A 59,954-nucleotide genomic window follows, 5' to 3' on the forward strand; every position below is an offset into this window, starting at 1 on the left:
AGTTCCCAGGCTAGGGGTCAAATCAGAGCTGCAGCTGCCAGCCTACACCACAGCCACGGCAACACCTAATCCAAGCTGCTTCTGCAACCTATGCTGCACCCCTTGCAGCAGTGCCCAATCCTTAACTTTCTGAGCCAGGCCAGGGATCAAACCATGGACACTATCTTGGGTTTTTAACCCGCTGAGCCACAACAGGAACTCCTTTATTCACATTTTAACTGTCTCACAAGACTGGTACCTGGCTTTCTACATACTACCTGCCCTAGTAGCCCCAGCCCACCCTGGATTCCCCCTTCTCTGGATCCTTCCCCGAGTAAATCTCAAACTTACTCTGATTCGCAGAATGTTGTATAGATGGCATCTCTGGAACTGTGTAGCTTTTGGTGTACTCTGGTTCGAGTTTGAATCTTCTCACCAAAGAAACTTTAAAGTCTGAAAAGTTAAAAGAAATGTGCCCTATGTATCTTTTCCATCATCTACATAACATGATACAAACAGGTGCATGGATATGTACCTCTGTTAGTCTAACTGAGCATCCTAGAAACTGCCAGGACTGCTTATAGATGTCAGAATTCACTAGTGCTCGTCAGCTGCATTCCTCTGCGGAAATGGGTAGCCCGAGGGTGACTGTGTTTGTTGTTTTAGGTGACATTCAGGGATGTGGCTGTGGACTTTACGCAGGAGGAGTGGGAACATCTGGACCCCTGTCAGAGGCACCTATACAGAGAAGTGATGTTGGAGAATTATGGGAATCTCATTTCCTTGGGTGAGAAGAGCCTCTTCCTGAACCCACCTGCTCTCTTACTGGTTTGGTTGTATGGAGTAAATCCTGAGAGGATTTGCATTTCAGGGTCCACATATTCCAGATCCCTATGGTAATGGGTATAAGAATTGAGAGGGCAGAAAAATACCTGAAATGATGGTGAGAAATGCCTGTCCCTGTCCAAATTAAAGGAGACTAAAGAAATAAGACAACTAAATGCAATGCTTTATTCTAGATAGAGACTATCCAGGAAAAGAGTGTTAAAAGGGACATATTTGAAACAGTTGGCATCATTTGCAAGTCAGTTGTGGACTAGAAAATAATTCTGTGTCAATTTTGATGCCTGTTCTGTAGTTATGGAAAAACAAAGTCCCTATTCTTAGGAAATTGATACTGAAGAATTTAGTCATCGAGAGCCACAGGGCCTGTAACTTTCTCTCAGATGGTTTAGAAAAGAATTGTGTGAGAGGAAATAATAAAAGTAAATGGGCCAAATATTAACAGTTGCTGACTGTGGGTTAGGATTCTATGGGTGTTCTGTTCTGTGTGCTACTTTTGCCATTTTTCTCTAAAATATAAAGTTATCCAGAAAAACCTGCATCCCTAGGTTCTATCACCAGGGCTGCTGATTCGGTGGATTGGGAGTAGAGTCTGCATTTTTGACAGGTCTCTTCAAACCACATTTTGGGGAGTTCCCATCGAGGCGCAGTGGTTAACGAATCTGACTAGGAACCATGAGGTTGCAGGTTTGATCCCTGGCCTTGCTTAGTGGGTTAAGGATCCGGCGTTGCTGTGAGCTGTGGTGTAGGTCGCAGATGGGGCTCGGATCCTATGTTGCTGTGCCTTTGGCATAGGCCGGCAGCTACAGCTTCTATTAGACCCCTAGCCTGGGAAACTCCATATGTCGTGGGAGCGTCCCTAGAAAAGGCAAAAAGACAAAAAAAACCCAAAAAACAAAAAAAACCCACGCATTTTAGGCAGTGCTGCTATGGTGGACAAAGAATCATTACTGCCTGTTTAAACCATTGAGAATTATTACTGTTGTATATTGCACATAGGCCTCTTCACTGAAAGTTCCCTGGAACTGCTAGAGTCTTTTTTTTTGGTGGTGGTGGGGGGAATGTTTGTTTGTGTGTTTGTAAATATGCAATGTAATTTTTTTTTTTTTTTTGGCTGTGCCTGGGGCATGTGGCTTGTGGAAGTTCCCGGGCCAGGGATAGAATCCACACCACAACAGCATCCTGAGCTGCTATAGTCACAATGCCAGATCCTTAACCACTGCACCACAAGGGAATTGCTATAAAATGTGATTTTGATGTGTAATGGTTTTATTCACCTTTCCTATTCTTCAGAGGACCTTCACAAATATCAAGAGATAAGATTTGTGGGAGGGTCCTTGTCCACATCACATTGCCCTAATCCATGTGTCTTTCCCCTCAAGCAGGGCATCTGCTGTCCAAACCAGAAATGACTTTCCATTTTGAACAAGGCGATGTGTGGATGGAGGGAAAAATACCAAGAAACTCCTATTCAGGTGAGAACCCGTCATGCAGGAGAAAATGACATCAGTAATCCTTTAAGAATCCATGAGCAACTTTAAAAACACTACATATTATTTGACTTTTTATGCTGATAATTTAATTGAAAGTATTTAAATATCTATTTGATTGGCGGTAAAGATCTTTTTTTTTTTTTTTAAATAAAAGCATTAAGTTCCTAAAATGCACTTAGAACCAGCCTTACCATGTTATTGGTTCCTCATTAAAACTTTTGATGGGGAGTTCCTGTTGTGGCTCAGTGGTAGTAAATCCAACTAGTATCCATAAGGGTACTAGCTCACTGGGTTAAGGATCTGGCATTGCTGTGAGCTGTGATGTAGATCTCAGACACGGCTTGGATCCCATGTTGCTGTGGCTGTGGTGTAGGCTGGCAGCTGCAGCTCCAATTCGACTCCTGGCCTGGGAACATCCATATGCCACAGGTACGGCCCTAAAAACCAAAAAAAAAGAAAAGATGTTGATTCCATATTTATATGAAAGTTATGTTTTTAACTTTTTGATAATTATGCTTTGATAACATTAACTCATTCGTAGCTCATGGAATTTGACTTGGTGTTTCTACTAACATTTAGTTTCCTTGTCTAAGGAAAAGGTCCCCAGTATCTTCCCCTTCCCCTTGAAACAAAAATGAAAAACCTCAAGTCCGGAAGACACAGACCAGCAGCCCAGCACTTCACTCAATGAAGTTTCTCTGCCTTTCCAGTACAGCCTGAATGTGTCCAGGAGCACCGTGCAGCCTCAGACAAAACCCCTGCTCACTCTCTTTGTCCCAGGAGTCAGGGATGGGATTCTCTCTTGGCGAGTATCTCCTGCCTGGAGAAAAACTCTGTGTAGCTGTCTCTAGTGTGACCAAGACTTCAGCCAGCTCAGAAACCTTCTAATTCACTAGCAAACCCATATGGGACAGAAGCTCTCTCCATATAACCAGTGTGGAAAAGCCTTCAGTGAGAGGACAACAGACCTTAACCTTTCTCTGCTCCTCCCAGGAGAAAAGCCCTACCGGTGTGCGGAGTGTTGCCGAGTCTTCGACTCAGGATCTGCTCTGAGGAGGCACAGGAAGGACCACATGGGAAAGAAACCTCACACGTGTGAGGAATGTGGGAGAGACTTCAGCCGTAGCTCCAACCTGTCCATCCATCGGCGAGTTCACACGGGCGAGAAGCCCTACAGATGTGGTGTGTGCGGGAAGGACTTCAGCCGGAGCTCCAACCTCTGTATCCACCAGCGCGTCCACACAGGTGAGAAACCCTTCAGGTGCTGTGACTGTGGCAAGGACTTCAGCCGCAGGGCAGCCCTGCAGATCCACCAGAGTGTCCACACAGGCAGGAAGCCCCATGCCTGTGAGGTCTGTGACCGGAGCTTCACCTCACGCTCTGCACTGACACGGCACAAGCAGGACCATGCAGGAGACAAGGCCTATGTGTGTGACACATGTGGCCGGGGCTTCAGCCAGAGAGCCAACCTCTACCTGCACCAGCGGGTTCACACTGGGGAGAGGCCATTCCGGTGTGAGGCCTGTGGGAAGTGCTTCAGCTGGAGCAAGGACCTGGGTATCCACCAGAGGGTCCACACAGGAGAGCGGCCCTACAGGTGTGCAGCTTGTGGGAGGGACTTCAGGCACCGCTCGGCCCTCAAGCGGCACCAGAGGGTGCACACAGGGGAGAAGCCCTACCCCTGTGCCGTGTGTGGGAAGGGCTTCCGTCAGAGAGTCCACCTACAGATGCATCAGAAGGTGCACTGTAGGGAGAGGCTTCCAGGATTGGGCTCTGCACATGCAGGTACTTTCCACAGCCAGGGTGAATGCCAGAGTGTGGGTGCTGAGGTGCACAGCATGGATCAAGCTTAATGATACATGGCATTTGTTAGTGTTGATACAGAAAAGGGGACAGATCAGAAGTGTACAGGTTGACAATTTTTCACGAAGCGAACATACCTATGTCTAGCACTTAGATGGAGATATAGAGCATTTCCAGCCCTCCCAAAAGACCTCTGCATGTCTGCCCCTGCAGGCTGGCCAAAAACCCCCAAAAAACATAGACTGATTTTGTAAATTTTAGAGTATCAAGTGGAATTATACAATATGTAATCTTTCATGTAGGAATTTTTTTTTGTCTTTTTAGGGTTGCACCCTTGGCATGTGGAAGTTACCAGGCTAGGGGTCCATTCGAAGCTGTAGCCACTCCACAGCCACAGCAACATGGGATTTGATGGATACTAGTTGGGTTCATTAACCGCTGAGCCACAACGGGAATCCTCATATAGGAATTTATTCACTCAGTGTCTGCATCCGTGTTGTTGCTTGTATTCAGAAGTTCATTCATTTTATTGTTTAGTGGTATTCCATTGTATGACAAACCACAGTTTGTCCATTCACCTGTTGATGGACATTTACATTTGGGTTATTTCCAGGTTTTCCAGATTTGGTCATTTTGAATAAAGCTGTTGAAAATTTGGGGTACTTATCTTTGTGTGGACATATACTTTAATTTCTCTTAGGTATATACTTAGGAGTAAAATTGATGGATATTCTAAAACTTTTTTTTCGAAAAATGGGATTAGTGTTACCTTGTTCATTAGATTTTCACATGTACTTGGAAAATTTCAAACAAATATAAAATAGAACAATGTGAGAAACACTCATGTCCCCATCATCTAGCCTCAGCAATCAATTCATGATGAATTTTGTTTCCTCTATTCCACCCTGTTCCCTTGCACACATCCTGAAGTGTTTGGTGTTTGTTTTTTTGTTTGTTTGTTTTGTTTTGTTTTTGTCTTTTTTAGGGCCACACCTGTGGCGTAAGGAAGTTCCCAAGCTAGGGGTTGAATCAGATCTGTTTCCACTGGCCTGCACCACAGCCACAGCAATGCCAGATCCGAGCCACATCTACAGTCTACACCACAGCTCACAGCAACACTGGATCCTTAATCCACTGAGTGAGGCCAGGGATGGAACCCGTAACCTCATGGATCCTAGTTGGGTTCGTTAACCACTAAGTCATAAAGGGAACTCCCTTTTTACTATTTTTTAACTTTTAGAGGAATATTTCAGTTTTCAGTGTCATTAGTACCTAAAAATAAAAGAGTTTGCCTAAAATTGTTTAAAACTCAGCAGGAAAAAATAGAACAGTACTGGTATATGAAGACTCGAATACAAAGAGATACAAACCTTGGAAGACATCTCTGTGGAACAGCGACCAAACAGAAAGAGCTGGAAGTGTTCTGGGAAGCAGGTAGAAATAAGTCCCAACCTTTGGCCCTGCCCAGGACCACCTCTGTTAATTCTTAAATCCACATGAGGCTCTCTGCTTAGAACTAAGAGACAGATTTAGGACAGGTAACCTGAGTTGTCTCCCTGGGCCCAGCATTAAAATCTGCGTGCAAATTTGGAAGATGATTAGGAGGCAAATACCACATGGTTTTCAGAGTCACTTTTCTCAGTCTTTTTTTTTTTTTTTTTTTTTAAATCCATGTCTGGATTAGCTATCCACTAGTGCCGCATATTTCATAACCTGAGGTGACAGTAGCAGGTGTTTAAAACAGAAAAAGTGCCCCAGAGCAACCAATTCCTGTCCAACTAATCCTATGGTGAGTAGTAGACTATACTGTAGAAAATTTTGAAAAAAAAAATATGATAAACTGTATGAAACAATAAATAGTGGTTCAAACCCATAAGCCTGATATGGTCACTATTGAAATGTTCCATTGTAAAAGGGGTGGCAGTAAATTTTATTGTAATTGTTTCATTTGATTCTAACTTGTTATTACAGATCAGTGGTCATAGGATGTTTGGAGGCCCTTTCAAGTGATCTGAATGGTCAAAACAAATTTCCTCCTAACACTAAGGCATTATTTGCTTTTTCCTGTCATGCTGAAATTTGCACTGATGTTGCAAAAGCAATCGTGGCTAAAATTGCCAGGCTTTTAGCCTGAATCAAGACATTGTCACCAAGTGTTTCTATTAGTTACTGTATTCTTTACCACTCCCTACTTGTGGTTAAAAAATGCCTGTTTCACTTAAGAATGTTCTTCATAAAATAGTAAAAATTAATTTTGTTAAATCTCGACACTTGAATATAAAGCAAATATGTATGTATATATGATGAAAAGAGAAAAACACATAAAGACTTTCATGCTGAAGTATGAAGTTTTGGGGTTTTTTTTTTTAAGGAAATGCTGTGGCTTGGGTTTGATTCCTAGCCCAGGAAGTTCCACATGCCATGGGCATGGCCAAAAAAAAAAAAAAAAAGATTTGCAAAAATATAAAACAATGCCACTTTTCTAACTTTTTTTTTTTTTTTTATTTTCCCACTGTACAGCAAGGGGGTCAAGTTATCCTCACATGTATACATTACAATTACAGTTTTTCCCCCACCCTTTCTTCTGTTGCAACATGAGTATCTAGACATAGTTCTCAATGCTATTCAGCGGGATCTCCTTGTAAATCTATTCTAGGTTGTGTCTGATCTAACTTTTTTTAATGGTGGAAAATTTTCAAACCTAAGTGCAAGTGAAACACTTTACTTTTCACCTTCAAGTGTATTGTTTCTAGACGTTTATGTCTATTTGCCTCACTGAAAATACTTCACACACATCAGAAAAAAAAAAATTACATGTTAAGATATCCAACATATCAATCCCACTCTTGGGCATCTATCCGGACAAAACTCTACTTAAAAGAGACACATGCACCCGCATGTTCATTGCAGCACTATTCACAATAGCCAGGACATGGAAACAATCCAAATGTCCATCGACAGATGATTGGATTCGGAAGAGGTGGTATATATACACAATGGAATACTACTCAGCCATAAAAAAGGATGACATAATGCCATTTGCAGCAACATGGATGGAACTAGAGAATCTCATACTGAGTGAAATGAGCCAGAAAAACAAAGACAAATACCATATGATATCACTTATAACTGGAATCTAATATCCAGCACAAATGAACATCTCCTCAGAAAAGAAAATCATGGACTTGGAGAAGAGACTTGTGGCTGCCTGATGGGAGGGGGAGGGAGTGGGAGGGATCGGGAGCTTGGGCTTATCAGACACAACCTAGAATAGATCTACAAGGAGATCCTGCTGAATAGCATTGAGAACTATGTCTAGATACTCATGTTGCAACAGAACAAAGGGTGGGGGAAAAATGTAATTGTAATGTATACATGTAAGGATAACTTGACCCCCTTGCTGTACAGTGGGAAAAAAAAAAAAAAGATATCCAACATATTATTAACATCTATGCTTAATTTAAACTAGGCTTAGAGGAAACAAATGCAAAGAAAATGCTTATAAACACCTATTGACAGAAACCTATAATCGGAGGTGTGCTGCACCATCTAGTCAAAACTCAGATCCTTGGGAAGTTCCCGTCTTGGCTCAGCAGAAACAAATCTGACTAGTGTCCATGAGGATGTGGCTTCAATCCCTGGCCTCACTCTGTGGGTTAAGGATCTGGTGTTGTCGTCAGCTGTGGTGTTGGTCGCAGACAAGGCTAGGTAGGATCTGGCATTGCTGTGGCTGTGGCGTAGGCCATTGGCTACAGCTCCTATTCAGCCCCTAGCTTGGGAACCTTCATATGCCACAGATGCAACCCTAAAAAGGCAAAAAAACAAAAACAAACCCTGTAGAAACTTGGAGCACATTCATCTTTATTTTTATTTTATTTTTTTGGTTTTTTTCTAGGGCTGTACTGATGGTATATGGAGGTTTCCAGGCTAGGGGTCTCATTGGAGCTGTAGACCTGGCCTATGCCAGAGCCACAGCAACACGGGATCCGAGCCTCGTTTGCAACTTACACCACAGCTCATGGCAATGCCCAGATCCTTCACCCACTGATCGAGGCCAGGGATCGAACCCGCAACCTCAGGGTTCCTAATTGGGTTCGTCAACCACTGAGCCACCACGGGAACTCCTGCTTTTATTAATTTCAATGTGCCTTTTTATGTTTTGTTAATTTCTATTAATATTTACTAATCTCAAGGAATTTTTTTTTATTGTATAGTTTTTTTCATGCTTTATATAATCAATTTGGTTTATTATCTTTTTACTGTTTTTAAAGTCAGTTCATTTCTAAGTGGCATATAATTTTCATTTTTATTTTCTCTTAGACAAGAATTACTATTTCAAAGAGTGCTTATAAATGGCTAGGTAGATATATTCATTTTTACAGTATCCTAGTATTTAGCTTTTTATTTTATAGCATTGTAATTGATGCATTTTGTGATTTCTTCCATTTTAATTCATAAAGTTTAATTTTGAATGCAGTCCAGCTCTGTATCTTAAGCAAGTATTTAATGTGTGTACATCTATTTTATTTATTATTTTTTTCATCAGATTAGGGAAATTGGTTTTATTTTTACATCTATTTTAATATATCAAAATTAACACAAATGGTTGTAAAATCTGATATTTTTCTGTATACTCACTTTATTCTCATTTTATATTAATGATCTGTATTTTATTTATATTGCATGTTTAACACATTTAAAATTAGATCTGTGATATAATGTAAGTATAAATATTATTAATAGAACAAGTGCCATTGTGTTCACCCCAGCAGAATAAATAAGCCTTAATTATTTAAAAAAACTTAGTACTTCCATTTCTATAAGTAATATCATAAATAAATTTATGATCATGTCCAGAAATGTTTTCCATGTATTTCCACCAAATTTTATTTAATACATTTCAAAGTTATTTTATTTAGATCTATAGAAATTAATAGCATTTCTTGTTAATGAATTTTCCCTTTGAAAAACTGGGAGCAAGCTCAGGTACCATTCAGTGCTTCTAATTAGTCTGTTCTCAATATTGTTGCACCTTCCTTTTTTGGTATTATTAATTTTCTCAATTCTTCGTTTTCATCTTGATAGTCTTATTTTGTGTCCTATTCAACATAGTACTGGAAGCCATAGTCAGAACAATTAGATAATATAGGAAATAAAAGACATCTATATATTATAGCACGAGATGCTATGAAGTTCTTACATCAATATTCTGAGCTTCAACCTGAAGACATTTGAAAAAGAACAAAATAAACCTATAGCAAGGAGAACAAAGGAAGCAATAAAGAGGAGAAACTACTGAATTTGAAAAAAGGACTCTGAGGAAAATAAACCAAAACTTGGTTTTCTGGAGAGATCCATAAAAGTACTAAATATCTAGTCAGACTGACAGAAAAAGGGAGAAGACAGAAGTTACCAATATTGAGAATGAAAAAGGGGACTTTGCAAACATTAGAAGGATAAATAAATACTATGAACAACTCTCCATTTGTAAATTCAGTAACTTACACAAAATGAACCAATTCTAGAAAACAAAAACAGCAAAAAAAAAAAAAAAAACCCTCTTAACTAAAGCTCACATGAAATGAAACAACGTGAATAGTCCTGTAAGTATTGAAGACGTTGAATCTAGGGAGGGACACCAACAAGGGCCAAGTAAGACATCTCTTGCTTACATCCCACCTTCAGCAGCAATAATTTGGTATCCACCCATGAACGAAAGTGAGTTTGTGGGATCATTGAGATCCAGGTAGGAGACTGTGAAGCCCCAGTGGAGTCTAAGACTGAGGAGCTATTTTGATAAGGTAGGTTCACACACAAGGAATTGACCCCTAACCATGGTCCTGGCTACAGACCAATCAATAGCTCTGTACCCCCAAGAACTTGGCTCTAGCCCCATTTGACTTTGGTTCTGTCGCCAGCACATACACTAAGAGTAGCAGATCTAAGTCCCTGTAGACCCTGAATTGGCATATGAACAAATTCATTCTTGGCCAGGTTTCAGGAGTCCCTGAAGGTAAGCCCACCTAACTCAGTCGGATTGTAGATTTCTTTTCTTTTTTTGAGGGCCACACCCATGGCACATGGAAGCTCCCAGGCTAGGGATAGAATGGGAGCTGCAGCTGCTGGCCCACACCACAGCCACAGCAATGCCAGATGCAAGCTGCATCTGCAACCTACACTGCAGCTCACACAGCCATGCTGGATCCACTGTGCAAGGCCAGGAATAGAACCCAAGTCCTCCTATGGATACTGGTCAGGGTCATTACTGCTGAGCCACGACAGGAACTTCAGATAGTAGATTCTGAAAGAACCCTGTAACTGGGCTCCAGCCCATCACAGCCATAGTCCATGAAGTCTTGGCAGCACAGGGACTTTGCAGGAGACACTCCCATCTGTGATCTTGGAGATCCTGAAAGGGCCCTCAGCAGCCACCGTCTGCCAGCAATCCTGAGTGTCCAGGTTCCCAGTAGGGGACACTGTTTGCATCACCATACATCCTGAAAGGGCCCTCCCTGTACTTGGCTCTAGCCCCTTCTGGCCACTGTCAATGAACAGTCCTGCTGGCACAGGGACCTGGTGGGAGACATGTCTGTACCTCAGGAGATCCTGAAGTGGCCCTATGATTGCTTCCAGTCTCTCCAGCCACAATCAGGGAGCAGTCGAGCTAGCCCAGGGACCTGGAAGGAGACACACTCCTCTGTGCCACCACAATTAAGTTTGAGACCTGTTTTAGCTGTGGACCTGAAGAAGTCCTAGGTCTTGGTTATAGCCCTCTTAGCCACAGTCTAGAACCAGCCCTGACCACACAGGGGCCCATCCAGTGACTAAGTAGCACTTTCAGTGATCTGGTGGGAGCCACACCCTTCCAAATGATACAGCCACTTTGAAAGATGGCTGTTTCTTATAAAACTAATACTCTTATCATAGAACCCAGTAATCACAGTCCTTGTTATTTGCCCAAATGAACTGAAAACACATCCAGACAAAAACCTGTACAGGGATGTTTATAGCAGCTGTATTCATAATTGCCTAAATTTGGAAGCAACCAAGATGTCCTTCAGTAGGTGAATGGGAGTTCCCTTTGTGGCTCAGCAGAAACAAATCTGTCTAGCATCCATGAGGATGCAGATTCAATCCCTGGCCTCACTCAGTGGGTTAAGGATCCAGCATTGCTATGAGTTGTGGTATAGGTTGCTGATGAGGCTCGGATCCTGTGTTGCTGTGGCTGTGGTGTAGGCCAGCAGCTACAGCTCCGATTCTAGCCTGAGAATCATAGGGCTTCATAGCAAAATTGAGCACCAAGTACAGAGTTCCCTGTCCCCACACATGTACCACACCACAGCTGCATGTACTACAGCTGTGCTACACCGCAGCTCACGGCAATGCTGGATCCTTAATCCACTGAGTGAGGCCAGGGAGCGAGCTGGCAACCTCATGGTTCCTAGTTGGATTCTTTTCCACTCTGCCAAGAAGGGAACTCCCCCCCCCCCTTTTTTTTAAATCATGAAAAATCTGTCTTAAAAAATGTTATTAATTTAAGAGTGTACTGGTAATTTTTTTCTTTAAAAATTTGGACCTCTCTGAACCTGGAAGCCTCTTGGAGGTCCAGCACTTTGAAAATTTCTTTGATTTCTTCTTCAGTTACTGAACTTTTAGATTGTTCATACATTTAGGGTCAACTTTTTTTTTTTTTAATTTTTATTTTTTTTGTCTTTTGTCTTTTTGTTGTTGTTGTTGTTGCTATCTCTTGGTTCTTGGGCCGCTCCCTCGGCATATGGAGGTTCCCAGGCTAGGGGTTGAATCGGAGCTGTAGCCACCAGCCTACGCCAGAGCCACAGCAACGCGGGATCCGAGCCGCGTCTGCAACCTACACCACAGCTCACGGCAACGCCGGATCGTTGACCCACTGAGCAAGGGCAGGGACCGAACCCGAAACCTCATGGTTCCTAGTCAGATTCGTTAACCACTGTGCCACGACAGGAACTCCAGGTCAACTTCTTTTTTTCTTTTTTGGTCACACTTGTGGCATATGGAAGTTCCCGGGCCAGGGATCGAACCCTAGCCACAGCTGTGCTATTTTTTTCCCCTTCAAATCTTTACAAATGTAAAATACTGATTATCAGTAAAATGTCAGGAAAGAGAGGGTTGCCAGGTTTAGCAAATGAAAATGCAGGATGCTCAGTTCCACTCAAATTTGTGATAAACAGTGAATAATTTGTTAGTACATTCCAGTATTGAATATGAAAGTATATGGTAATCCTAAGATAGGGGCACTGGCAAACTTTGTTGGCGCAATAAGTTAGTATAGTCTTTTTGAAGGGTAATTTGGCAAGACTGAAAAGCGTTTCGTTTTTTTCTTTGGCCATAAAAATATTTTAAATGTACTCAAATTTTTTTTCCTCATCTTTCATAAGGAATCTCTTGCTCATATGTACGATATGTTTAATATGTGTGACCATTGATCGAAGCGTTGTCTATAATAGAGAATTCCTGAAAACATCCTTAAAGTCAGTTAGGAGGGAATTGTTTTAAAAGATATGATACTCCCAAACAAAGTATACCCATACTTAGAGTTCAGCTCTGTGTGGGGAATATTACCAAGACAGGAAATTAAGAAACTGAGTCTTAGAGCATTGCACCTGTTTCCTACTTAAGGAAATAAATTATCTATGCAAATGTGTGTGTATACACGAGTTCACAGAATTGAAGACACTCAAGATTATTGGGTGAGATCTGACTTTTTACTTTATACTCTTTTGCATCCTCTAGATTCTTCCCAGTCATAATTTTTGTTTTGTTTTGCTTTGTTTTGTTTTTGCTTTTTAGGACCACACACGCAATGAAACCTATTTTTTTTTTTTGCTCATAAAATATTAACTAATTAATTAGAATAACTAAAGTTAGCCTGCCATGCCAAGTGTTAGCAAGGATTTGGAGGATTTGGAACTCACACACTGTTGGTGGGAATATAAAATGGTGCAACTACTTTGGGAAACATTTTGGCACTTTCTTTAAAAGTTAAACATCCACTAACCAAATGATCCAGCTATTCCACTCACAGCTATTTACCTACAAGAAATTAAAACATACATTTATGAAAAGAGTTTTACAGAAATATTCCTAGGAGCTTTATTTGTAATACCCCCCAAATAAGAAGCAATCCAAATATCTGCCAATAGATGCATCTCAATTATGCTGAAAGATGACAGACAAAAATTATATGTTGTATGATTCCATTTATAGAAAGCTCTAGAAAATAAAAACTAATTTACAGTGACAATATATATCCACTACCTTATTAGTAGTGATTATATATACTATATAATATATATTTTTAATTATATATATTTATATTTACACAAGCCAGGTAGTAATGTCAAAATTACACACTAAAAATGTGCAGGTAATTGTATGTCAAATAGGTTGGAGAAAAACTTGTTAAAAATAAAATGCCTTTGGCTGTCCTTATGGAAAATGTTTGTGGTAAACTGCAAATGGACACGTATTTTTTGAGTATCAAGTGGAGATGAGCCTTTCCAACTGAGGCTCTCTTCAACAAGCGAGACATGGAAGCTTGGCAGGTGTCTTGGAAGTAGTGCATTCCTAGGCCATCGCAAACCACCTGGCCCTTAGCTGAATCTTAAGATTGAGTCCAGGTGAAACCAGAATAAAAACCATTCGTGTAATGGCTCATCAGTCACTGTTGTTTCAATCCAGGTAATCAATCACTATTGTTTCAGGCAGGTTTGTTACACAGAAGAGGATAATTGACACAGTTTGCAATTTCAACCTTTTCTTCAGTAATCATTTCCCTTACCAACTATATTCTTTCATTTAACCCTGGGGTTGGAAATTTTTTTTTGTAAAGGGGCTTTTAATAAATTTTTAGGCTCTGTTGGCCATACAGTCTCTATTATGCAACTCTGTTGTTGCAGGAAAGCAACCATAGAAAATACATAAAGAAATGGGGATGGGGAGTTCCCTGGTGGCACAGGGGGTTAAGTATCCAGTGTTGTCACTGAGGCAGCCTGGGTCGCTGCTGTGGCTTGGATTCAATCCCTGGCCCAGGACTTTCCATATGCCATGGGCACAGCCAAAATAAAAGCAAAAAAGAAAAAGAAAAGAAATGGGCATGGATTTGTTCCAGCAAAACTTTATTTACAAAATCAAGGAGTTAACTGGATTTGGCTCAGAGGCTGTCATTTGTTGAATCTTGGTTTAATTTAAAATAGTGTACTTTGATAGTTCAAAATTAATAATTTATATCCTGGGCTAGTTTTTGTCCTCCAGCTTGCACATTATAGCCACAGTAATAGTTTTCAGATTTATTGCTTTGATGGAAGAAATTTTTACGTATTAAGGTATGGGGAAGTCATTCTGGCATATACATGATTTGGCTTGAACTTCATATAATTAGAACAGCTTGTTTTATGGCCTGCCACACATGCATTTTGTACGTCTCCTTTAACCATTAAAGAAAAGAATGCATTTACCAGACTGCTTAGAATGTCTACTTTGAGGATAAAATAAATGCCCCCTCCCAATGATGCCAATGCTAATACTCCTTTGAAGATAAACCCCATTCCCAGGCACCAAGCTCCTCATGCTGACTCACTATATATGCACTAATCCATCTCTTTTGGAAACTTGAAGGATTGTTCCCCTGTCATGTTTGATATTTCAGGTATGAATTATCTCAAGTCTTTTCGATTTATTTAGCATAGTTCTGATCTTACCATTTAATACATTTCTTTTTTCTTCTTACACCCCCTACCCCGGCCTGTAGCATGTGGAAGTTCCCTGGCTAGGGGGTCAAATCCTGCAGGCCTATGCCATAGCAACCCTGGATCCCAGCGGCACCCTAGCTTGGGGCTCCATAACGCACCGCGCCAGGCCAGGGATAGAACCTGCATCCTCACAGAGACAGCAGCCAGTTCCTTAACCTGCTGAGCCACAAGGGGAACTCCAATAAATTTCTGCTTGAAATGGACTTATTGCAAACCAAGTTTCTTTGTGACCTAATCCTAAAGTTTAAGTGAGCCCCAGATATTCGGCCCCTAATCTGAGGCATAGGAAAGAAAAACATATATCGTCCTCTCTCAAAGGCCTCTCTCCCCAGAGGTCCTTGGCGCCACTTTTGCCTACATAGCCTGCAGTCTACCGCCCTCCGTGGAGCCACCAACCCGCCTACAGCAAGCAGCCCACGTGACCTGCTCACACGTGTGCGCCTCGCCTGCATGGAAGGTAGCGGCCAGCACCGCTTTTCTGCAAGAGGAGCCTTCGGCCACATTTTAAATTCCTGTGGTGCTAGAGGCCCTTTTCCTCTGACCAGAGTTACGGAAGTGAGTGCCGCTGGCGTTGTCGCCTCTTTAGACGCCGCTTTCTCCATCAGCCGAGGTCTGGGAAACGCCCGCGTCTTCTGCTACCCTCTCCCCCCGCGTCTCGCGCCGCGGACTGGCCCCTCTTCGGCTTGGACAGAGGGCCTTTCAGCGCTTAAGGTTTCTCTTCCTCTCCTCACAGTCTGCGTTTTGGAGGCTCTGCGCCTCTCCAGGGAACGCACTCAGGGAAACGTGAGAGTGGCTGTGGGGCCCAGGAGAATTAGAAGAAAGGTGGGTATTTACTGACACTTCATCCTCGCTGTCCTTTGGTCCGTCCGTTCCCTTCTCCTGCCCGGGCGACTGCCTGCCTTGCGGAGAGTCTGGGCTGCGGGGTCTTGGAGCCCGTCCCGTCCCGCCCCGCCCCGCGGCGCTCTGCGGTCACACCCTCCCTGCCTCACTGCTTGACTCTTCCTGGCCTTGGAAGCTTGTTTTTGGATTCACCTAGGTGAATTAGGTGGGGACAAATCAGCCAGAGTCTGAATGCCAGGCTGAGGAGTGGAGACTCCTTTGGGGCAAGATATGTTTTGAAGGTGTTTGAGAAAGGGTTTGATTTGTTTAAATCAGCGATTTGGGTGAAGGTAAAAAGGGGCTAAATCACAAGCTCTCCTTACCCTTGAAATTGATGAGTTTCACGAAATGAACTTAACCTGAATGCCTTTAGCATTTATTGAGCAAGTACATGGATAACATACTAGGCATTTTTGTATTGCCCATTTCCAGAAAAGATGCACTGTCATTTCGGTGTGGAGTGGTTTACAAATTCATACCTCCATTGATGGCTATGTTCCGATATTTTGAAGAGAAAGAGCTTTTCACTTGATCCTAATCTGCTTTCTTTTTTTTTTCTAGTTTTTTTTTTTTATTACTCAAATGAATTTATCACATCTGTAGTTGTATAATGATCATCACAATCCAGTTTCACAGGACTTCCATCCCACAACCTAAGCACATCCCCCCGCCCCCCAAACTGTCTCCTCCGGAGACCAAAAGTTTTTCAATGTCTGTGAGTCAGCATCTGTTCTGCAAAGAAGTTCAGTCTGTCCTTTTTTCAGATTCCACATGTCAGTGAAAGCATTTGATGTTGGTGTCTCACTGTATGGCTGACTTCACTTAGCATGATAATTTCTAGGTCCATCCATGTTGCTAAAAATGCCGGTATTTCGTTCATTTTAATGGCTGAGTAATATGCCATTGTGTACATGTACCACATCTTCTTGATCCACACCTCTGTTGATGGACATTGAGGTTGTTTCCATGTCTTGGCTATTGTAAATAGTGCTGCAGTGAACATTGGAGTACATGTGTCTTTGCGAGTCGTGGTTTTCTCTGGATAGATGCCCAGGAGTGGGATTGCTGGATCAAATGGTAGTTCTATGTTTAGTTTTCTGAGAATCTCCATACTGTTTTCCACAGTGGTTGCACCAATTGACAGTCCCACCAACAGTGTACTAGGGTTCCTTTTTTTCCACACCCTATCCAGCACTTACTGTTTGTAGACTTTTTGATGCTGGCCATTCTGGCTGGTGTAAGGCGGTACCTCAGAGTGGTTTTGATTTGCATCTCTCTAATAATGAGTGATATTGAACATCTTTTCATGTGTTTTTTGGCCATCTGAATGTCTTCTTTGGAGAACTGTCTGTTTAGACCTTCTGCCCATTTTTTGATGGGGTTGTTTGTTTTTTTGGTATGGAGCTGCAGAAGGTGTTTATAAATTTTGGAGATGAATCCCTTGTCAGTCGATTCATTTGCAAAGATTTTCTCCCATTCTGTGGATTGTCTTTTCGTTTTGTTTAGGGTTTCCTTTGCTGTGCAGAAACTTTGAAGTTGGATTAGGTCTCATTTGTTTATTTTTGTTTTTATTGTCAATACTCTCAGAGGTGGATCTGAGAAGATGTTGCTGTTGTTTATGTCAGAGAGTTTTTGGCCAATGTTTTCCTCTAAGAGTTGTACAGTGTCTGGTCTTATATCTAGGTCTTTAATCCATTTCGAGTTTTTTTTTTTTTTTTTTTTTTTTTGTCTTTTTTTGGCCATTTCTTGGGCTGCTCCTGCAGCATATAGAGGTTCCCAGGCTAGGGTTCTAATCGGAGCTGTAGCTTCCAGCTTATGCCAGAGCCACAGCAACTCGGGATCCGGGCCACATCTGCGACCTACACTACAGCTCACGGCAACACTGGATCGTTAACCCAATGAGCAAGGGCAGGGATCGAACCTGCAACTTCATGGTTCCTAGTCAAATTTGTTAACCACTGCGCCACGACGGGAACTCCTGAGTTTCTTTTTGTGTATGGTGTTAGGGAGTGTTCTAATTTCGTTCTTTTCCATGTGGCTGTCCAGTTTTCCTAGCACCACTTATTGAACAAGCTGTCTTTTCTCCATTGTATATTCTTGCCTCCTTTGTCATAGATTAGTTGGCTGTAGATGCGTGGGTTTAATTCTGGGCTTTCTATCCTGTTGCACCGATCTGTATTTCTGTCTTTGTGCCAGTACCATAGGGTTTTGATGATTGTTGCTTTGTAGTATAGTCTGAAGTCAGGGAGCCTGATTCCTCCAGCTCCATTTTTCTTTTTCAGGATGTCTTTGGCTATTGTGGGTCTTTTGTGCTTCCAAACAAACTTTAAAATATTTTGTTCAAGTTCTGTGAAAAATGTCCTTGGTAATGTGATAGGGGTTGCATCGAATCTGTAGATTGCCTTAGGTAGTATATATACATTGTTTTAAAAATATTATTTTCCATCATCCTCTGGATTTGATATAGTTCCCTGTGCTGCTACACAGTAGCACCTCATTGTTTATCCATTCTAAATGTAATAGTTTGTATCTACTAATCCTAAACTCCCAGTCCATCCCACTCCCTCTCCCCTGTTTTTATTTCTCAAGTAAACACCCAGGGGTGGAATTGTTGGGTGGTAGGGTAGAAATATGTTTATAAGAAACTGCCAGACCTTTTTACAAAATTATTGTAGTGGTTTGTATTAACCATAAGCAATGTGTAAAAGTTAGTTACTCCGTCTTTGATATCACCAGTCTTTAAAATTTTACCCATTCTGGTGGATGTGTAAAACCTTGTGTTTTTGTCTTTCATGTTGAGTACTTGAGTGCTTATTCATTAATCATACATCTTCCTTTGGGAAGTGTCACTTCAAAGCTTTTGCACATTTTTATTCAGGCTGTTTATAATTGTTTAAATTATAGGATTTTATTGTATATTCTGGTTACAGGTTCTTTGTAAGAAATGTGTTTTGTGAATACTTTCTTCCATTCTGTGGCTTGTGTAATCATTAATGGTATCATTCAGTAGACAAAAGCTGTTAATCTAATGAAGTCTAATATATTACATTTTTCCTTTATTGTTATGGCTTTCTTTGTTCTTGCCCAATGCCAGATCATGAATATGTTCTCTGTTGTCTTCTAGATATCATAGGTATCTCAAATTTTTGTGAATGGTGTGATGCAGGGGTTGAGTACTTTATTCTCATTTGACTGTCCAGTTGTTCACGTACAGTCTGTTAAAAATATTATCCTTTATCCATTGCATTGCTTGTTTGCAATTAAAGGATGAATTTTTCTTATTCAAATTCCCCTTGCCCTTCCCACCTTACTGGGATAGGTAGCTGAACAGAAAAAAATATCATAGCATCCGAAGGGAGCTCTCTGATACTTTTTGTGCCTTGATTTTACTGTAGATTTCACTCACTGCATGACCACTCTACATAGGATCTTATTTTACCCTATATAGATGAGGTAGAACTTACTTAACAATATAAGTAAATATCAGAAAGCCAGTTTTGTAGAGTCCTTTGGATATTTGTGAAATAATGGAACTTCAGCCATCACAGAACTTGGGGTACAATAATTAAGACAATGCTGAGCACATAATTTTTTGACAGAGACTAGCTCCTCCAAATCAAATTGTGAGTAAGGCCTTTATTAATATAAATTAGGACTGGAGTTCTCCATTGGCACAGTTGATTAAGGATCTGACGTGGTTACTAGAGCAGCTTGGGTTGCTGCTATGGTGTGGGTTTGATCCCTTGCCCAGGAAATTCTACATGCTGCAGGCACAGCCAAAAAATAAAGTAAGACTGAAAAAACTTTTTTTGAGGATTGAATTACAAAATAAGTTTTAGTTGGCATCATAGAGGACTTAATTAGGACTGGGAATTTAGTTAGTACTGGGACTTAAGTTAGTACATCAGTGAGTACTAGGAATTGAGGCAGAAAAGCAGAGAGAAAAACAAAAAACAAGATATAAGGAGGGTAAGACAAGAGACCCTATCAGTGACTGACAAGTCATGAAGGACATAAAAGGAAAAGCCAGAGAGGACAGAGAGTGAGCAAGGGGCAGAGAATGACCTAGGGATTCAACAGGAATCCAGAGGGAGGGAGAGTAGACAGAGAGGTATAAATGGGAGAAACAGAGAGAGGGGAAGGCAGAAGATAACACAGGGAGGCTGGGGACTCAGAGGGAAGGAGACAGTGGAAAAGAGATAGAGGGGTGGAGATAAAAGGACACAGTTATAGGGACAAGCTGAGAGAGGAACACAGTGGAGAACAGAGGAAAGGGGTGAGAACAGTGAGGAGACAGAGAAGGACAGTAGAGCAAAGAGACATATACATATGGGTACTTAGAGACACAGATTTTAGAGTATATTTTTATGTATTACAAAATCCGTCCATTTCAAGTGTTCAGTACAGATTTTTACCAAATTTTAAAAAGATGCAGTCATCATCATAAATCAATTTTAGAACATTTTCATCATCCCGGTAAAATCCTTCATGCTTATTTATGATTAATTCCCAATCCCACCCCTAGCTCCAGGCAAATTTGTGTACAGACCTTTGTGTGGACATATTTTCATTTTCTTGGGATTGGAACTGATGGGTTATATTGTAATTTTTCATTTAACTGTTATCTTAGGTGGCTTCATGATTTCACATTCCCATTTATCCACATCCTTACCAACATCTGTTATTTTCTGCTTCATTTTTTTTTTTTTTTTTTTTTTTTTGTCTTTTGTCTTTTGTTGTTGTTGTTGTTGCTATTTCTTGGGCCGCTCTCGCGGCATTTGGAGGCTCCCAGGCTAGGGGTTGAATCGGAGCTGTAGCCACCCGCCTACGCCAGAGCCACAGCAACGCGGGATCCGAGTCGCCTCTGCAACCTACACCACAGCTCACGGTAACGCCGGATCGTTAACCCACTGAGCAAGGGCAGGGACCAAACCCGCAACCTCATGGTTCCTAGTCGGATTCGTTAACCACTGCGCCACGACGGGAACTCCTGCTTCATTTATTATACCCATTTTAATGAATATGAAATAGTTTTAATTTGTGTTACCCTAATGACTAATGATGTTGAGTATCTTTTCATGTATTTAAGAGCAGTTGGGAGTTCCTCTCGTGATACAGTAGAAACAAACCCGACTAAGGATGATGAGGTTGCGGGTTCGATTGCTGGCCTTGCTCAGTGGGTTGAGGATCTGGCGTTGCCGTGAACTGTGGTATAGGTCGCAGACATGGCTCGGATCCGGCATTGCTGTGGTGTAGGCTGACAGCTGTAGCTCCGATTGAACCCCTAGTCTGGGAATCTCCATATACCGCAGGTGCAGCCTTGAAAAGCAAAAAACAAAACAACAAAAAAAGGCAATTGATACATACCCTTTTGGAAAGTGTCTGTTCATACCCATTGCTCATTTTAAAAATTGGAATGATCGTCGTCTTCTTATTGAGTTGAAACAGTTCTTTACAAATTCTGGATATAAATCCTTTATTGGATGTGTGTTTTGCAAATATTTTCTCCCTTGTTGCTTGTCTTTTCATTTTTTGGTCTTTAGACAAATAAAAGTTTCTAATTTTTTTTTAACGCACTGAGACATCGGGAACTCCAAACGTTTCTAATTTTGGTAAGGCCCAATTTTTCATTTGTGGACTGTGTTTTTGATGTAGCACATGGGAAATATGTGCCCTAATTCAAGATTCTATGATATTGCCCTACATTTTCTTCTAAAACAATAAAACTTTTAGCTCTTTCATTTATTTATATATTTTTATTTTTTACAGTTAAATTCAGATTCATTTATTTTTATTTTATTTTTTTGTGCTTTTTTCAAACTGTTTAATACTAACTTAATGGCCACATTAAAAAAATCATGAGAGGAAACATTCACATCTTGATTCCTGTCTTTTCTTGAAGGGGTAGAAAACTTGGACCTGCATTTCGCTGTGGATGTTCATCTAGAGTCAGTAGAGGCTACCTCTTTAGATGGGTGCTCTAATTTGCCTTTTTTTTTTTAATTACTCAAATGAATTTATCACATCTGTAGTTGTATAATGATCATAACAATCTAATTTCACAGGATTTCCATCCCACAGCCCAGGCACATCCCCCCACCCCCCAAACTGTCTCCTCTGGAGACCAAAAGTTTTTCGATGTCTTTGAGTCAGCATCTGTTCTGCAAAGAAGTCAGATTCATTTATTTTTAAAATGATTTTTATTTCTTCTATTATAGTTGGTTTACAGTGTCCTAGCATTTTCATTTTAGTCTGTGACCCATTTTATTTTATTTTATTTTATTTATTTATTTATTTTTGTCTTTTGTCTTTTTAGGGCCACACTCCTGGCATATGGAGGTTCCCAGGCTAGGGGTTGGATCAGAGTTGCAGCTGCCAGCCTACGCCACAGCCACAGCAACATGGGATCCCAGCCGTATTTGCGACCTACGTCAGAGCTGACAGCAATGTCGGATCCTTGACCCACTGGGAAAGGCCAGAGATCGAACCTGCGTCCTCATGGATACTAGTTGGGTTCATTAATCACTGAGCCACCACTGGAACTCCTGTGACCCATTTTAAGGTAATGTATGTTTTGTGTATGGATAAGATATAGGTCTAAATCCATCCTTTTGCATGTGGACAACCAATTGTCCCAGCACTGTTTGTTGAAAAACTACTCTTTCCCCAATGAATTGCCTTGGCACCTTTGTTGAAAATAAATTAACTATGAATATAAGGATTTATTTCTGGACTCTAAGTTCTATTTCACTGATGTATATGTCTATCAGTAATAAAAAGTTTGATTCCATTTTTGATGTTTAACCAATGATAGCATTTAATCTTCACTACCTCATAGAAGACCAAGGGTCTTTCTTCTCAGTGTGCCACTTAATAATTGCTTCCTTCCACAGAAGTAGAATGGAAACCAATGCCTGGCTGAGATCCACACACAACAATCACAGGGTAAGAGTTGTTCCCTTGAGCCTAACATCAGTCATGGCTTATGCTTGAATGCAGACACATGATTCACAGAGACATACAGATAGCTCTGTACTAAGGTGTGCTACTCAGGGCCACCTCAAGATGGCCCCAATCCCATATTCCTGTTCCTAAATGCCAATAATCCAACCTTCAAACTTAGGCCAGTTAAATCTGAAGCTTGGTATAACTCAGGAAATGTAGCACAAAGCAACACAGATCAAGTAGTGTACTAGCTAGTAAGGGATGCATGCCTGCGAGTAGGCAGCAGTGCCAGGTAGCAAGCCAAAGCAAGAGAAGAAAGACCCTTGGTGATGGTGGTCATTATCTAGAAATTGTGGTTATCCCGAAGAGATGAGATGGGCCTGTTAAAAGGGTCACAGTAGCCTCACCGAAGGGGTTCCTGTGTGCCAAAATTGGGATAGTTTGAGTGCCAAAATAAATAGTGATAGTCATGGATTAAAACTCAATCTGAATAAAATAAGAATCCAAAAGTCAGTACTGACATACCTAATTGAATAAATCAATGGATAAATTGGGAAAGCTCTTCCTTATAGAAAAAATTTGAGCTAAAAATGTGGAAAGAATGATAAAAATAGAAAACAATAATATGGCAAACTCCACAATAATACCTGTTTTAGGCAGTAATCATCAATGGATCGCAAAGTTAAAGGGCAAAAGTATGAGGAGACACGGGATGTTTTCACAGCCTCAGACTACTCCCCCCAAAGATACTTATTCTTCTCAGAAATCACCCCAAAGTCAACCAGAAGGATAATGTACAGGAACACAACTTCCCTCTTTGAAGAAATTTGGTCACATCTTTATCTAATACAAAACATAGAAGACTTACCAAAGTCTGTAAAGGGCAAGTAGGAGTTTTTTTAAAAAAGATTCTGAGAGAAAATATTCATCAGTACAGACCTCAGGAAAAAATGATTGAGTACAGTTCTCAAAATAAGTAGTATATAGTAAAAGGCTTAAGGCAGCAATCCCTTGTTTGAAACAACAGGGACAGTGCAGAGACCTGGAGTATGAGCTTTTCTGGATCTATCTGGCATTAAGGAGAAAGAGGTAAGCAGGAATGAATAAAGACTCAAAAACCCAAGATATGAAGAGTAAGATCTGCTGGTGAGGCAGGAATGTGAAAGGAGTCTGTAGTTTTGACAGCTCAGTAACATCCACTTCTCTTTGGCTGGGGAGAAGTAAGGGCTAGAATAGTTTTCCCTTTCCCGTGTCCTGCTTCCCCTCTCCCTCTTCTTTCACACACATACTCTTGTAAGAATTCTTGATCATCTGAAACACAGACCTCACTCAGAGCAAATCAGGAAAAACTCACTTCGTTCAAATTAGAATAATCATTAAAAGGAAACATAATACTGTTACTAAGATATTATGAGAAAAAAGAGAAAAGGAACAGGAAAAACAAATAGTTAAAAAGAAATAATATGTTCTAAGAATAATCTTGACACTGATATATCTCCATGAGTTTAAAAAATAAAGCAATTTCCCCTATTAAAAAGCTAAAAGCATAGAACAGCTCATGGATAATATGATAGACTAGCAGAAAGATATGAAAGGTGAATGGACAGAACTGAGGGTCAAAGCAGACAGGAAATGAAGAGAAATGACCATTTGGAAACAGCAAAAAAGAGACTTGAAAGTACCAGAAGTACAGTTATGGGCATGGAAATTATGTTCCAGAAAATCAAGCAAAATGAAATGAAATTGAGGGAAGAGTTGACAGATGAGACAGAAAATTATAGCTATGAAAAATATCCAAAGGGGATCTAACAAAGGCATAACTGAAGTCTGAAATGAGAGGCCCAAAATAAAGGAAATGAAAAAATATTTAAAGATCACAAAGCATAGAAATATTATAGGTTTAAACGTTGACTTGAGGAGTTCCCGTCATGGCTCAGTGGTTAATGAATCCAAATAGGAACCACGCATGAGGTTGCGGGTTCGATCCCTGGCCTTGCTCAGTGGGTTAAGGATCTGGCGTAGCCGTGGGCTGTGGTGTAGGTTGCAGACGCAGCTCGGATCCCACGTTGCTGTGGCTCTGGTGTAGGCCGGCAGCTACAGCCCCGATTCGACCCCTAGCCTGGGAACCTCCATATGCCGCAGGAGTGGCCGTAGAAAAGGCAAAAAAAAAAAAAAAAAAAAAAAAAAAAAAAAAAAGTTGAGAAGTCAGAAAAAGAATGTAAATATATGTGTGACTGGATCACTTTGCTGTTCAGTAGTAACTGACAACCCTGTAAACCAACTATAATGGAAAAAAAATCACTTAAAAAATAAACATTGACGTATATAAATTAAAATAGTACACAGTACCTAGGAAAACTGGATACAGAATGAATAATACTGACCATCAAATTTCTATTCAATTGAATTAGAATACAAGGATGGTACTAATTCTCATCTTTTTTTAAAGCCTCTTTTTATTCCTCATTTTAACCACTGCTCTTTCTTTCTGGTTCTTTTCAGCAAAATTTTTTGGAAAAGTTGTCTATAGTGATTTGCCTCTAATCTCTTCCTATTATGTCTAAACTCTCAGATTTTTCCCTCACCATACTTCTAAAACTGCTTTTCATTTCAAATGAACATTACATTAAGCCTAGCAATTTCCCTTTTGGAAATTTAAAGATATATTTGCACAAGTTGAAATGGTTTAAGAAAAAAGTGCTTCACTGCTTCATTGTTTGTAATAACAAAAAGTTGGGAACAACTTAAATTTCCATTAATTGGGAAGAAATAAGGTAAATTATGGTACAGCTATTTAATGGTATAATATACAGCCTTAAAAGGAATGATCTCAATCAAATCTATGGAAATGAAACATTAACATACCAGTAAAGTCAAGAAATCAAAGAGTAGAACAGTATGCTATCATAGGCTTCAATTAGTTAAGAAAAAAAAGCAAATTTGAATGAATATTTAAGTTTGTATATGCCTCTGGAAGTAAGCTCAAGAAACAGGTAATATTTGTTGTGAAATGGATTGGCAGTTGACATTTGGACATCACTGCTACCCTGTATATACCTTCCAGAGAAGCTGTGAACTACAGTTCTCAGAATTCTCTTTTCCATATGACTCCTAGTTAGAGTGTCAGAGGCATTTGCACAAGATTTGGAAGGTGGAAGAGAAGAGGAAAATTAAGAATTCTGGTTTCTTGCTGGAACCTTGACAGTTTGCCTCTGAATGGTGAATTGGGTTACTATGGGATGTATTACATATCCTTTTTATAACTTTTATCTCAATGTTTCCTAGATTTAGCCAGTAGGAGCCCCTTCAAGCTGTCCCCTGTGTCTTTTTGGCACATCCCATCATCCTTTTGAGCATCTCCTTAATTTTTTTTTTCGGTCTTTTTAGGGCCCCCCCCCCCCGGGGCATATGGAAGTTCCTAGGCTAGGGGTCAAATCAGAGCTGTAGCTGCCAGCCTACACAACAGCCACACCAGATCAGAGCCACATCTTCGACCTACACCACAGCTCACTGCAATGCCAGATCCTTAACCCACTGAGCGAGGCCAGGGATTGAACCCGAGTCCTCATGGATACTAGTTGGATTCGTTACCACTGAGCCACAGTGGGAACTCCTCATCTCCTTAACTTTTGATAGTGCAAGATATTAAATGCTGATCTTGTACTTTCCCAGCACCAGCCCTTAAATTAGCCAAGAAACCATGGTTCCTTTTTGTGGAGAGTGATATTTAGAAACCAAGATCTAGGTGATAGATGTGGCCACTGCTCTAAGGCCATCGCTGTCGACAGAGCTAGAAAATTTATATCTGTGTATATACAAACATGTCTGTCTAAAAAAAATTATCAGTTCATATGGATATCTCTAGTTCCAATCTAATATCATGAAGTTCACTTTAACCTTCCTTCTTCACACATTTGTAACTCTTGTCCTTCTGTGGACAGTTTTCTTAAAGCTGGGCCACAATTAGTTGTAAAGTGAAAAGGTAGAAACAGCAACAAAAGAAACCACCAAGCTATTGGCTACATCATAAATGCCTTTGCAAAAAAAAAAAAAAAAAAGAGAGAGAGAAAAAGAAAGAAAGAGTTCCCTGTCATGAGGTTGCAGGTTCAATCCCTGGCCTCACTCAGTGGGTTAAGGATCCGGTATTGCCAGGAGCTGTGGTGTAGATCTCAGACGTGGCTTGGATCTGGAGTTGCTGTGGCTGTGGTGTAGGCCGGTGGATACAGCTCCTATTCCACCCCTAGCCTGGAAACCTCCATATGCTGCAGATGCGGTCCTAAAAAGACAGAAGACAAAAAAAAAAAAAAAAAAAAAAAAAAAGGCTTTGGTGCAAATAAGCATTTTCCTACAATTAGAATCTAGTTGCCCTCCAGTGCCTGGTATCACATTAACAGCAAGAAGAGAAGGGATATAAAAAAGAGGATAGCAATGACTCTGCCCATGGCCAGGGGTGAGAGGTGGGAGAACAGTTACACCTGGAGTCGGGTACACAGAGACACACAAAGACCTCTATCACGGACTCAATCCTAAAGACAAACCTAGAAACAAAGCTTCATCGCCCGTTATCAGTAAACTGCGATCTCTGGGATAAGAACACACTTACAGAAACGTCATGGCCAAAGCCTGCCACAGACCCTTACATACCCAACAATCACTCTCCCATTCTTGGCATCACAGACCGACGATCTGTCACACAGCGACCTATCACAGGATGTGATCTAAAATACAGAGGCTCACTACACTGACAGCTCGTCGCCCAGACGTGCGCAAGCACAAGTGTGCATCGAGAGTTACACACAAACCGCCACAACCAGGGATTCAATAACAGTCACGGACGAGCGCAGCTCCACCAGTCCCTCACACAGACGCCCATGGTCACTTGAGTGCCCAAATCGCCCAGGGTCACACAATGTTCTGGTCTCCGCACCTGAGGCAGCTTCCGCCTGTGGCGCAGGCGCGCTCGGGGCCCTCTGGGAAATGTAGTTCATTCTGCAAATAGGCCGAGACGCAAAGCGTTCTGGGGCTCGTGGTCCTCAGGGTCTGAAGGAAAAGCTACGTCGCTACGACCAGGTTCCCGTATTTGCATGTTTTCCCAGCCGAAGTCAGGGTGCCCCGCGCCTCAGTCCCCGCCCCGCTCCGCCCCGCGGGGTATCCTGGGAGGCTACGTTGCGAGTCTCGGGTCGCTGGGCGGGTTTCCAGAGCCAGCGGCGCTGGGAGGTGAGTGGGGCCTGGCTGCGCGCGAGAGCTGGCGGTCAGGGCCGGGCTTGGAGTGGACCAGTAGGGGCTGGGATGGGGACCAGGCGGGTGCCTTTGGGGAGACCGTGTGTCACCAAGTATAGCTACGTGAGAGGCTGGGGGTGTGACAGTGTGTTCTTCTATGCCACCAAGTGTATGATTGTGCGCGACTGTGACCCGTCTGTCTGGTGTAAAACTCTATGTGTGCGTTTATGTGGGTCTCTCTCTGCAGGTGCTGTTGTGCATAGGTTTGTGAGACACTGGGTGTGACATGGTGTGTGTGTCGCCATGTGGATGTGTGTGAATGATTATGTTAGATCACTTGTCTCTGTGGAGATAAGTGCGTTTGAATGTGTGTGACAGAAGGTGTGATTTTGTGCCCATGACCATCTACCTCTGCAGGTATAATTTTGTATGAGTAATTGTGGCAGGATGTGTGACCTTTTGTGGTATGTCACTGTGTATGAGGTTGTGTGTGATTGTCTCTCTGTTGGAGTGCTTGCGTATCATCATCTCTGTCTTTGTGTTTATGCCACTGTGTATGTGTGTAACATTGCAGGTGTGATTGTGTAACCAAGTATATGTGTGTGATCAGGTGAGAATTTGTATGTTTGTGTGAAACCTACTGTGTGATTATGAGGCACAGTAGATTATGGTAGGATTAAAATTACTCACCCACGTTGGTACAGTTTACTAAGAGACAGATCTGGGACTTAAACCCACGCTATTTGGCCCCAGCATCCTTGCTTTTAAGTACTAAACTCCCTTGATCTTTCCCATGTTGTGATAGCAAAAGATGGGGCCCCTAGTTTCTGAGGGTGTTGTGTAGAGGATTGTCTGTGCTTTCTGGATCTGGAACTTTAATCTGAGTCTCTTCAGTCCCTTTGAGAGTCACAGAACCCCATGTAAAGACATTGTGGTGAGATCGTCGTCATACTGGCTGCTTTTGGGGGCGAAAAGCACAATCTGGAAACCCTGGCTTCCTCTCTTTAGGAAGCCATGGAGTTTGAGATTTATTTTTTATTTTTATATTTGTTCTTGTCAAAACTCTTCCATGGTTGGTGCTGAGAAAGGCATGGCTCCTTTAATCGAGTACCAAGTGAACTAAGTTTTTGGTTTTGACTTTTTCTCTTAATAAAGAAAAGTGTTCTCATTTCTTTTTCACATGTGTGTGTAGAATCGAAGCGGCAACAAGAGTGGCCCTTCTCTATGCCAGGAGTTGGCTCATGCAACTCCTGGCATAGAGAGTAGTGAGGAAAGAAAAGCTGTGACAGTCGGACAGTGAGGGAAGCAGTGGAGATTCAGTGTGCCTCTGGGGGCTAGATAAAGCCCAAGTCTTTTCCATCACTTTCTTTCAGAGACTGATGGTTCCTCTCAAATTTGAAAAATAGTATTCAAGAGATACACAGCCATTTGGAACAGCAATTTAGAAGGTATTTCTTTTATGTTGATGCTACTTAGAGTTCTCAGATGCTGAGAGAGGACTCCACTGATTCTCCTCTCAGGTTGCAAAGGCTTTTATGGACAATTTCAAGCTGCATTACGCTATGGAAATAATTTTCTTAGAGATTGAGTTGGCTAGTGCAGAGTAGCCCAGAATTAGAGGGTTGTATATCTTAAATTCCAAGTCAAACGCAACTATCCTTGTTTTCAGAATGAAGGAATGCTGGCTCTGAGAAGACCAAGGACTTGTTTCAGGCTGTGTAGTTCGTTGTTGGCTTGGCATTAAAATTTGGCAGTGTTTGCTTCAGGCTGAACAACTTTGGAGTATTAGAGGTAACATCTGCCACTGCTGAAGATGCTGCTCTGAAAAATGTATAGCACTGATTTCTCAGATTATGTTGAATATTTCCCATGTAAACATTGTGGTCTCTTGAAAGAGGACCAGTTTTTGAGTCCCATGCATGTATGAGTTAGCTTTTTAAGCTTTTTTTTTTTTTTTTTTTTTTTTTTGGCTGTGCCCATGGCAAGTTCCTGGGCCAAGGATTGAACTCACACCACAGCAGTGTTAATGCCAGATCCTTAACCTGCTAGGCCACTAGGGAATTGCTGTTTAAGCTGTTTTTTTTTTCCTCCCCCCATTTTTGGCTGCCCTGCCATATGGAGTCCCCGGCCAGGGATCAGATCCAAGCCACAGTTGCTACCCAAGCCGTGACTGTGGCAATGCCAGATCCTTAACCCACTGTTCCGGGCCTGGGACCGAACCTGCGTCCCAGTGCTCATAAGGCAGTGCCAGTCCCATTGCACCACAGTGGAAACTCCTAAGCTTTTTGAACCTCAATTTCACTTGTTGGTAAAATGAGGACAGTGATACCCATCTTTGTAGTTTGTGAAAATTATATAAGATAATGACACACACAACATATGTAACATTGTTATTTGTATCACAGGGATCACAGTAAGATTTATTTATTTATCAAATATGTTTGAGCACTTAAAATGATTATTGCATTATTCCAGCACTGCAGATATACTGGTGAACTAAACAAATCCTGGCTGTCTTATACTACTGTTTGGGAAGACAGCAATAAAGAGAAAAAAAAAAAAAAGAGCAACATGTCCAATGGTGTTAAATGCTAAGAAGAAAAATAAACCAAGGAAGTTCTCTTGTGGTGCAGTAGGTTAAGGCACAGTATTGTTGCAGCTGGGGCACAGGTCACAACTGTGGCATGGGTTCAGTCCCTGGCCTGGGAACTTCCACACGCTATGGGTGTGGCAAAAAAAAAAAAAAAAAAATCAAGGTAAGGAAAAATAGTAAGTGGAAGAGAGGTTCTCTTTAAATAGAATAGGGAGGTCCCTCCGACATTGTAACAACTGAGCACAGATAGGCATGAAGAGAGGGATTGTGCTGTGTCCAGGCAAAAGTTAAAGCCAAGTCAGCAGCCTTGAAAAAGGAATATGCACAATGTTTGAGGAACTGTAAGGAAATCTGTGTGTCTGTGTGTCTTCCTACTCCTCTGCAGGGGAGAGGAGTAGGAAGTGAAGTCTAAGGGGCAGCGGGACTAGATCATAAATTGTCTTAGTGGCCATAGGATGGACTTTTTTTGTTGAGATCAGGCTGTGTGTCCTTAATATCAGTTGAGACTTCAGGGGTTAAATTGACTTGGTTTTGTGTTTGTTTGTTTGTTTGTTTGTTTTGATACGTGGAAATTTCCTGGCTATGGATAGAACCTGCACCACAGCAGTGACCCAAGCCACTGCAGTGACAGTGCCAGATCCTTAACCCAATGTGCCAGGAGACAACTCCAACTTTGGCCTTTTTTCTCAGGTCTTGGAAGAGGGTAGATGACTGGGGACCATAAAGGGGCAAAAAACTCTGTGAGTTTCAGATCAGCAACATAGAGCCAGTCTGCCTTTTTTGTTTGTTTTTTCCTTCTTCTTACCTCTCCTTTCTCAGGACCTTGTTCCCCAGAAGAGAAACTTAAAGGAAGAAAAGAATGGCGGTTGGACTATGTAAAGCCATGTCCCAGGTAAGTTAATGTTTTCACATTTCCAGAAAAAATTACACCTCATTTCTCAGGACTTTGGGACCTCACAGAGAGTCCCAAGTAGGCTAGTGAGCACTCTCTTCTCTCTCCACTCTAATCCTTCTATGGAACATTTAGTATCTTTTTTTTTAATCAGTGTTGTGCTTAAATGTGTGATGGAACAGAACTTTCCTCTTTAGATGGATCACGATTTGTTGTGTTGAAGATGAATACGAGTAAGATAAAGGATAGAGTGTGATGATCGAGTGCCCTATTAAATCAGGAGGTCCAGGATGGCTTTTCTGAGGGAGTGACAAGTAAGCTAAGAAAAACGTCAGTGAAAGTAGGGGTAAGTTTTGTGGAGATCTAGGGAAGCTCTTTAAAAGTAGAAGGAATCGCAAGTACAAAGTTACTATGATGGGAGCATGTTTGATGTGTTCAAGGAGTAGCAATAAGCCAGTGTCCTCAGAAATGAGCATCATGAGATTAGAGGAGTATATGGCCCTTGAAAGTCAGAGCAGAACTTGAGTTTTGTTCTAAGGGCGAAGAAGAGCCATTGGAGGGTTTGTGATATGATTTATGTTTTAAAAGGGAAAAAGATAGGAGTTCCCATTGTGTGAGTTAAGAATCTGACTTGTATCCATGAGCACGTGGGTTTGATCCCTGACCTCGCTCAGTGGGTTAAGGATGCGGCATTGCCAATGTCACGAGCTGCAACGTAGGTTGCACATGAGGCTTGGATCCCTTCGTTGCTGTGGCTGTGCCGTAGGCCAGCAGCTGCAGCTCTGATCCTCTAACCTGGGAACTTCCGTATGCCACAGGTGTGGCCCTAAAAAGAAAAAAGAAAAAAAAAAAAAAAAAAAAGGAAAAAAGATAGCAGGAACTAAGGGTAAAAGCAGAGAGGCCATTGAGGACACTATTGCAGTAATCCACGTGGGAGGTGATAGCTGCCTGAACCATGGTAGTGGCAGGAGCTAGTGAGATTCTAGGTAAATGTTGGAGATAGAAAATGGGGATTTGATCATGGATTGGTTATGGAGTGTGAAAGGAAGAAAGAAATCATGGGTGACTACAGAGATTTTTGACCCGGGCAACTGTGTAAATGGTCATGCCATTTACTGAGATGGGAAGACAGGGTCAGGTGAGATAAGAATTGAGTTCTAGGAGTTCCCTGCTGGCTCACTTGGTTAAGGATCCAGCGTTGTCTCCGCTCTGGCTCTGGCTCTGGTCACTGCTATGGCTTGGGTTTGATCCCTGATCCGGGAACTTCCACATGCTGCAGGTGCAGTCAAAGAAACCTGAGTTCTAGATATATTAAGTTTGAGGGGCATGTTGGATATCCAAGTAGAGTGTTGATTATATACCTCAAATTCAGGACTGGAGGTATGAATTTGAGAGTCATTAATTTATTCAAAGCCAAGGGACAGGATGAGATTATCTTGCGGGTGGGGTTGTGGTGAATGTGGTAGGAAAGTGGTCTGAGGACTGAGCGTGGGGCATTCAATGTTAGAGGCTGACAGGAAGAGGAGGAACCAGCAAAAGGGACTGAGAAGGACTGATGTAGAAGGCAAACCAGAGGAGTGTGGGACCTGGGAGTTCGGAGTAGAAAACCTTTCAAGGAGGAGATGATCAACTGGGTTAAATTCTTCTGAGACTGAGGAAGATGCAGACTGAGAACAGACCATCAGATCTGACAACATTGCAGCTACTGATACTCTTGGTGAGAGCTGTTTTGTAGGGTGACTGGGATGAAAGTGCTATTGCAGTGGGTTCAAGAGAGAACAGAAGACAAAAAAAGTGAGAGTAGAATCAGTGAGTCTAAACCTGCACTGTCTAGTAATGTACCCGGAGCCACATATAACGACTCCACCTGAGATGTGCTCCAAGTATAAAACTACATGTTGAATTTTGAAGATTTAGTACAAAAAAGAATGTAAACCATCTCAGTAATTTTATAGTGATTACAGATTGAAATAACATTTTAGATATATTGGATTAAATAAAAACTATTCACTTTTTTTCTATTTAATGTAGCTACTAAAATTAGTTAAATTATGTCTAGGCTCATAGTATATTTCTGTTGTACATTGCTGATCTTAAACAGCTCTTTGGAAGAATTTTGTTATTTAGTGGAAAAGAGAAACGGGACGATATTACAGTGAGATCATGGAAAGGAATTTATTTGTTTATAAGATGGGGGATACTGCATCAATTTGTATGCAATAGGAGTAATCCAGTAAAGTGGGAAAATACTGGAGGTACAAAGGAGATATATAATATCTCCCTGAAAATTACAAGGGAGAGAGATAATAATGTCCTCATGTGGACAAGTGGAGGGATTGGTGTTAGAGGCCTAGAGTTTTATCTGTAGTAAAGGAGGAAGGGTAGAATATATGAGTTCAGATACAGGTCAGTAAGTATGGTGGACTAACAGATGAGGAAATTCAGAGTGAGAACAGAGGAAGAATTGGTGGTGATCATATGGAGGTTCCCAGGCTAGGGGTCTAATCGGAGCTGGAGCCGCCGGCCTGTGCCACAGCCACAGCAACACCAGATCCTTAACCCACTGAATGAGGCCAGGGATCGAACCCACAACCTCATGGTTCCTAGTGAGATTCATTTCTGCTACGCCACGGTGGGTGGTGATTTTAGAGAGAAGTATAAGGTGTGAAATAGTCATGGGCAAGTGGGAGAGTGAATTTATTAGGGAAGTGTAATAGAGTTGCCTGTTGGTGCTTTCATGGGATTTTTGGTCATATCCTAGAACCATTTGACATTGGATCAACCTGCTTATCAGTCAGGGTTCTGGCAGGAAACTCAAAAGGGGACTGTTTACAAGTGTATAGGAAACTCCAAAGAATAGTGCTATACCATGGGGTTCCTAACAGCAGAACTCCCTTACTAACTTTAGGCTTGAACCCAGAGACTGAGAGATCTGAGTGGAGAGGGCCCCTGACAGGATTGCGACCTTTCACTGAAGGACAGAGACCGCAAGGGGTGGTGCTGGCAAAAGGGAATCAGGGGAATAAATTTCATACCCCATTGCTTTCCTCTCATCTCTTGCATGTGAGTGACCCACTGCAGATGAGGTGGGGATAGGGAGTCTATTAATATGGTCAATATAGGTCAGCCTTCCTGGACACAGAGAGTGTCCATAGGCATACTCAAGTTTTACATTGCTATGTAATTGTGTGATTTTTTTTTTTCCTCCAGCCACATTCCTATTTTTCTATGTAGAATAACCATATTTGATATTTTATTGTTTTTAATTAAAAATGAGACCATTCTCTGCAAAATAGAACTCTGTGATTTTTAAGCATTGAATACTCTTTTTGGCCACGCCTGGAGCATCTGGAAGTTCCTGGGCCAGGGATCAAACCCATGCTGCAGTTGCAGCCTGTGCCACAGCTGCAGCAATGTCGGATCATTCACCCACTGCACCACAAGGAAACTTCCTGCATTGAGTACTCTTCCTTCATATGAATGTATTATAGGAAACCTCACCATTTATTCACGAAGGGGCAAATATTTATTGAGTGTTTACAAAGGGACAGGTTTTACTTTAATAGACACTGGATATATATCAGCCTATAAAATGGATTTCCTTTCCCTCATGTAGTTCAGTGGTATAGCCTAAAGTCTTATTTTTGGACATGTAAGTTTCTTCTAGATTTTTCCATTTACTCTTTCAATCAAAATTCTTTTTTTTTTTTTTTTTTTTTTTTTGTCTTTTTGCTATTTCTTTGGGCTGCGGGACTCCCGTGGCATATGGAGGTTCCCAGGCTAGGGGTCGAATCGGAGCTGTAGCTACTGGCCTACGCCAGAGCCACAGCAACGTGGGATCCGAGCCGCGTCTGCAAACTATACCACAGCTCACGGCAACGCTGGATCCTTAACCCACTGAGCAAGGGCAGGGACCGAACCTGCAACCTCATGGTTCCTAATCGGATTCATTAACCACTGCACCACGACGGGAACTCCAAAATTCTATTTAAATATTTTCATATATCCTTCACTATTTCTTCAAGATATAGTCCTAGAAGTTTCTCCTTCCATGTAAAATCTAACTTTAAGACTATACCCTTTTGGAATTCCCATCGTGCCTCAGCGGTAACGAACCTGACAGTATCCATGGGGACTCAGGTTCGATCCCTGGCCCCACTCAGTGGGTTAAAGGATCTGGCATTGCTGTGATCTGTGGTGTAGGTTGTAGACTCAGCTGGGATCTCATGTTTCTGTGGCTGTGGTATAGGCGGGCAGCTGCAGCTCTGATTTGATCCCTAGCCTGGGAACTTCCATATGCCACAGGTGTGGCCCTAAAAAGCAAAAAAAAAAAAAAGGCTATACCCTTTTGTTAAAGCCCTATTCAAGGCCCTCCTTCACTGCTCTGACCCCTCTGGTATCCCAGTTTGGGGAATATAGAGGAATTCTCCCTATAAGAATGTCTTGATAAGTATGTGTAAGACAGAATTTAGCCTTCGCTCATACCCTTTCATGTTATAAACTCATGTGTTATGTTATAAGCTATTTTCCCCCCTGTGTATATATTTTCTCTTTCACAAAGATGAGAAATTTTCTTTTTAAAAAAATTTTTTTAGTAATTTTTGTTTTTTCCGCTATAGCTGGTTTACAGTGTTCTGTCAATTTTCTAACTGTACAGCAAGGTGACCCAGTCACAATACATGTATACATTCTTTTTTCTCACGCTGTCATGCTCCATTGTAAGTGACTAGATATAGTTCCCAATGCTGTACGGCAAGATCTCATTGCTTATCCATTACAAAGGATGTGAAATTTTCAGCGGTTAAACTTGTTTCTAATATTTGTCCGTGTTTCAAACTGTTTAACAAACCTGGGCACGTATTTGTTCCCCAATAATTATTTTCATTCATCACTTAGGGCTTTGAACTCTAGCAGAATTCATCTTTTCTTCTAGGACAATATGGGAATATTTGGCAAACAAGAATTTTTTTTATTTAAGGGTTTGGTGACATTCAGGGATGTGGCTCTAAATTTTTCCCAAGAAGAATGGGAATGGCTGGACTCATCTCAGAAGGATTTGTACAGAGATGTCATGTTGGAGAACTACAGGAACTTGGTATGGCTTGGTAAGGATGTGTATCCCCCGTAATTCAAATCTTCCCTATGGGGTGTTTTTGCTTCCGCCATTGGGATTATCTGGGGCATCTTAAATGCTTAGCTGGATTTCTGTGTCGTGTTCCCAGGCAATTACTTAACGTAAATTCATAGAGTTACAAATGAGTAGTTCCCTTTGTTGTAGCATGATGGTTTGGGATAGGAGAATCCATATGGCATGGGAATTTTTAAAATTGTAAATTATGGGGTCCCACTCTAGACCCTCAGGATCAGAAACTCTGGGAATAGGCCTAGTAGTCTGGGTTTTAATGAGCCCTCCAAGTGGTTCGAATGCTTATTAAAATTTGAGAATCACTGTGGTTTCTGATTCCGAAGGTCTGGGTCAGGGCAGCCTGAGAATTTGCATTTCTTTCTTTTCTTTTTTCTTTTGTTTTCTTTTTTGTCTTTCTAGGGCCACACTCATGGCATATGGAGGTTCCCAGGCTAGGGGTCTAATCGGAGCTGGAGCCGCCGGGTCCTGGAACAACAATAGCAAGCTGATTGGTGTGTCTGTCTGTCTGTCTCTCAATTGCTGTCATTTTTCTTCTCCTATAAACAGGACTCTCCATTTCTAAGCCCAACATGATCTCCTTATTGGAGCAAGGAAAGGAACCTTGTATGGTGGAGAGAGAAATGTCAGATGGTCAGTATGCAGGTGAGTGATGGGGAACTGGGCAGGGAGGGCTGTTATAAGGTGACAGCCCAAGTGGCCATGAGACGGCTGCCCTGGGCTTCAGGGGGTCTTTTCCTTTCTATATCAAGTTATACTCTCAGTAATATTTCTGCCTATATCCTGAATCTCATTTCTTTTCAGTTCTTTCCCCTTTATGGACAGAACTGTATACATTTCAAGATTTCTCTTTAGAGTTTTTATTTTTATCAAAGTTATTATCAAAGCTATGCATGCACATTGGTTGAAGAGATAAGTAGTTTTACAAGGCTTATTCCTTTAAAAAAGGCAGTCTCTTGCCCTGCTTCCCAGTTTCCCTCTCCCTAAAAGGATCCATTTTCTTTACTTTTGCAGCTTCTTTTGGTGTTTCCTTTATATCTCTAACAAATATGTTTATATTGCTATTTCTTGATTATTTTTTTCATGTTTAGTCCTCATCCAATATCTTCTAAGAACATAAGAGTTTAGTATGTTCTTTATCCTGAATCCAGTTTATAAGCATGTGTGTGTGTGCACGCGTGCGCCACATGTGCATGCACATACACTTTCCTGTCTCCCTCTCACCAATATACATAGTTTTGATTGAATCGCTCTTTATTGTTTATGTTATTATGTTATTATGGCTATTAAGTGCTAGTCATAGCTATGCTGTGCATATACCAAGATTACTATTCTGTACAATTTTTTGTTTTTTCCCGGCATTAATAATTACCTAGGGGTTTTGTCTGGTTTTTTTTTTCTTAGTTTTCTTTTTTCTTTTTCTTTTTTTGTCTTTTTGTCCTTTTAGGGCCACCGCAGCATATGGAGGTTCCCAGGCTAGGGCTCTAATCAGAGCTGTAGCTGCCAGCCTACACCACAGCAACTCAGGATCTGACCCGTGTCTGTGACCTCCACCACAGCTCACAGCAATGCCGGATCCTTAACCCACTGAGCAAGGCCAGGGATCGAACCCACAACTTCATGGTTTCTAGTTGGATTTGTTTCTGCTAAGCCACAATGGGAACTCCAGATTTTTTTTTTTTCCTTAGTTTTCTATATGCATATTCCTAACTCAATTCTCAACTCCCCATGAATTGTTAAATCTCTGGATGCTCAGATACATTATGTTATCTATTGATTTTATCTTCTTGGAGAAATCTCTCCCAGAATCCTCAGATACACATCACCATAGACAAATGACATTACATTTGTTTGCATGGTATTTGGGTTTAGTTGACATTTTCTGTTTTCTCATGATTAGATTGAGGTAATTTTTTTTTTTTGTTTTTTAATGCATTTTAGAGCTGCACCCATAATGGAAAGTCCCAGGCTAAGGGTCGAATCAGAGCTACAGCTGCCAGCCTATGCCACAGCCACAGCAAAGCAGGATCCAAGCTGCATCTGTGACTTACACCACAGCACACCACAATGCTGGATCCCTGACCCACCAGGTGAGGCCAGGGGTTGAACCCACAACTTCATGGATCCTAGTCAGATTTGTTTCTACTGTGCCATAACGGGAACTCCAGTAATGCATTTTTAAAAAGAGTGCCACAATGTTGGCATTCTTTTTAATCTTGTGTCCCTCTCAGTGAGTGGCATTATACCAAAGGAGTCATAATGTTGATATATCTTATTAATCGGTGATGTTGATTTTCGTCACTTGGTGAAGGTGATGTCTGCCTGGTTTCTCCATTGTAAAGTTACTATTTTTTGGAGTTCCCATCATGGCTCAGTGGTAACAAACCTGACTAGGATCCATAAGGATGTGGGTTCAATCGCTGGCCTCACTCAGTGAGTTGGGGATCTGGAATTGTAGGCGTAGGCCATCAGCTACAGTTCCTATTTGACCCCTAGCCTGGCAACTTCCATATGCCATGGATGTGTCCCTAAAAAGACAGATAAATAAACAAATGAAGTTCCTGTTTTTCTATTTATATTAATAAATATTTGGAGAGAGATACTTTGATACTATTCAATTTCTTGTGAAACTTTTGCCTATTTTTTTTTTTTTTTTTTTGTCTTTTTGCCTTTTCTAGGTCCACTCCCATGGCATATGGAGGTTCCCAGGCTAGGGGTTGAATCAGAGCTGTAGCCACCGGCCTACGCCACAGCCACAGCAACTCGGGATCAGAGCCATGTCTGCGACCTACACCCCAGCTCACAGCAATGCCGGATTCTTAACCCACTGAGCAAGGCCAGGGATCAAACCCACAACCTCATGGTTCCTAGTCGCATTCGTTAACCACTGAGCCACGACAGGAACTCCAATTTTTGCCTATTAAGTTAGCATCCATTGGCCTATTGGCTCTTGTCTGCAACAATTAGTGTTATGGTATTGCCCTAATCTTGCTATTTTATTTCCTTCTTTGCTTTATACATATTAACTAGGATTGTTCTATAGGGAAGAGCTGTTATATATTAAATTATTTCTTCATGTTTGTGGAATGATGGATTTTTTTTCTCTGTGAGATAAAACTACGAAATCATTATTTTGTTACTCGAGTTTTTCCAGCTTTGACCATTGGGATCTCTTTCAAGTTGGTTCCTATGACCTTTTAACATGCCCCCTTTAACATGCCCCCTTTGTTGTGCCGTGAAAGAACGGAGACCACTCCAACTGAGAAGAAACAAATTAAGAGTCTATTACAGGAGTTCCTGTCGTGGTGCAGTGGTTAACGAATCTGACTGGGAACCATGGGTTGTAGGTTTGATTCCTGGCCTTGCTCAGTGGGTTGGGGATCTGGAGTTGCCCTGAGCCGTGGTGTAGGTTGTAGATGCTGCTCGGATCCCGCGTTGCTGTGGCTCTGGCAGCTACAGCTCTCATTCGACCCCTAACCTGGGAACCTCCATATGCCGTGGGAGCAGCCCTAGAAAAGGCAAAAAGACAAAAAAAAAAAAAAAAAAAAAAAAAGACTCTATTACAGGCTAGGGCCACACACTGCCTAAAAGTGGCTTGAGTGTGAAGCCCTGAACAAAGAAACAGACCGTGTTTATAAAGGCGAACTTACACTCAGGTTGGGAGTGGGTGTGCAAGCATAAGTAGGGGTGCAAAAAACAAAGTGGCTGTTAAAATACTTTAAACCTTAACTAGTGAGAGTGTTTAGGTTAACAATAATGATTTATGGTAAGGGCTGTATCTTCTAACTTCAAGCAGGCAGCTTATGTCGGCTCCAGAAAGGCAATTAGATGGGTAACTTTGTAGCATCTGCAGTCCCCCTTATCAGCTAACTTTGTTCTTCTAAGAAAAGGGGGCTGCGGCCAGAGACTTACGTGCGGAGTTGATTGTTTTACACGGGCCCTGTGGAATGTTAACAGGGCCCAGGCTTGTGTCCTTCACCTTCACAGTTCCAGGTGTTTCAGGTTCATCTTGTTTTCCTTTCCCCAGCTGTGAATCAACCACTTCTCCAAGGAGCCCTGGTTCCTTTTATTGGGAAATGTTTGGAAACCAAGGTCTGAGTGCTGGGTATGCTCATGGCTACAGGATGTGATTTCTTCTAGGCCTTCACAGCAGATTGAGCTGGAAATTTTATCTATGTATACCAACACACATAGACAGGCACAACTTTTTTTTTTTTGAGGGGGCAGCTGCACCCATGGCATATGGACTAGGGGTTGAATTGGAGCTGCAGCTGCCAGCCTACACCATAGTCATAGCAATGCCAGATCTGAGCCAAGTTTGCCACCTACACCACAGCTAGGGTCTCACAGATCCTTAACCCACTGAGTCAGGCCAGGGATTGAACCCATGTCCTCATGGATGCTAGTTGGGTTTATTATCGCTGAAGCCACAATGGGAATTCCTGACAGGCACAACTTCTAATTTTTAAAAGTGTATTAAAATTATTGGTTTATATTGATACCTTGGTTCTAGTCCTGCTCTATAGGCTCTATCATAGCCTTCCTCCTTATTTGTAATTTCTTTTTTTTTGACAATGTGAAGAAGTATATTTAATTATTTGCTTATTTTAAGTATACACATAAAGTGGTTTCAGAATTTCTAACTATTCCTCTGTGAGAAATACACTGACTAGATTACATTATGTGTATGTAGGTACAAATGCATTTCTTTAGTCTTAAGTATTCAGTCAAAAACTTTTCCATAGTTCCCTCTGTGGTGCAGCAGGATTGATGGTGTCTCTGCAGTGGCAGGGATCCCAGTACAATCCCCAGCTCAGCACAGTAGGTTAGGGATCTGGCATTGCCACAACTGTGGCATAGGTTGCAACTCTGGTTTGGATTTGATCCCTCGCCAAGGGGAACTTCATATGCCAAGGGGCACCCCCAAAAAAAGGAAAAGAAAAGAAAACAATTTTCCAGGGAGCTCTCTTGTGGGGCAGCAGATTAAGAATTTTGCAATTGTTTCTGCAGTAGCTCAGGTTTGATCCCTGGTCTGGGAACTTCTATGTGCTGCAGGTGTGACCAGAAAATAAACAAATAAGCAAACAAATATTAAACACTATTTCCTAAAGTTACTTACCTTAGTTTTTCTAGGTTCATTTGTTACTGTTGATTTCTACCACATCCCGGTTGATTTTAATTGTTTTTTGCTTTGTTTTGGTGTCTGAAATGTTACTATGTTCCTAAGAATCAGAGCTTTACAAGAATATATCCTCAGAAAAGTGTTCCAGGCTCACCCCTGCTGTATTGTTTATATTCCCTACTTCTTCCTGCCTCTTTCCTGCCTCTTTCTTACCCACCTTCTGGATATTACCAGTCTCTTTATTTTTATTTGTCCTTTTTATGTTTCTTTTGCACAAGTGAACAGATATATACGTAATGTCTTGTATTTCCCTGTGTGCTTCACACAGAGGAGCATGCCAGAGACGCTCTTCGCACTTTACTCTTTTTACTTAGTTATGACGATATGGTTTTAATACGAGGGTTCACTTACATGCATATTTTTTTCAATAAATACTTAATACAATTTGAGGTTGGTTGAATCCATGGTCGCTGAACTGCACATATGGAGAGTTGACTATGAAGTTATACCCCTGGTCCCTGCAAGGGTCAGCTGTGCAGGAAATCACTGCATATCAGTTCTCGGAGAACTTCCTTATTTTTCTAACAGCTGAAAAATCTTTCATTATGTGGATATTATGGTAATTTATTCAGCTGCTCTCTAATGTGTGGACATCTAGGCCATTTGCCATAGTTTACAGTTATAAACAATGTTGCAATAAATAACATACGTTTTTTCCTTCTGTTGAACCTTTATTTTCAGAGTAGTTTCCTAGGTGCGAAATTGCTAAGTACATGTGTAGTTTTGTTGGGAATTGCCAAATTCCCCCCCAAGAAGGTTGTAGGAGTCTGCTTTCTGTGTTTCTTATGGCTGCTGTAACAAATTACAGCAAATATAGTGGCTGAAAACAACACCAGTTTATTTTGTTTTATAGCTCTGGAGGTCAGAAGTTGAGAATGAGTCTCAAGGCTAAAATCAAGGTAGCCGCATTCTACCTTCTAAAGGCCCTAGGGAAGAATATAATTTCTTGCCTTTTTATGCTTTCTTTAGTAACTTTACTCATCTTTTTATTTTCCACTTTGTAAAGTCACTTTGTTTTAAATGTGGGGTTTATATGCAGTATAGAATTGAATTTTGCTTTGTGAGCCAATCTGGATATCATTTCAATATAATAGGTGAGAGCCCAGCCACATTTTTGATGTTTGGGCTTAATTCTATATATTGTTTTATGTTATATTTTCTGATTTTTACAGTGCTTTTGTTTTTGTTTTTATTTTATGGCTGCATCATGGCATATGGAGGTTCCAGGCTAGGGATTGAATCTGAGCCAAAGTCGCAACCTGAGCCACAGCTTCAGCGTCGCCAGATCCTTTAACGCACCGCACCAGGCCAGGATGGAACCCATACCTCCACAGTGACCTGAGCTGCTGCTGTCAGAGTCAGATTCTTAACCCAGTAAGGCACAGTGGGAATTCCATGGTTTTTACAGTTTTTAAAAAGACTTTCATTTATCTGTTTTCTTAGCCTTTTTTTTTTTTTTTTGCCGTGTAATACTATAGGTTTTTTTTTTTTTTTAATCAAAATGAGACAGATTTTTCTTTTGTTCTAGTATTAACCTTCATGGTTGTAATGCTCTGCTTCTTTAGACAGTATTTATTCCTTCTATTACTAGATTGGTCAGCTTTGTAAACTAGCCTTTGATTTTTTTTTCACCTGTTACAGATGAGTCAGCAAGTAGCCTTATTATCTTCTTGACCTTCTCTTCTCAAATTTTGTTAGTTGTATACTTTTTACATTGTCCAGGCACATTATATGTACATGCTGTTTTGTCACATTTATCCTAACCTTTTCTTTTGTCATAATTTTGTAATTAAATATATTGTGTTTTCTACTAGATTCCTTTGCTGACATTTCTCTAGACATCTCCTTTTGGCTGAAGTGTCCTCTAGCAGTTTCCTTATAAAGAATTCGTGTAAACAATGTCCCCCCCCAAGTCTACCTTGTTCATAATTGGCCATTCTTTCCTTAACTTTCTTATAGTATTGGTGTTCAGTGTTGTTATGAAGAAGTCTGATGCCAGCTTGATATTTTCCCTTTATGTATAAGTACCTTTATATTTTGTTCTGATCTCTTAGATGGTTCTTTTTTTTTTTTTTTTCATTTTAAAGTTGTTTTATTAGGGCATTGTTTCAGACTTGACATTTTGGGTCACTTTTTCTTAGTACATATATATTCTCTCTCAGGATGGAGAGTCAAATTTTTATTTTAGGAATTATTTTTTTCTTTTTTACTGATGAAGTTAAAAGTATAGAGGATAAGATAATAATAATATAGTAAAGGATTTCCTATTAATGAACAGTTTTTGTATTTCTGAGTTTCATTCTTGGTCATATGTATTATTCATTTAATATACTGCCTAATTCAGCTTCTGATATTTAAGGAATTTGCCTGTTATCTGTGAGCTTGGTCTTATATAAGAACAGTGAAATAGATCAGTGAAACAATAAAGTCTAGAAATACACCCATCTATATATGAGAATTTAGTATTATTATTATTTTTTTTGGTCTTTTTTTGTCTTTATAGGGCTGCACCTGTGGCATATGGAAGTTCCCAGGCTAAGGGTCTAATCAGAGCTGTTGCTGGCCGGCCTACTCCAGAGCCACTGCAAAGCCAGATCTGAGCCTCGTCTGCCACCTACACCACAGCTCACAGCAACACCGGATCCTTAATCCACTGAGCGAGGCCAGGGATCGAACCCACAGCTTCATGGTTCCTAGTTGGATTCACTTCCGCTGCGCCACAACAGGAACTCCAAGAATTTAGTATTAGATAAAGCTTTTCAAATCAGCGGCACAAAAAGATTTACTTAAAAGTTATGGAATAATATTTGTGTAATATTTTATTTTGGAAAGTCTTTTTTTAATTTTGTTGTGGTATAGTTGATTTACAGTGTTATATTAGCTTCAGGTTTATAGCAAAGTGAATCTGTTATACATATCCATTCCTTCTTCCCATATAGGTTATTGGAAGTCTTTCTTAAGATGCCATCAAGGGCAGACTATCATGGAAAAAAATGGGAGATTTGACTTCATAAAAATTTTTAAAAATTTTTATTGAAAGCACCATAAATGAAGATTATTTGTGACAATAAAAAAGATGATTTAAGGGAGAAAAACAGTTATAAAGCCTTAATGCCTCAAATTTATAATGACTTCTAAAAACCACTTAAAAGCAGATGTCAGTGTATTTAGAATATGTGCAGAGTATATGTATAAGGAATTCACCAATGAATTCACCACAAAATATGTAAAAACTACATAAATGTATATAAGAATGCTCAATTTTATAATCAGAGAACTGCAAATTATGACAATAATGAGCTACTCTTTATTTGTAGGGGAAAAGTTCTTTAGAATGATATTAGCCAGCGTGAATGAGTTTGAATACATGTACTTCATGTTGCTGATATGAATGTAAATTGATAAAAATTATTTTGGAGGTCAGTTTGAAAGTAGATATTAGTGTTTAAAATACATGTATAGGAGTTCCCGTGGTGGCGCAGTGGTTAACGAATCCGACTAGGAACCATGAGGTTGTGGGTTCGATCCCTGCCCTTGCTCAGTGGGTTAAAGATCCAGCGTTGCCGTGAGCTGTGGTGTAGGTCGCAGACGTGGCTCGGATCCTGCGTTGCTGTGGCTCTGGCGTAGGCCAGTGGCTACAGCTCCGATTCGACCCCTAGCCTGGGAACCTCCATATGCCGCGAGAGCGGCCCAAGAAATGACAAAAAGACAAAAAAATAAAATAAAATAAATAAAATAAAATACATGTATAGTTTTATTTAATACTTCTATTTTTAGAAATGTATCCTATAGGAATATTAAATTATATAAAAACACATATTGTAGAAGCTGCTTATTTGATTTATAATTTGGTTATGAGGAATCACAAAATATACATACATATGTGAGACATTTTATTTTAACTGTATAACATGTAAGTGCACATTTTTTAGTTTTTTTATATAGTGTTAAGACCTTTTATTGGAATATGATTGGTTGATTGGAGTTGAGCATTATCTTTCTTATATAACAAAGACTTCCATTATTGATTTCTTTTAAGGTGAGGCAGATGGCTTACAAACCAATATTCTATATAAGTATAGAATCCTTGTAGGATTTTATGGGTTTTGTTTGTTTGTTTGTTTTTGTCTTTTTGCCATTTCTTGGGCCGTTCCCGTGGCATATGGAGGTTCCCAGGCTAGGGGTCTAGTAGGAGCTATAGCCACCGGCCTACACCACAGCCACAGCAACATGGGGATCCAAGCCGTGTCTGCAACCTACACCACAGCTCATAGCAACGCCGGATCCCTAACCCACTGAGCAAGGCCAGGGATCAAACTCACAACCTCATGGTTCCTAGTCGGATTCATTAACCACTGCGCCACGATGGGAACTCCCAAGAATTTTATGGTTTTAATAGGCTTTTACAGTTCTCTTCCACACCTAAATCAAAAGCAGGTTTTTAAGTAATTCACTTTTAGCCTATTTTTTTTTTTTTACAATTTTCAATTAAGTTTTCATTAAAATAACTTTCTGGGAGTCCCTGCTCCTGCACAGTGTGCTAAGAATCCAACTGCAGCAGCTCAGGTTGCTGAGGCACAGGTTGGATCCCCACCCCAAAGCAGTGGGTTAAAGGATCCAGCATTACTACAGCTGTGGCATAGGTCACAGCTGTGGCTCCAATTCAGTCCCTGGCCTGGGAACTTCCATATATCCTGGATGTGGCTATAAAATTAAAAAAAAAAAAAAGGAAAAAAAGGGAGTTTCCCCTATGGTGAAATAGGGATCTGTAGCATCTTGGGAGTGCTGGGATGCATGTTTGATCCCCAGCCCAGCACAGTGGGTTAAGGATCCAGGTTTGCCACAGCTGCAGCTTGGATCACATCTGCAGCTCAGATCTGATCCCTGGCCTGGGAACTCCATATGCTGTGGGGCAGCCAAAAAAAAAAAAAAAAGCCGCAGCTGGAGCTCTGATTCGACCACTGGCTCAGAAACTTCCATATGCCACAAGTGCGACCATTAAAAAATTATTTAAGTAAAGAAATAATACAACTATCTGAACACTAATTGTTTAATTAAAATATGTAATTATGAATGCCAAGAACAAGTGAATTAAGCAGGTTGAGAACACAACTGTATTTTGCCAAACAAGTAACTTAACTTTAGGGATACAAGTGTAAAAAATCTGTTAAGATATACTGGTTACCTAAATTACGGTTCATTCTGTGAATGAGGTAGCTTTATTTGTACTCACATGGGAAAATGTCTATGGTGTTTTAAGTTAAAACTTTAAAAAGTTTAGTTAAAAACAATTATACATGTGTGTTTATCTTTAAAAGGAAAATTCTAGAAGGATAATAGACCCAACCATGAATGGTAGTGGTCTTTCGGATGGTATCTTGTGAAGAGTATACTTTGTACTTTATACTTTTTTTTTTTTTAGGACCACACTTGTGGCATATGGAAGTTCCCAGGCTAGGGGTCAAATAGGAGCTAAACCTGCAGGCCTATGCCACAGCCACAGCAACACCAGATCCTTAACCCACTGAGTGAGGTCAGGGATTGAACCCACATCCTTGCAGACACTGTGTCTGGTTCTTTACCCGCTAAGCCACTGTGGGAACTCCTACTTTATACATTTTTGAATTGCTTGTTTATTTTCTAATAAATATTATTTTTATTTTTTTAAAAAGGAAAACATTATAAAGCAGCCCTAATGTGCTGGTCCTCAGCTGTAGCTCCCACACACATACAGGCTGATAGGGAAATCCTTCCATATGTTTTTCCCACAAGAGTCCTTTCAACCAGGTGTAGTCAGAATGGGGGTGGAGTGGTTGATCCACCTCTTCACCCTGTTCTGTGCATCCTCTTCTGTTTGTTTGTTTATATGTTTTTGCTTTAGGTGTATTTTCTCTTAACATTTCTCCACAATGTTAAGAGAATTTTACACATCATCCTATTTGAATCCATTTATAGAAGATATTTTAATGGAAAGAAGGTATTAAATGTAAGGCTTAGGTCATATTATTGATCCTAGAATGTCTTCAGAATTTTCCTTTATATTATTGATCATTTTTTTCTAAGCATCCCTTAAAATAATTTCATAAGTTCAAAAATAAAATCCTCATGGAATTCTGATTGACCTAATTAACTTGGAGTAAATAAGCATGCATATATATTTTTTCACATGGTACATTTTCATCCAACATTTTTGTTTATTTAAATCTTCTTTAAAATAATTTTGTAACATGTTGTAGAAACTTTTTTCCATTTCTTCCACTACACTCCCTTCCCTCTTCCTATTACTTATACACCAATTGTGATCTCCACTCATTCTTTACTTCCACTTCTCTTCCATGTTCTTACCACATGCCATCTGGCTTCTGTCCCTCTAGTTTGAATAGATCCAGGTCCTTTCTGCATTTTCATATTTCTCAGTTTAGAGATGTGTAAGGTACTTTTTCTTTGTCCAAAGCTCTGTTCTGTTTCTGTCTCCCTCTAACTGGCTCCTGTCCCTATTTTTCTGTCTTTCCTTATTGAGCCATAAGATCTTTGACATATTAATTTGGATATTAAATCCAGTGCTGTCTAATAGAACATTCTGTGGTAATGGAAATGATATATATCTATGCTTTCCAGTATAATAGCCATATTGGGTTGTTAAACACTTGAAATATGGCTAGGTGTGATTAAGAAACAATTTTTTATTTTTAAAATTTTTATTTATTTATTTATTTTTGCTTCTTAGGGCTCTACCTGTGGCATATGGAGGTTCTCAGGCTAGGGGTTGAATCAGAGCTACAGCTGCTGTCCTGTGCCACAGCTACAGCAATGCAGGATCTCAGCCACATCTGCAAGCTACATCACAGCTCACAGCAATGCCAGATCCTTGACCCACTGAGCAAGGCAAGGGATCAAACCCACAACTTCATGGTTACTAGTCGGATTCGTTTCTGCTGCACCGCAACGGAAACTCAGAATTCTTAAATTTTTTAGCTTAGCTAAGCTAGGGAGCTTTGATATCTGTTTTTCTGATATGTTTACTACTAACCTATATTTTCCACTTTTTCATATTGAGTTTTTTTATGTACAAGTTTTATCTGTCTCTAGAGTTTAAAAAAAGGGAGCTGTGTCTCAGACTTTTTTTTCCTACTAGGTGCTGGGCACTAGTAGTAGGTTCTCTATGGCTAAATATATTGGCTGATTGTTGTGGCATGACACGAAAAGGACTTCATCATTTTCCTTTTTTGGAGATCATCTTTTGAAAACTAGTTTTCTTTCCACCTCACCTCAACCAATATTCTCTCCTGGAAGATCAATTACCTATTCTGTAAGACAGCATTTTTCTCTCATGATGAGAAAAGCCAATCTTCAGATTTCTTCTAAACCCTGAGGCAAAAAAAAACCCCAGAAACAAAAAACCCAATAATTTTTCTCTGATTTTTGATAAAATCTTAGTTGTTGAACATTCCATCAGCATTCATTCATTCAACAAAATGCTGCCATTGTCTAGCTACTCAATGTAACAGTGAGAAGAAAGAGAAGAAAACATTAATCCCTGCCCTCATGGAGCTTTTAGTTTTATGACTAGGGCTTGATTAAGTGCAGGATGTTTGGGAGACTTTAAAGACTAGGGGCAGAGAAACAGTGATTATGCTCTAATCAGCTTTTCTCAGTTCCTTATCTTCTTGGCATTTAACACTCTCTGCTTCTTGATGCCCTGCATTTTACCTGTATATAAATGTGCTTGATGTCCCACATTTCCCCCTTCATCTCCTCCCCATCACCAACACATATACCCCTTTCTCTGTCAGCTTTCCTCATTCTTTGTACTTTCTTTGTATTTTGTTCATATTGCATGGCTGTATCTGAGAGATGTCAAAGCCATGATTTCGCCCCTCTCTCCCCCAAGTAAGTTGTTTAATTCTTCTCCAACAGTTTTCTTTCTCCTTACAAAGGTAAAAAGGAGACATTTGCTCTCTTGATATTTTTCAGACTGGGAGTCTTGGTATGAAATCAAGGCATTATCTCCAAAATGGTACATTGATGAAGAGGAAATATCCCAGGGGATAATAATGGAAAGACTTACAAGTTATGGTCTTGAATGCTCCAGTTTCAGAGCATCTTGGAAATATGAGGGTGAATTTGCACGACATCAAAGAAATGAGCAGAGGCATTTCAGGCAAGTGACGACTCATAAGGAAATCTCTGCTATGAAAAGAGACAATGAATATAATAATTCTGAGAGAAATGTTCTCTTGAAGTCAGTACTTTTAAAACAACAGAGAGTTCCCACAGTAGAGCAAGTACATAAATTTGATATTTATGATAAAATGTTCCCCCCAAATTCAGTCCTAATTGGACATAAAAGGCTACATGCTGAGAAGGAATCTTTGATAGGTAATGAATGTGAAGAATTCAACCAGAGTACATACCTTAGCAAAGATGCAGAAATTCCTCCTGGGGGAAAACCTTATGAAAGTAATGATTTTTCAAATCTCTTAAGTTTCCACTCATTACTTACTCAACATCGAACAACTCATTTTGGAAAATTGCACCATGGATACAATGAATGTGGTGATGCCTTTAGCTGTTACTCATTCTTTGCTCAACCTCAGAGAATTCTCAATGGAGAGAAACCATATGTGTGCAATGACTGTGGAAAAGCCTTTAGCCATGACTTCTTTCTCAGTGAACATCAGAGAACTCATATTGGGGAGAAACCATATGAATGTAAGGAATGCAACAAAGCTTTCAGACAGAGTGCACACCTTGCTCAACATCAAAGGATCCACACTGGAGAGAAACCCTTTGCATGCAATGAATGTGGGAAGGCCTTTAGCCGTTATGCCTTCCTCGTTGAACATCGGAGAATTCACACAGGAGAGAAACCATATGAATGTAAGGAATGTAACAAAGCCTTCAGACAGAGTGCACATCTTAATCAGCATCAGAGAATTCACACTGGAGAGAAACCCTATGAATGTAATCAATGTGGAAAAGCCTTCAGCAGACGCATAGCCCTTACTCTGCATCAAAGAATTCATACAGGAGAGAAACCTTTTAGGTGTAATGAATGTGGGAAGACATTTGGCTATCGCTCACACCTTAATCAACATCAGAGAATTCACACTGGTGAAAAGCCCTATGAGTGCATAAAATGTGGAAAGTTTTTTAGGACTGACTCACAACTTAATCGACATCATAGAATTCATACTGGAGAGAGACCTTTTGAATGCAGTAAATGTGGGAAAGCCTTCAGTGATGCTTTAGTTCTAATTCATCATAAGAGAAGTCATGCAGGAGAGAAACCCTATGAATGTAACAAATGTGGGAAAGCGTTCAGTTGTGGCTCATACCTTAATCAACATCAGAGAATTCATACTGGAGAGAAACCCTATGAATGTAGTGAATGTGGAAAGGCTTTCCATCAGATCTTATCCCTTAGGCTACACCAGAGAATTCATGCTGGAGAAAAACCCTATAACTGTAGTCAATGTGGGAACAATTTTAACTGTGCTTCAGCCCTTAGACGACATCAGAAAATTCATAATAGAGAAGCTCTCTGACTGTGTATAACAAATACAAGAAAACATTGAGTCACCAGTCAATCCTTATTAAATAAGTATCAGTGAATTTTTCAGTTAGTAATTCTTTGGATATAGTACATATGGAAAAGCCTTCATTTCATGAGCATCCCTTATTTGAAATAGCCTAAGTGGTAGACATCTAGTACTTTTAGATCTCTTCTATGCCCCGTTTGAGACCCAACTCACCTTCAATGCATATCATTCTGATGAAATTGTTTAATCAGGGAGAGCAGTGGATTGGTCATAGGCTGGCCAATTATTTCCGTCAATCTAATGATGGATAAGAGATTTACAGATGGCCCTGTCCTGACCAATAGAGCCCTCGGGGGTCATCGTTATGGGTAGTAAGAAAGGATCATCCCCCGTACCAGGAATTGCAGGATTTAAGGATTATGTAGCAGGGTTAAAAACTCACCAGTAGCCGTTTTGCCACCATATGAAGAAAGCCTTCCCAGGATAAATCCAACACAAAGGAAAATGGAGATCAGAGACAGAAATTTGAGGATATTGTTTGATCTTCTGTATCCAGTCATGCCCCAAATCTGTACCATCTTTTACTTTTTCATTTTTGTGATCCAATAAAAAATTCTTTTTGCTTAAGTTAATTTGATGGGAATTTTTGCCTCTTGGAATTCCAGTCCTGACTCACACCCTGTGTTTGCTACACATGTGAGAAAGCCTTAATCTTTTGTATGGTATAATTATTTATCCTGAGGAGAAACCTTGTAACATGTATGTGAAAAATACACAGCCTTCATGAAGCTGAGGGAATTGTTACATTTTCTTTGATGATAAAAACCAATATAGTATTCATTAGTATGTTTCACAAAATGGATTTTTTTCCTTTTTATGACCACACCTGGAAGGGGTTGATCCCCCCAACTAGGGATTGTACTGGGGCTGCAGCTGCTGGTCTGTGCCACAGCAACACCTGATCTGAGTCCCATCTTCGACCTAGCTGTAGCTTGTAGCAACACTGGATCCTTAACCCACTGAGCAAGGACAGGGATTGAACCCACATCCTCACAGAGACAATGTTGTGTCCTTAACCCACTGAGCCACAATGGCAACTCTACAATAAGGATGAATTTTTTTAAAATTCACTTAGTAAAACTTCTTAACAGGCTTTCTCATAGGGAATTATTTGTGGCAGTGATTCACCATAGACGTTTAAAGAAAGATTGCCGATAAGAAAATAATGGATCCATCATTTAATGAATGGCTCTTTATCTTAAAAGAATTATTTGATTATCTGCTTTCATTGTGAGTTTAAACATTGCGTGATGGAATATAATAAGAATTGTCAGTGAGGTCTTCTTTTATGGATGGTTTGTAAACTTAGTTTAAGAAGTTTATGAATAACTTCTTTGGAACTAGATATATCAGACAAAGATATTGCTTATAGAGAAAAAATAAGCCATTTTCAACCGGTGTTTAAAACAAGTAGTTGGAGCCTAAAATCTTTAGAAAATAAATCACCATTTTTCAGAGTAATGAGAAACATGAGGGTGTGGGGCTGTCTATTCCTGTTTTATCTGTGTGGATATATGGAGGTAAACTTTTTTTTTTTTTGTCTTTTTGCATTTTCTAGGGCCACTCCCGAGGCATATGGAGATTCCCAGGCTAGGGGTTGAATCAGAGCTGTAGCCGCCGGCCTACGCCAGAGCTACAGCAACACAGGATTCGAGCCGCGTCTGTGACCTACACCACAGCTCACGGCAACGCCGGATCCCTAACCCACTGAGCAAGGCCAGGGATTGAACCTGCAGTCGGATTCATTAACCACTGAGCCATGACGGGAACTCCTATATGGAGGTAGACTTTAATGTGGATATGTCACCACTTTGAACAGTTAGAGCCTGTTAGAATCTTGGCCATTATCTGGAGAGCATCTGTAAAAGCAGATCAGAACAAATAAATTATGAAAACGTGAAAGATACATCTATATATGTGCATGGAGTGAAACAATGACTACAAATAATAATTTTTTAATAGTCTATACTTCTACCTAATATAAATTTGAAAATTACTTTTCTTAAATATTAAGACAAATTACCTTTAAACAAATTACAGATTTGATATAATTGAATACCTCAAACCTTGAACATAAGCAAATACAATGTTTAAAAAGCACTACCAAACTTGTATTACATTTAACATAACTTCATATATATTAACATCATAAGCTAAACTCTTGTCATCATTCCTGTATTATCTCATATTTCCTAGAGGTATAGGAGTTTTATTTTAATACTCTGTAAGGGTTGAGTAGTAACCTATTTCAGAAATTCCCTAAGGTTACTATAAACTTACTAGGCTTAAAGGAAAAAATGACTCAGACTAGTGATGAGTCTGCCTGATTCATTAATTGATTTTTGATGTAAGCATGGTACTTGATTTCTTCCTTCAAGGTGGTATAAACCCAAGCCACAGATTCTGCTTTTACCGTTAAATGTCACTGTGATGTTGATAAAATCTTTTACACCCATGCCTTTAGCACAGATGCTTATACTTTGGTAAAATCTGTTGTTTCTTCTCACAGTGAGGTATTAAATTTCGTTTATCTGCAACTATACAACCCATTGTCTCATTGAGATATATCCATCTTTTAGCATAATAAAAGCTCATATAATGAGACCATTATATGAGATTTCTTGTGCTAAGAGATGAGGGTTTGAGTCTGTTAATTCATTTTAGGACATGGACTAATTCATTTAGAATACACTGGTTAACCTGTCCACTTGGTTGGGTGTGATCATTGGTGATAAACTCTTGGATTTCTTTTTTAATCTGGTTACTATTATTATTATAAACATATCTTTCTGCCTCGTTACATTTATATAATTTTTATATGATTTCATCATACATAGGAATTTTCTTTATTTACTCCTGATTAAGCAGAAGGTTTGTATTTGTGTGTGTTTTATTTTAAAATTTTATATTGAGTGCCTGCTGTGTACCAGGCTTTGTTCTAACCCAGCTTTGGAGATAACAGTTGTGAGTTAAACAGACAAAAATCTCTGCCTTCATAGAGTTAATTTCTTTTCCTTTTCCTTTTTTTTTTGGCCACCCTGCAGCATATGGAGTTTCCCAGCCAGGGATCAGATCTGAGCCGCAGTTGTGACCTAAGCTGCAGCTGTGGCAGCACCAGATCCTTAACCCACTATGCCAGGCCAGGGATCGAACCTATGTTCCAGTGTTCCCAAGATGCTGCTGATGCCATTGTGCCACAGTGGGAACTCCATAGAGCTAATTTCTAATGAAGACAGACAAAAAATATGTAAGTAAAACATATAGGACCTAAAAGAGGTCCTAAGGAGAAAAAAATGAAGGAAGAACTGGGGGACCAGGTTGCTATTTTAGATTGTATAGCAGGAAAGCCTTTTTTTTTTTTTTTTTTCCCTTCCTTCCTTCCTTCCTTCCTTCTTTCCTTCTTTCCTTCTTTCTTTCTTTCTTTCTTTCTTTCTTTCTTTCTTTCTTTCTTTCTTTCTTTCTTTCTTTCTTTCTTTCTTTCTTTCTTTCTTTCTTTTTTTTTCTTTCTTTCTTTCTTTTTAGGGCCACACACCTGTGGCATATGGAAGTTCCCAGGCTGGGGATGGAATTGGAGCTGTAGTTGCTGGCCTACATCACAGCCTTAGCAAGGCAGGATCCGAGCCACATCTGCAACCTGCATACACCATAGCTTGCAGCAATGCTGGATTTTTAATCCATTGAGCAAAGCCAGGGATTGATATTAGTTGGGTTCTTAACCTGCTGAGCCACAATGGGAACTCCAGGAAGGATTCTTTGGAAGCTGACCTTTGATTAAAGACATAGGAGAGATAAGAGATCTGTCTGTCATCACACATAGGCATATGTACACATTCATATGCCTTATATACCTAATGGAAATGAAATGCATATATATGTGTGTGTATGTTGTATATATATTATATATTTTACCTTGTACTTACTAAATTCACTCTCATATTTATTATGCCTGTGTATTTGTATACGGCATTTTAACATTTTTCTTGTTCGTCTCGTGAGGTCATGGTCCTCTACAGTCTTAACACATCATGGTTATATTATACATATATCGTTGATGCTGAAATTGTCAAAATTTAGCCACTTAAGCTAACTTTAAGCAAACTCCTTGCTACCTTCAGCACTGCCCTGACATCTTTGCAAGCACCCTTACTTTCTGGCAATAATAGAATATTCCAGACCCATCCTCAATGTTTCCTGTCCAAAATCCTGAAGTTAGCTACCTTCCAAGAAATTTAGAGAGGAAGAAAACAAGCATATACTTTTGAAAGAGGTTATGAAATCAGAAATAGAGGTTTTCAAATAATTTTTCTCAATAAAAGTTCTCATTAGGTAGATGAGGGTCTAAGAAAGAGTCTAAGATTGCATTTTCCTTATATACTGTTTTTTCTATTTTCTATTATTCCTGTTGCCCAAGAAGAAAAAGACGGCCCATAGTAGAGCTCTTTTTTATTATATGTATATCTCAATTACTTTTTATAAAACTCGAATTAGGATTTAATTTTGATTAGGAATTTGTGGAACATTGTTTCAATAACAAGATTTTTTAAAAAAATGACCATTTGGGAGTTCCCATCGTGGCTTGGTGGGTTAAACCGACATAGTGTCCATGAGGATGCAAGTTTGATTCCTGGCTTTGCTCAGTAGATTAAGGGTCCAGCAGCAAGCTATGGTATAGGTGACAGATGTGGCTCGGATCCCAGTGTTGCTGTGGCTGTGGTGTAGGCCTGCAGTTCGAATTCAACCTCTAGCCTGGGAAATTCCATATGCCTCAGATGTGGCCTTAAAAAAAAAAAAAAAAAAAAAGACCATTTGGAGTCCCCGATGTGGTGCAACAGGATTGGCTGCATCTCTGCAGCACCAGGATGCAGATTCAATCCCCGGCTAGCACTGTGGGTTAAAGGATCCAGTGCTGATGCAGTTGTGGTATAGGCTGCAGCTGTGGCTCCAATTCGGTCCACCCCTCCACATCCAAGAACTTACATATGCTGCACTCATGGCCATAAAATTTAAACAAACAAAACAATCATTTGATGGAAATTCCTGTGTGGTGCAGTGGATTAAAGATCCAGCATCGTGCACCTGTGGGCACCACAGCTGCTGTAAAGTTTGATCCCTGACCCAGGAACTTCCACATGCTGTGGGTGTGACCAGAAAATAAAATGACCATTTGAAAATTACTGATAATTTTAAATCACCTCAATGGTGTAAATGAGTCAAAAGGAAATGTGGCTAAGCTTCTTCAGGTGTGTAAAAATTCCACTTGTTCTCTTCCTCCTAATGAAAGTTTTTTCTTTTTAGAAGTACTTCAAGGAATTCCCTTCATGGCTCAGCGGTTAATGAACCTGACTAGGATCCATGAGGATGAGGGTTCGACTCCTGGCCTCGCTGGGTGGATTAAGGATCCGGCGTTTCCATGAGCTGTGGTGTAGGCCAGTTTCTGCATCTCTGATTCAACCCCTAGCCTGGGAACTTCCATGTGATGTGGGTGCAGCCCTAAAAAGCAAAAAAAAAGAAAGAAAAAAAAAAAGGCAGTTCAGCAAATACAGTGCAAAGGTTTGTGTGATATATAAGCAAATTTTCTAAGGAGTCCTGTACCCCTTTAACATTGCCTGTGTTTGATACTAGACTGCAGTGAATTTTGGGTAAAATTGTTGCTATTATTGGGTGCCTTTAGAGACAGCTAGGAAAAATGTTTCCTTTCTGAACATGATTTCACAATTGATTTCTAGTTCCTATGTAGTATATTTGCCCTGTTAAGATTTTCTTCTTTATTCTAGAGCTCAGGACAGGTAGAGAGCTCAGGACAGGTAGAGAAAAGCAGGTTGCTTGAAGCCACGAGTGGAGGGTAATTTAGTGACAGGAGAATGAGTCATCTCCCCAGTATCCTCCTTTCCTCCTTCCTTCCCTCCTTTCTTTCTTTTTTTGTCGTTTTAGGTCTGGACTTGTGGCATATGGAAGATCCCAGTCTAGGGGTTGAATTGGAGCTACACCTGCCAGCCTACACCGCAGCCACAGCAACATGGGATCCTTAACTCACTGGGCAAGGCCAGGGATTGAACCTGCCTCTTCATGGATACTAGTTGGGTTTGTTAGCCCTGAGCCATGACAGGAACTCCCGGTCAGCTTTCTTTTTTTTTTGTCTTTTTGCCATTTCTAGGGCTGCTCCCGAGGCATATGGAGGTTCCCAGGCTAGGGGTCGAATCGGAACTGTAGCCACCGGCCTACGCCAGAACCACAGCAACGAGGGATCCGAGCCGAGTCTGCAACCTACACCACAGCTCATGACAAAGCCAGATCCTCACCCACTGAGCAAGGCCACGGATCAAACCCGCAACCTCATGGTTCCTAGTCGGATTCGTTAACCACTGCGCCACCACGGGAACTCCCCGATCAGTTTTCTTAAGGCATATGCATGGTAATTCCTCACATGTTCTTCCAGAAAGTATAGTGGAAGTATCTACTCTTTCAGTTAAAGATGTTGGAATAAGGCCTTCACATGGATGTCAGCTCTTAGTTGGGAGAACCTGGAAAGATAATTATATTTCAGACTCAATTTACTTATCTGTGAAACTGAAATAATTTGAGCCTTTCATGTTTTTCTGAAGATTACTTAAAATAATGTGATTTAAGTAAACAGTTAACATGACAATTATTAATGATGAAATCAAGCAGGAAGTTGAATTGCCTGCCTGAGAGCCAGCTGCTTATGTGAGACAGAATTGTACATTCACCTCTGGGTCCCGCTTCCCAGTACTTGGAGTCCCGAACAGCAGTGCCCCCAGCCCTTCTCTCTGATCCTGCAGTGGGAACTACAGCTCCAGAGTCTCTTAGAGACCTCTGAGTATTTGATTTTGTTAGGACTCTACCTTCTATTAAGACGGAGGCCAGGGAGGGTATGGCTCTTGGTTTTTTAAATTTTGCACTTACATTTTTGGACCTCAGTTCATACAGTACATTACCCAAACTGTTTAGTCCAACACTCATTTCTTGGTTCTTTCTGCCATCGTTCTCAATTCCTAATCTCCCCCATAGGCAGGCACACCATTGTGTTTGGTATGCCTCCCTAAATGTGTATATATCCCTTATCAAATAAGTCATGCTGTGTGTTTTAATTTTATATTGATATTATGCTATAAAAGCATCTTTTTTTTCCTGCTCACCACCAGTTTAGATCACGTTTTGTGCACAGTGCTATAATGCTATTCAATGCTTCTAACATTTGCACAGTAATTCATAATATATATTTACTACTTTTAATGTACTTACTCCTCTAGTGCTGGATAAAACTCATGGCTGCGAAAAAGAACATCCTAGTATGTGTCCCCTTGTGGACATGAACTGGATTAGACTATTTACCCTGTAATGAGCAGAGAGGTTTTTTTGCACGATTTTATGGGGTATGACCAGATTACTTTTTTTTTTTTGTCTTTTTTTTTTAATAAAAATCCAATTTATTTATTTTTTATTATTTGTCTTTTTGCCATTTCTTGGGCTGCTCTCGAGGCTAGGGCTTGAATTGGAGCCACAGCCGCCAGCCTATGCCAGAGCCACAGCAACGCAGGATCCGAGCCGCATCTGCAACCTACACCACATCTCACGGCAACGCCAGAACCTTAACCCACTGAGCAAGGCCAGGGATCAAACCCACAACCTCATGGTTCCCAGTCGGATTCGTTAACCACTGAGCCACGACGGGAACCCCTTTTTTTTTTGTCTTTTTAGGGCCACACTCGCGGCATATGGAGGCTCCCAGGCTAGGGGTCAAATCGGAGCTGTAGCTGCCAACCTACGCCACAGCCACAGCAATGCCAAATCTGAGCTGTGTCTTGACTTACACCACAGCTCACGGCAATGCCAGATCCCTGATCCACTGATCAAGGCCAGGGATTGAAACCGCTTTCTCATGGACACTAGTCAGATTCATTTCTACTTCACCACAATGGGAACTCCCTTTTTAATTTTTTTATTTTTTAGAAATATATTTATTCTGTTTAGGTTGTCAGATTTGTTCATAATTAGACATTCATAAGATTTTATTATTACTCTAACTTCATTTTTTTTCTTATTCATTTTCTTACTTGCATCTTTGCTCTTATTTTTATCAGCTTTGACAGAGGTTTGCATAATTCAAATCACCAATCTTTAAAAATACCTTTCTCTTGCTTTTTTTATCCTTTTCTCTTATTTTCCCCAATTTTCTATTGATTTCTTCTGCCCTTTATGTTTGTGTTTTGTCCCTCTTTATTTATTTATTTTTTTGTACTTTTGAGGGCTACCCCTGCGGCATATGGAAATTCCCAGGCTAGGGGTCAAATTAGAGCTGTAGCCGCCAGTCTACACCACAGCCACAGCAACGTGGGATCTGAGCCGTGTCTTCGACCTACACCACAGCTCACAGCAATGCTGGATCCATAACCCACTGAGCGAGGCCAGGGTTCGAACCCGCAACCTCATGGTTCCTAGTCGGATTCGCTTCTGCTGTGCCTTGGCAGGAACTCCCCCCTCTTTTTTTTTTTTTTTTTCTTTGTCTTTTTGCTATTTCTTGGGCCGCTCCTGTGGCATATGGAGGTTCCCAGGCTAGGGGTCGAATCGGAGC

General features: G+C 40.5%; 2 protein-coding genes across 18 annotated transcripts in view; both read left to right on the forward strand.

Moving 5' to 3' along the window:
- LOC146402350 (uncharacterized) overlaps positions 1 to 6,459 on the forward strand; it is a 23,225-nt gene extending 16,766 nt beyond the window's left edge. For 6 of the 12 annotated variants that reach the window (XM_084960808.1, XM_084960811.1, XM_084960810.1 and 3 more), the window contains 3 exons: positions 646 to 766; positions 2,205 to 2,297; positions 3,309 to 6,459. In XM_084960808.1, coding sequence (XP_084816934.1) covers positions 646 to 766; positions 2,205 to 2,297; positions 3,309 to 4,168 — 1,074 coding nt within the window. In that variant the 3' untranslated portion in view covers positions 4,169 to 6,459. The remainder of the gene's footprint in view (positions 1 to 645; positions 767 to 2,204; positions 2,298 to 3,308) is intronic. The other 6 variants (XM_084960813.1, XM_084960818.1, XM_084960817.1 and 3 more) reach the window with 1 other exon arrangement.
- A 21,459-nt stretch (positions 6,460 to 27,918) lies between these two features.
- On the forward strand, positions 27,919 to 51,933 carry ZNF527 (zinc finger protein 527). Of its 6 annotated transcripts, XM_013998438.3 has the most exons (7): positions 27,919 to 27,946; positions 29,323 to 29,397; positions 29,619 to 29,740; positions 31,362 to 31,434; positions 36,413 to 36,539; positions 37,127 to 37,222; positions 49,734 to 51,933. In XM_013998438.3, exons 4-7 carry the CDS (start codon positions 31,402 to 31,404, stop codon positions 51,305 to 51,307), a joined length of 1,830 nt encoding a protein of 609 aa, XP_013853892.1. In that variant the 5' UTR covers positions 27,919 to 27,946; positions 29,323 to 29,397; positions 29,619 to 29,740; positions 31,362 to 31,401; the 3' UTR covers positions 51,308 to 51,933. The 6 variants fall into 6 exon arrangements, with proteins under 6 accessions (XP_013853892.1, XP_013853890.1, XP_013853889.1 ...); XM_013998436.3 differs by lacking the exon at positions 29,323 to 29,397; XM_084960689.1 differs by lacking the exon at positions 27,919 to 27,946 and having other exon boundaries at positions 29,281 to 29,397; positions 36,413 to 36,529.
- Positions 51,934 to 59,954: the final 8,021 nt, after the last annotated feature.

Source organism: Sus scrofa, chromosome 6 (assembly GCF_054392235.1).
Source record: "Sus scrofa isolate SSC_HxYL_T2T_F1_AM1 chromosome 6, Sscrofa_HxYL_maternal_Yorkshire_Landrace_v2.0, whole genome shotgun sequence".
NCBI lineage: Eukaryota > Metazoa > Chordata > Mammalia > Artiodactyla > Suidae > Sus > Sus scrofa.

Excerpts from the sequence above, each read along its gene's own strand:
- ZNF527 (XM_013998438.3), top strand. The coding sequence starts at position 31,402 with ATGGCGGTTGGACTATGTAAAGCCATGTCCCAG. Across the intron at positions 31,435-36,412 it reads TATGTAAAGCCATGTCCCAG|GGTTTGGTGACATTCAGGGA; the intron begins GTAAGTTAATGT and ends TTTTTATTTAAG. Across the intron at positions 36,540-37,126 it reads CAGGAACTTGGTATGGCTTG|GACTCTCCATTTCTAAGCCC; the intron begins GTAAGGATGTGT and ends TCCTATAAACAG.